Genomic DNA, 71,659 nt, shown 5'->3' on the forward strand with positions numbered 1-71,659 from the left:
GTTCTATAGTATATCATGAGAGATTTGGCGTAAACAACCCCCTTCCTGACCTGAACAGTAAGAAAAAAATTGTAGTGGGTGTTTGCATCAGATGGAGATACTGAGCTAGTTGTTCCTTTGATGTGCAAAATACACATAGAAAGTTCCATTTTTCTGAACATAGTAGGAGTTGAGCACCAAAGACAGCTTCTTGGCTTACAGCTTTAAGTCTTTTTTTTTTTTTTTTCCAGAGAACAGGTTTATATGAGCTTCTCTTTTGAAGCACAGGCTACCAAGATTTCTTTCCCTCTCATGCTCTCACACATGGGTATGTTTCTGTCTTTCCATTGACAATCACTTTGCATTGCAACCCCTCTTCCTACACCGTTACATATTTTGAAGGGACCTTGGATGTGGCATAAGCCATTAGGGCACTGTCCTTTCGTTGCTTTTTCAGTTGCTTTGCATGGAAGATGGCTGTTGCTTCCATCTGAACCTCCCAGGTTTCTTCCTACCACACCTCCACAACTCAGAGAAACAGAGTCGCAGAGACACTGCACATCTTTCAAAGAAGGTCTGGTTTTGATGCCAAGGAATATACTTCCCTTCTGCTAACCATTTTAAACACTTATTTCTGCACTGTAGAAGCTACAAAAATTTTAAATGATAAATAAGAAGTGACATAGCAAGAACAACAAGACAAACATCCCAAAATGCCAGAGAAAAACTCTGTAATAGCAAATCGCTTCCATATCATGCTTGTAAGATCAGAGAATCTCAGTAGTTAAGTGTCTTAGCAGATCTGTTTTGTCATGCCAATTTTTATCAAGAATTATTAATACATGTTTATGCTGCTGCATTTCTTATCATGCCAAATTGCAGCGTGCTAGTGGACAGYCTTTTGAGATTTAACAGCTGAATTCCTTTGCCTCCTTCACGAGTTGTGTATTTGCTTGAATGTGGTATTTTTCAGAATGTATTTAATAAAGTGGCAAAATGTCACTTCATGTATGCCCAATTCAGWGTTACTGGGAAAACACATTCATTGCTGTAAAATTTCATCGATTAAGACGCAAGGGACTTAGCTGGCTTACTGATGGCTTTRTAGGCAAGAGAGATGAATACATCTAAATCATATGGGTCTTGCTTCAAAGTAATAAAACCTTTCATTGATTTCTATGCCTTTAGGTTTTATCTCAGTTATAACTTTAGTTAGTTATAACATTAGTTATACATTTAGTCAGTTATAACATTAGTTATAACTAATGGTCATTTAAGAGTTGGGAGTGGTTCTTCTTGCGTAATACTTAGAAGCAGATTCTTCCTCCCCTTCCTGCAAAGCAAGATGAGCTGAGCAGTGTGGGGGAAGTGGAGARCAGCATATTATAGCAATAAAATGCTCTACTAGTTATGTCAAGCAATTGAATGTCACGGTTGGATTTCCAAAATTTGAGACATATTTTTCCTCCTTTATAATCACTTCCTATATTCAGGCCCTTGCTGGGGCAAAAATAAGCACTACTTACCACTCAGGAAAACCATTTTTTTCCCTGATTTCTTAAAATGATCAGTGGTCAAAAGTTAAGGCACAGACATAAGGTGGATGCTAACTGGCATTAAGTAGCATGTCAGGAGTTGTGCACAGCCTAAAATATTATCATAAAGAGCTATTGCAAAGTGATATGTGCTTTTATATGTGCTTTTTCCTGTCRTCCTAGGAAGCTATGCTGTCCCCTAGTTATGAAAAAAAAAATCTCGAAGCAAGGGGAGATGGATGAAGCAGTTTAGAAAAGTGTTTTGACCTGCAATTCCTCTTTTTCCTTTTATATCAGATAACTCTCTATCTTTCATGATCACTAGGTAATAAACTAAAAGCTTTGTTTAACCACCTAAGCCTGGAGGCACCAACCATGTCCTATAAATGTGCTGTGCGATGAAATGTGGAGGCAAGTTAGATAAATGAGGTATGGGTGACGGAAACAGTGTGCTATTCCCCCCTGTTGTATTGTGGGGCTGAAGAAGACAGGCAAACTCAAGAGCAGAATCTTTCAGCGAGTCCCTGGAGCTGCTACATGACACGAACTCCGAAGTGACATGCGGAACAGGCTGCTCCGCTGCCTCTGTTTCAGTGCCCTTCAGCCAGGGACATGTATGTTCTCTGCAAGTGCCGCGTCTGCTTGGCTCCACGATTATGCCAGATTTTGTATTTCTCAAGAAGAAACAGAAGCTTAATGTCTTGAAGTTCCAGCTTTGTAGTATAGCCAGGMAATCTGTCCATTAGAATCACAAGCCTCTTTCATGCATGGCCAGTTCCAAAGTTCTGTACAACAGGGTCCAGGAATGAAAAATGTCATCTACAATTATGCATATTTTCGTCATCTTCTGTCATGCAAATTCCTCCCCCCAAGTATGCAGCGAATGTTTTGTTTGCATATGTAGGTCAGCCACAATCTTAAGAGGTCTAATATAAACATTGTTAGTAGAGGTTAATGTAAACAAATTTTAATCCAGTCTGAGAAGCATAATTGCAACAAAGACATTTTCCAAAGGAGTCTGTTTACTAGATGTGTTTTCTTCTGACTTCTCAGTTTACAAAACATTTATTTCCAATTCATTTATGAAAGTACGAAGGACAGAAAATACTCACCGTAGGTACAGAAGGAACTATTAACTTCAGACATGGATGGATAGTTCTTAATGAGTAACTTATTTTTTATAATAGTTTTAGGAATGTGTTGTTTTTCAAGTATGCTATGTTGAAGTCTTCCTGCAAGTAATTCTTATTTTGTCACTGGCAGGAAGCCAGTTCTAGAAGTTGTTTTGATAAATAACTTAGGTTCTTTTCTTTAAAAAACAAAAATAGAAAAAGTGGGKTTTTTTTTTTTGYCCCTCTTATGCAACAGAAAAGCTAGAAATATCAATCCAGATTCAGTAACAAAAAGCCAAGTAGAAACTAGAGAAGAATGTTGTGACTTTTTAAACCTGGGAGCCTGTTATGCTCCCATGTCAGACTCGGGAATTCTGTGTACTGCGAGTTGGCAAGACGGTCCAGCCTCAGGATGTGAGTTGCTTGGATCAGCGCGTTATCATGATGTGAAACTCAGCTGCTCTGTTTCTTGTCTGGAAGAGTGTAATTCTTAGACCTGGGTTTTTAGTGAGAATATTTCAGCGTATACATACGGGGTACCTGCTAGCATAATTCAATGAAACAGGTTGATCCATGATGTAATATTACAGTATATCTCTGCATCTATAAAATTGCTGTATGATGATCTTTGGACCTGTTGGTTATATGTGCACATCACAGACAGGTACACACAAATGCCAGTTTAACTGTGATATAATAACCGATAAGCTATGACTGTGTAGGAGAGTACATTTTGTTTTGTCCCTTCTACAAATATTGTAGCTTTTGTTACACTGGAAGGATGATTCTGAGAGAGAATTCAATATTTTCCGCAGCATACTCCAACAGATGTACAGTTCTCGAGCAGAATACACAGATTACTTGTTGTTCCAAAACAGCAACAATTTGTTTTCAACAAATCCCTCTGAGCAAAGGTCTCAGAAAATAAGCTTGTGTTTAAGGGCACACAGTAACTTTAAATTTCTCTTCTCACAGAGCACAGACAATCTAAAGTTTCATTTGTTTTTGCTCCCGTGGGTAGATCCAACCTGTGATATTCAGCAGGATACACTCTCCTTCAGCCATTACCTTTCTACCTCATTACTACTCAACCTATACTTTACTCCCCTGCCTTGCAATACGTGAGTACCAAGTGCAGGCTGATTTCATGCGGTACACTACAGACCATCCCTATTTATCTCAACAGGAGATGGAGGCTTTATCCATGTAGTACAAAGCAAACTAGGTATCTGAATGTATTACTGCTTCTCCGGTAAAGAAACAACTAGTATGTTATTAGCCTGTAAGAAACATGCATATTTACTAATTCGATATAAAAATATTTCTCCTGTGCAATCATTTCGTTTGTTATTTCCCATGCTTTAAAGCTTGTTAATGCCTTGACCCGTCTCAACTATATCCCTGGCTTTCCTTCAGCACTGCTGACGATAAATCTCTTAATATATGTTAAAAAATGCTCATCCGGGGGATGAGCAATAAAATAAGAGACTGCAACAGTCAGGTCACGACTCTTAAATCACGCCGCAGTTGGCAGACACCAGCAGTTGCTCCCATCTGGCGCTGTTTGGTGAGGCTGTAACATGACATCAGCAGGCAGACAGCTGTCATTTTTACACCCATCGGAGCTGCCTGTAGCTGACACCTTTTCAAGCTACCCCAGTAAAGAGGCTAAAGAAAAGGGGGGCTGTAGGTAGATGTGGATGAAACCCAGGASAGGTTCATGCTGATCCGCTTGGCATACTTGGCACGGCCAATATTCAGGCTGATGGATGGTTTCAGCCTCCACCTGAGCATCTTTTCGGTGGTCCTAACGTACAGCTTCTAGCAAGGCCCCTCCTGCATGCGCCTGGATGTGGCGTTTAGGAGACAGAAAAGCCTGATGATTAAAGTTTCATCCTTAATATTGCAGAGTGCTYGTGGAAATCACCACACGTGTGGCATCGCTGTCGGCCAGGCACGCGGTACCTTGCTTCATTCTACAGAATACATATTGAATGAAAATGAAGCGATAATCCAGGTGTTCCTAAACCCCATCTGGTACAAGAAAAGCCCATTCTTATCTCTTTCTGCTCTCTGGACTGAGCTTAATTTTCCTGCCATGACCATTTCGTTTTACCTGCCATCCAAGGGGAAGTTCTATGTTTTTGTGGCATTTATTTAAATTTTGCTTTCATGCAAGTTCTGCCCCTTCTCTATTGCAGCAACRCAGTTCTGTTGGCAGTTATTTCATCCAAAATCTTGATTATTCCTATCTTTTTCCTCCACTCTTCCAAAGTCTTTATAAATGCTGAAATGCTGCGAGAAACATACACATTTCATGGAGTGCTGCGCCACCTACTGCCAATGGTAGATAAGAAAACACATCATTTTCCAAAATTTAATATATCCATTTATTATGCATTATTTTATATAAAATGCATGAGTATATGTTATGTATTATCCATGTATATGTGTTCAATTTGACGTTTATGCATTTGGGGAGGATTTTTCCATAAAATGAGATGATTTACTACCCAAGGGCTATTCAGAGTGAGCATTTTGGGGACTGTTTCGGTTTTTCTGATAAGGGGACCTGCAGCACGGACTCGTGCCAATCCCCATGGGTGGCTGTGATTAAAAATGCCGCCATGAGGAGGTACCGAAACCAATGGGATAATAGGCCTGGCGTAATCCCAGGCAAGGAATGTGGTCGCTGCTGGACAAGGGAATTTTTGATCAAGGTGAAYCTGAGGCCCAGGAGCGCGTTCAGGCCTGCAGTAGGCAACGCCGGGCGCCCGCTTCCAAGATGGTCGCCGCGCCACATCCGGTGCCGCCGCCATCGTTTCGGAAATGGCCTCCACGCATGTCCTTTGAGCAGAGTTTCGTGCCCGTGGCCAAGATGGCCGACCCGGCCGCGATCACGTGGGCGGGGGCGGCGCCGAGGCCCGCCCCCGCGCGGAGGCGGTTCGCTTGTGGCGGCGCTTGGCCCCTCGCGCGCCCCGTCCGCCGTTGCCAAGCGGGCTGCGGAGCTATCATGGCAACCGGCCGTGCCGCGGCGGGGCTGCCCGGGCCGAGTCTGCGCCGCCGCTGATGGAGCCGCCCGGGGCCCGGCCCCGCTCCCCGGCCTCGGAGGCGGCCGAGCCCCCGGGCTCCCCCGCTCTCCCCGCCGAGGAGCACCCGCCCGCCGCACAGGAGGCGAAGCGCCGCGGGCCCGGCCCGCAGGGCCCGGCGGAGTGCGGGGCGCGGGCCGGGGCCGGGGATGGGCGCGAACCGGGCGGCCGGGCCCGGCGGCCCCGCGTCACCGTGGACAGCTCCAAGGCCAAGACGTCGCTGGAGGCGCTGAAGATCAGCCTGCGGCAGCTGCGCTGGAAGGAGGTGAGGCCCGGCCCGCACCGAGCCCTTTCCCTGCTGCCTTGCGGGGCCCAGCCCGGCCCGGCGGGGCCCTCGCTTCTCCCACTGCCTCCCTCTGCCGCTCCGCAGCCCCCGTTGCCCTGGCAAAACCCCCTCAGCCCGAGTCTACCATTGCCAGAGCTTTTCCCTGCCTCTTTCCTCCCCAGTGTCCCTGACCCAGGGTGAAAGCGACCCCCGCAGYGGGCAGGTCCTTCCAGTTGGTGTTTTCTGGCATTTCTCCATGTTGGTTATTTATAATTAGGTTCAAGGCATGAACCTGATTTATGACCTATGGGCACCAGCAGTTATGCAAGCCAAAATAGGAGTAATCGGATCTTACCCTTCAAAGCTTAAACTCATCCCTGAAAGGGACAAGAAATAAACCTCTCCCCCATGTAGAAATATCTGTTTTAAAAAAAAATTCTCCRTTTGCAGCCTCTCTTCCCTTTCACCCTTTATACCTCGCAAGTATGGGGATATGACATTGAGCAAGAAAGTGTGAGCTGGTAGATCGGCCTCTCAGCCTGAGAGTAAAACCTCTGTTTTACGCGTTATCTTGAGGCCGCATTAAACAACACGGGATGTGAGTAAAATGATACTGAACGGCTTAATAYGACATACATAACTTGTGTTCTTCTAAATGATTGTGTTGAGATAAGATATATGTCTATATTTTTTCCTGTAACTTTCTCAGCACAATATGAGGAGGCCAGTATTGTGCACGCTTGTTTTTAAAACTGGAAACCTGGCAATATGGGAACTGGAATGAAAATGATATTTTAACACTATTTTAATTCTGAAGAGATTTCTAATATATATCTCACTACAGATGCTAAATAGTTTTAAGTTGTAAGGCTCTTCTTTCCACAGTGACTTTATAAATGACTTCATAGAAGCCATTACCCTTTTGTAAGAAAAAGGGTATTTATAATCCAGTTGGAAAAGGGAAGCTGGAAGAGTCAAAGGACGTGATCGTTGGCTCAACTGCCCCATTTGACAAAGGCACCGTTGGGATGTGAGACTTCTGTCTTTTGTCTTGTCTCTTCCTCCAGGCCCACAGGATACTAATATTTCCGTACATATGATGGTATTTGTTTGTTTTGTTTTTAAATAAGGGATAGGAACCATTGCACAAAGTGTGCTCTGTATTGTTTAAACCTGACAATTAAAACCAACAGAATTGTTTTCTGGAGAGTGTACTTGTATTTGTTCGTAATAGCTGAAATCTTTAATACTACAAAGATATATGCTTCCTGCCATGAATTAATGCGTTATTATTTCAGTGACATATAACGCAAGGGTTGCATTTAATTTCTTTATTCTCATGGCAAAGTTTCATATTCCAAGTACCTGGATACTAWTGTAGTGAGTGCTTCTGATTTACTTGGGTTACCCCCAGGGATTATAGTGGTAACGAGACACATTTGCTGATTGAATTTTATCTTTTTTTTTTTTTTTTTTTTCCCTCCAATCTTTCCTGTTTCCTGAGATTTGGCTACTGGGTGAATCTGATTCTCTGCACTCGTTATCCTGCCCTAGAACTGACTTGGTTCACAGGCTCTTGTTACCTTCTTTAATATCTGCACCGTATTACCAGTATTCCCCTTCCTTCTCTGTATCCAACAATAGCAGCCGCTTTGGGCTTTACTTAATCTTTGTTTGTTTGCTGTCTCCCTTAATATCCTCTCTCCTCCATCCGTTAATTCAGTCAATATTTCTCATTAAGTTTGTTGCTTTCCCCTCTGACTTCTTTGTGTTGTTCTTAATAAAGAAGAGAACAAATATCGTATTTTGAGACATTTAACTGTACTGTCTAAACAATTAATAATTCATTCCTTATAAAGTCACTGAAATTTTTCTGCAAAATCTTTAGCTTCTTAGAATGAAGAGAGAAATACAAAAGAATGTGACAATATTTTTGTTTCTCAAGAAGTTATTTTCTCCTGCCAATATATATTTAGAATCAGTTAAAAATCAGATTTACTGGACATCCAAGATCTCAAACCCTTACCTGGATGTCAATCTTCTAAAATGCTGCTTTCTCCCCCTCAGATATTCTGACTTCTAAGTAGCAGCTAGGCCTGGAGGAAGGAAATTCTCCTTCAGTGGCTCTTGTTACACGTGTCATGGTGTAAGCGAAGGTGTTAACAGAGCTCTTGGCTTGCTTTTTGATGGAAACTTCAACATTTTGGTCCTTTGGTCTCTGCTAAAACTGGTGGAAAGAATTGGTTAGAAAGGAGTGGTATCCCCAAAACGGGCAACAGGCTTTAATGCATCACAGCCATGGAATCTTAGTTATAATGTTTAAATTTAAGTAGCATCAATGAAAAAGAGCATCAGCCCTCAAGTGGCTGACTGCATCAGTCAGTATCTCAAGGGCAATTACCTGGAATCTAGGAAATTCCCTAAGAAATGCTGTTACCTAATGCCAACTAATATCAGGTCAATGCCACATTTGCAATTTTAAAGTAGACCCATTTGCAGGGTTTCATTTGTTTTATTTTCAGGTGACACAGAGAGCATTTTGCAATATACTAATTGTTCTGTATTGAACAGCTAGAATGGGACAGACTCATCTGCCCACATGTGGAAGGAAGAGGTAAAATTACCAGTTTCTGCCTATGGGTGAATTCTCCATTTATATCTGAGCTCTTCCATAACTCTTAAGGTGTTTTATTTTTTCCTATGAGGCAAGAGTACTTTTTAGCTGTCGGTATTCAAGTCTTGTTTTCACAAAGTTCTGTTTTCTCACTTGCATGCAAGAAATCAATCTAAATAATGAGATACCGCATGGGAAGTCTTGGGGAAATTGATTGGTTTTTGGACAGCTGAAAACACAGTATATTGCAGAGCAAGAGCTGTAGCTATGTGACACCATTAGAAAATCTCTAGCCTAGTGGAGCAATCTGGAGAGAGGGGGAACTTGTTTTTTTTTATTTTTCTTTTTAATTGACGTTTAAAAATAAAATTAAAGATTTGATCATCCAGCTCTACTGGTTTGATACAGTTTTTAGCTACGGAAATCTTGAGTCAATTAAATTATCAACTACAATAGCCGTGTCTTGGGTAATGTACAAGGCTGGACTTTTTAAAAGGCATTGCAGGATTTTAATGTGCATGCTGTTGGAGCAGCTACTAACATCATTAGACTGGACTGTCTGATTTGGTGTGTCGGATTCTTTAAATGAACATGATATGCCAGATGAGATAATGGGCACAAATTGAGCTTGCATCCTGAGTTATTCATCACTTAATAAGTCATTTCTTCAACTGGCTTTCAATTACCAGGAAAATGGAAGAAGCGGATAACTCGGACATCAAATATCCCAGCATTTAGTGCTTCATTCGTTTCGCTGTTCGGTAGATGCACAGAGGCATAGAAATAGTTAGAAATTTTATGCTGGGAAAAGCAGACTAGGATCCAGTAGTTATTTAATTTGTCATTAAACATCATGGAGCAAACTGATGTGACCCATGAGACAGATCTTAAATTATTGGATTCCAATCAAGAGGTAGAAATAACCTGCCGGAAGAATTTGACTATGATTGATCAGTAGTTGTGTCAGAGTTGTGAAAACAGATTTGCTCACCGTGCAGCCTCCTGTTTTTTGTTCTCATGATTGCCATCCATGTCCAAATACAGAAAGATTTTAAATAAACACCTTGAAGAGTGAGTGAATTGTTTGCAATCTGCAAGTTGTTTGTGTTCCTGTGAGCACAGGGCTGGGCAGACGCAGCTTTGGTCACAGCTGTGACCCGTGCGCGGCGGCCGCTGCTGCTCGTGGGCTGCGTGGAGGCCGTGCTGAGACCCGGGACTGCTCCAGTCATCCACCGTCTTTTTAGATAGCCCCTGTAGCAGAAGCTGGAGTGAGGGCAGAAGAGCCTCTTGGCACGGGTTTGGGATGATTTCATATGTGCCTAACGCTGCCAGAGAGAGCTGAATAATCAAGCTTGTTTGTTGTTCTTTTTCTAAGCACTATTGTTGTGTTAAAATATGATGCAGATGATAGCAAATCCTTTCCAGCCCATTCAGGAGATTAGTTTGGTCTCATTGTTATACAAATCCAAATAATGTTTTTTTTTTCAGAAGTAGAGAAGCTACTATGCTATCTGAATCATCGATTCTGGTGTAAAATGGCTTCCGTTTTGCTGTGCAGAGGTGCTCACACTTCATCTCCAGTGAAATGATTTCTATGCAGTGTTCATAAAMCGCTTTGATATCCTCTGTAGATGAAAGATGTTATATAAATGCAAATTTCATTCCTTTCCTTTCAATTCCATTTAATAAATAAATAATTTTTTCAGGTTTTAGTGGGAAGGGAAGCTCAAGACTTAATACTAAATCTGTATTCTGCGTATACCTGTGGAAAGAGGTTAAGGCCACTSATTGTCTTTCAGAGCCTAACAGAATTAATTTTTGCATGTGCAAAATAGTTTTTTTGCTGTCTGAATAATAATGAAATAAGCGGAGAATCCTCTAACTCTGCTATTGTGTATTTCCCCACATGAGTGAGGAAATAGAGAAAGGCTGCATCACAAAATTAGCATTCTAAATTTAATTTTCAAAGCTGTTTAGTAAATAAACCTAAACTTTAATTAAAGTAGCAGCTAAAGTAAATAATTCACTCAAATTTATGCAGTTTTTTTTTCTCTTTTGTGCTGAGAAGGAATCCAAGGCTTAAAGGAATACACTAAAGGAAGAAAAAATASATTTTGGGGTAAAGAATGAGTAGTTTTCGCAGCATACTGTGGTTGTTAAGRTACACTTGCAGAGTTTCTTTAAATATGTTAACTATTTTGTAGTTATGGGGTGTGGAAGATGATAGATATTTAATAGAACTGGATCTCGAAAATGTTGTAGTTGTAATTATGGCATACAGTTTGAAAAAGATGCAATCTATTAATATAATAGGTTGTTATGAATGTACTTGATAAGATAATCCACTCTAGTTACCATTGGAAATTTATGGCCAAATCTTGTGTGAATGGGAAAATAAACTCTTACCTTATTAGGTTGTTTAATATTGCTGGCATAATCGCCTTAGACCTAAATAAGATAAAAGTATGCACTTAACAGTGATTAGATAAATACAGTTACCTCACTTAAAAAGCTTTCTTTATTTAATATTTTTGATGCAGCTTTTGCATCCATTTAATCTAGCTTGCTCAGAGTGCATTGCAGTTATGTCCCTTCTTGAATTTTAGAAGCTTGAGCTGAACAAAGTGGAGCACATTTGGTTTTGATAGAAGGCTGTTGAGTAATTTATGCTTTATATTTTAGAAAAGTAATGAACAAATATTGCCATTTTGTTTCAAAACTTCTCATATCTCTTTTGCAGTTTCCATGTGGCAGGCGCTTGCCGTGTGATATCTATTGGCACGGGGTGTCGTTTCATGATAATGACATATTCTCAGGTCAAGTCAACAAGTTTCCAGGTACCTTACCTCTGCTTCTGATTTAAACAAATGCTTTAAAACCGTAACAATTTTAGCTGATTTTGTGTTTTACTATTTCTTCTGAACCACCTGCCTACCCAGATGACAGTATTTTCAGAGTGTTATTCTTGGTAGGTGATTTTTGCTTAGGGGAGAATTTGGGAGGGAGGTGGTTATAGAGCTTGTGTGAAGGTAAGGGGATCTTGTAAGCAATTAAAACAAATAGGCTTATTTGTCAATTTGTGTGTGTTTAGGGGGTTAGGAGAGATTCCTCTTAAATTTAGATTAGTCTTAATCCTTTTCTTCTCCTCCTAGATTATCTTTTGGACTTTTTCTTGCTATTTCTGTGTGGGTTATCCACTATTTAAGTTATTAGAATCATAATAACAGATGGAATTTATTTGAAGTCCAATGCGTTTCCCATCTCCAACTTTTGATACATCTAAATAGACTGAGGGTGATAGGAAGAGAAAATAGTGTAYTTGAATTTGGCGATCACCCTTTTTGGATTGCAGAGTAAGTCTCTCAACATTACAAAGGTATATAGGATTAGGGTTAGACTATGTGGAAAAATTAAAGCCCAGACCAATAAAAGTAAAAGGCAGTGTTTCCATTCTCCTTTTCTAAATACTATATGAGATCATATTCCTGATTTTTGCTTAGTTACATACTAACTAAAAAATGTATCCTGACTTTTGTTTATTCAACATATATTTCTTATATCCTGGTATGAATTTAGAAAAAGACTGAGTTTTATGATGTGATTTAAGTGAGGTAAGCATGCAGTTACTCTGTGCTATTTAACATCATTAGCAGTGTGGAATATTTGAATTCGTTTTTCTTTTGTAGTGGGAAAAAATTGTTTTGAACTCTGTCCTATTACAGGGAGAACAGACATCCTCAAGTGGATTTTTTAATATTGAAGAGTTCACGTCAGCCCTCATCTTATTATGACTATTCTTCTTCTTTAAGCTCCCTTATTTCTCATTTAATCCCATTTGAGAGCTCTCTAAACAATAGCTAAGATCTTATGTATTGACTTACCTAAGCCCTTTGCTTCAGATTTATTGCTGCTGTTAGTATGCTGTGAGAATGCGAAACCTTGGATAGCTATCGAACTCAGTGCTCTTCACCCTGACTTTCTATGGGCAGTTCACATTAATATCAAATAGTATAGTTTTCTGGTGGTTTGAATTGCATAGTGTCATGTGAATGTTACCTTCTCTGTGCTCTGCCTTCTGTGTGATAAGCAAGCAGAATGCGTAGATTCTTTCTCCTTAAGAGATCTTAATTCTTCTGTTATTTAATTGTGATGTATTTAAAAAAAAAAAACGTAGAAGGATTGATCCTCAGAAAGGCCTTTCCATAAAGGTAGCTTTTTTGGTCACATCTCTTGTTGCCTGTTGTGCCCTGTTGCTTTCTCGCTCCTCCCTGAAGCTCTGGAACCGAAATCAACCATACTCGGCAGAGGTAGAAATTTGCTGACGTGGTGGTAAAGCCCACAGTTCTGACTGAGAAAGAAGTTGCAACATGAACTGAGCTGTGATGTTTGACAGCACATAAATCAACACAAGAGTAACACACAATGCCTTGGAAAAAGCTTTGATCAGAACACACTAATCCAGACATGGGGTAAAGCAAACTTCAGATTCAAAKCTACAGGAAAACTGGCTTCCTAAGTTCTATTGCTCACAAAGTCTATTCTGYCCGACACAATTGCTTAAGTGAATGCAAAATAAATACAAAGCAGTTTCTTACATTTAAATTGAATTGTTTTCTATTCTTGAAATGTTATCAAGCCAAGGCATTAGTTGTTGACTACAGCAAAGGCAGTAATTGCTATTAGACTAAAGCACTTCCCTTTATTATTCTGAGCTCTCTTTTGGACAGCTAATAGCTCTTCTCAGTATGATACAGTAGTCAGGGAAGGGCTACGCTTTTTTTTTTCCTATATGGTGAGTAATGATACAGCAATCTACTTTTACAATGAGGCCTCAGTGACATTTCTTCATTGCCTTTAAATAATATCTGTTATTTTCCCTAGGTATGACGGAGATGGTACGCAAAATTACACTGAGCCGGGCAGTGCGAACAATGCAGTATCTGTTTCCTCTTGAGTATAACTTCTATCCCCGATCCTGGATTCTGCCAGATGAATCTTCCTTCTTTGAGAAAGAGGTAGAATACTTTTACTCTCAGAATAATTTAAATTTTTCCATATGGTGGGCATGTCATTTTATTTTTCATTTCTACTYGATTATTAAAAAAATCACACTTATGTAGGTGCTGTGGATGGCATTGTTTCTCATTTGCCTGAGGTCAGACTTTTTTTTTCCTTCTAGAATAAATTTAGGAGCATTAAACTTTTTTGCAATACCAGAAGAAATATTTAAAAATTAAACACAATAGAAACAGAAATCCTTTCCCCACATACTCTACTGAGTTTAAGGGGACTGAGTATTGGTAGTTCTAATACTATAGTTTGTGGTTTGTGTTATGTCTTCAGGTTCATTACTACTGGAATCTTGTTAGTCCATCTTCCCTGTTTTATCTGAATCCCTCAGAAGAGTTTTCTGTTGTGTGTTGTTTTAAATATATGCACATTTTTTTCTGTGTAATTTTTTGAGTGTCCTGTCAGACTGTTACTTTGTTTAAATATCCAAAATGTAACAAAATGCCATTCTTTTTTCAGCTGGTGTTCAGTTCTGTTATTGCAAATATTTTTAAAATATTATATGTGTTTGTTTTAACTCTGTCTGACTCGCCCAGTGCATTCTTGTATTCTGCAGTATCCTCTGCTTGGAAAAGTGAGCAGGAAAAGGTATGGACTTTATTAGACTTCTATACTGTATGTTACTTTTTAGATAACTATCATTTCCACAATCCAGTTAAATCCATGATCATCTTTTAATATGTACTCTGCAAGTATACTGGGCCACTGCCATGACACTGCTAGTAACAGTAAAAATAAACACAATTCCAATAGTATTTCAGGTTTGTTACTGAAAATGAAAGACCGCTTCGTAAACTTATAAGTTACAAAGTCAATTTAGACATGACAGGCAAATAAGTAAAAATAAAACAGAAATAAGCTTTCAAAATGATGCACTGGGGTTCTAGCTGTGATTCTTTTGGGAATCATTCTTGTCTCGGTTACAAGACACTGATGAAACTGATCAGCACATGGGGATGTGATCTGCTACCAGGCTAAGGGTACAGTACCCCGTGGGGTCAGCAGGTGGCACTGTAAATAAATATTTGGGGGAAGAGGATTTGGGTTTTGCTCCAAGAAAAACAGATGTCCAGTAACACATTCCTCAGAATTTCCTTTGCATATGTTCTTCCATCTGTGTTTGAGAAAAGCACGGTTCTTGTTATAAAACACTATATTTTATGTTGCAAAAGTTTAGATTCTGCTTAACAGAAGTTTGTAATGTAACCCCTCCAAAACAAGAAAGCACACAAAACAAAAAATCCCCGATCCTCAAATTATGAACCCTAACTGATTCAAAACCCTTTTCACTTGGAGTTTTCTGATCTCTCAGTAGGAGCTTTCCAATCTTTTCTGCTATTTATGTGTGCATGTATTTTTCTTTTATTTGTTTGCTTTACAATTGAGAGACCTTTCTATTGTTGAAAATGTGATCTCTCAAAGACTGAATTTATGGTTCATTCACAAACAGCATGAGTGGTGCCTGCATTTTAGATGCACCCTTATAAGAACTGGCATATGCTTGAATTTGTGATTGCCATATGGGCATCAGCTTGAACAGAAGATGACTTAACCATCACAGGTACTTCTAAAAAAGAGACTTACATTGTCATGAACTTCAGCAACTAAGTAGACAAGTCATGCTGAAACCTGTGCTGCTGTGGCTTCAGTATTACTGACATTCAAGCCCATTAAAGTTCATTACCAAATTTCATGATTTCTGTTGCAGCATAGGTACAGATTAGACAGGAGAAGAAAATTTGGTGCCATTTATAGTATGGAATTTTATCTYAAAGAGTTGGACAGAGAATTTAACACCTGTGAGCCTTTGCCTCTTTTAGAAATGGTAAAAGAATGGCAATTACTAAAGGAAGAAATTTGTTGGCCAATCTAATAATTAATCTTGTGTGGTATAAAAGCCAGTAATCAATGAGAGAGCTGCCTTTTTTAGCAGTTGGCTGCAGATTTGATTCATATTGGGAAACACTAKCAAAATGATAGTTCCCTTGGCAGCATTCATATTAAACTGAAATAGTGGGTTTTTTTAAATTGCTTTACAGTTTTAATCAGTAAGCATGTATTTATCTCTTTATTATTTACCTATTTTTGTGACATCAAACATTGTTTACTAACATGTCACCATATCTGTAGATAAGCTACGGATGAACAGATTTATCAGGGGCTGTGACTACTTCACCATTAGAAAAGAATCTACTGGAATCTCAGCCCTGATAAGAACTTGTTTCAGCTTGAGATTCAAACTAAGACCTTGGTTACTCTCATGTTGCCTCCTGTCTGCTGTCTGTAAGGATGATGAGTAGACCTAGTGTGATTAATTTTTAATAAGAATCTAATTTGCGTCTGATTTCCAGCACAGCATATTTTTGGTTTAATGAGATTTTTCAACTATTGGGCATCTTTTAGACTTATGGGCTTAAACATTCTGGCCTATATGCTACCAAATCTTATAGCCCATTTTATATATTTTTTCAGTTCAACATACTCATTCAGCTAGTATTTTAATCATTAAAGATAAACCTGCAATTGGGCCAGATTTACACTCCATCAGGCATTGTACCATCCCTCACTACTGACTGTAAATGGTTAACATGTTTTTAAAGATAATGAGTCAGTTGAGTTTGTCATTTTGCCGTGCATCTCTGTGCTATTTTGTTTGGAACTATGTCTGCATCAAATGTCACAAGTATTGTAATTAAACAAAAAAAAMCCTCCAAAGTGAAACATTTTACATCTCTCTGCAGTTAGTCTGGATTGAAATGTTACATTCTGCTCTCATCTGTAGTAAACACGTATCTTGTTCTGAACTGAAATAACACTCAATGACTGTTTTAAAATGCAATATTTCAAAAGCAGATTGCCTTTGCATCTGCAACAATAGTCCCCAGAAAGCATTATCTTTCTCAAAAAACTGCTGCTGTAGCAGAGCAAAAGTCGCCTGAGGCAGGAAGAGCAGAAATGGGGAGCAGGAGGCAGATTGTCCTTGTGCTTTTAAGGGAGAGTGAGTCTTTATTACTTTCTGCCCTATTAGACCTCCATTGGCACTTTGTACATATGACTTGGATTGTAGTACAGCAGTTTTAGTAGTGGGTGTTTAAGATTAATCAAATACTTACCAGAATGCTAGCATGAACTAGAAAGAATCCTCTAGTATGCACTGTAATACCCTTTAAGGAGAAGATTATTACAAGGGGATAAAATCCTGCTTTCCTTATTTGCACATCTAGGGCCACTGATCTAATTGGACTTATTTATCCATACACTGTTTATGTAAGCTTAATCCCCATTGTGTTGTTTTGCTCTTTCAAGTGACCTATTTTGATGAGGGACCTTTCATTGCATTAGTGTGATTACTTGTCCATGAGAAAAATCCTAATCTAAATAATTAAACTTGTATTTAAGCTGTAGTTACTGGAGAGGTTTTTAGTAATGTGGTTCTCAATAGAATAAATAATTGGATAGAATGTAACCAAAAGTACTTCTGGTCTTTGGAAATGTCGGAGGAGAGCTAAAGTGTGGATTAGTTGCTTAGCATAGTCACAGAARAGAGAGTTTTGTCTGAAAATCACCATTCTGTTAGTGGTAGCTGCTTCCCGTGTTGCAGTTCTTCATGCTGCAGTGCCAGGGCTGACCTGACAATTGATTGTTTTCTCTTTGTTAGTTCGCATCCTCAGGCACCTTCAAGCCAGTCTCCAGCTGTTGCCAGGGAGAGGGCTGCCTGGCGTGGGAAGCGGTGGCAGYGGCTTCTTCCAGCAGGTTGCTGGCTGGGCGGGGAGAACGGGCTCCCCAGCGCAGTTCTAGCCTCTTGGAATGAGTGAATGTAAGACAAGGATTGTCTGTACTAAGAATATCTGTGATATTTCAGTATGTTAATGTGGCATCGTTCCATTTAGAAAACAGGAAATTTGAAGTATTTTCCCTTTCTGGATCTCTCGAGAAGCTGATATAGTTGTCAGGCTGGATCCTGCACGTTTAGAGCTGCATCCTGTGTTGGGGATGCCTTGCATTGCCCGTGCACTACTCTGCGTTTCATGACCTATGGTCTATCATTGTTTATGGAAATGTGGATTTTATAGTTSCATTTTGAAATTTACAATTTATGCTCTAACAACTTCTTTCCTCGCAAATACCTGTGAATGACAGTGGTGCTGGATTCATAACCCCATGGATGGTGCTGGACTCATATCCTGCTTTATGTGTGAGGATCAAGACACTCTATAATACCCTTTATTTTGTATTTCAGCTAATAGGGCATATCTGCAGTTCTGTAGGATATTTAGGTTCTGCCAAAGCAGAGATATTTCCCCTACACTGTTTTCATTTCTAGGTAAACCAATTCCCTTATTCACCCAAGAATCAAAGGCACACTTTTGAAAAACTCAGGATGAGTAGACAAGGTTTATTATTCATAGATATCTACAAAGCACTGAGAGAACTAACACAAGTATCAAGGTTCAAGTGGCTGTAAACAATACAGAAATAGGCAGTTCTCTAACAAAATTTTAAAGCTGACTTTAATAGACTTTCATAGCAAGGTACTACAAGCAAGAGAATGAAGTCAATACTGAAAAGTAGTGGTTTGCTAACTTTTGGGGGGGCTTCATCTTGCTATTTCTGTGACTTGCTATTTTTATTTGTRTATTCATAGAATGTGAATAGATGTCAGATTTTCTCGCCTCCTAGTTTCCTCCATAGTGGGAGCGTCTCCCTTTGCTACATACATGTAAGTTCAATTGTCAGAGTGTCTCTTAGGACAAAATGTTTCCTGGAATCATTCCATTAGTGCAATTTGTTAGCTGTCAAGTACATTTGACATAGTCTTTAAGAAATCCCCAAACTAAAAGCATTTCCCCAGAGAGAAGCATGGTGACTTTTCTAAGGTTTTTTTGCCTATTAAAAGGATCATGCCCGGGCCAGTGGTGGTGGTGGCCGTGCACCCTGTGTTTGTTTCCTGCAGAGCCGGCGCCGCGGGCGCCCAGGACAGCCAGCATCTGCTCCAGCCTGAGCACGTGACAGGGAATGCACTGCAGAGGCCTCCAGAGGTTTTGGTTCAGTACCAAATACCAACAACTTTTCAAGAAACTTTCCATCTGACTTTGCAATTAGCCTGCCGAGAAGCATTTTGGCTGTCRTGTATTATGAACAGATCTTTCTGGTACAGATCACAGCCTCTGATAAGATAGAATTTTATTTTTTTYACGTTGGGTTTTCACATGCCAGTCCTAGTGGGAGTTTTGCATCAATTTAGAAGAATCTTTAGTTTGGAAAATGGTGCTAGCTAGCAACTGGGGCAAAAACTGATRCCTTGTTTGTTGTAAATTGTGGTATCTGTTTCCTGTCTGTATATGACTCGATATTTCCTTGTTTAATTAACACTAGACATCTCATTGTGAAAATCATTTGCTAGTGGAAAAGATTATTTCCACGGCTGAACCAAGATTTTTCTATGCATCTTGTGCAGTCTTTGAGGTGTATTTATTGCAAGAGCACTGAATGAAACCATTGCTTCTCTTTATTGTGAACCTGAAGGGATCAGGAGCCTTCAGGGGTTAAGGGGAGGAGGGTGAGCGAAGCAACAGGGAATGTCTCTAGTCATAGTGTATATTTGAGGCGTACTAGTGTGTATGGGGTGTTCCAACAGTTCGTGGAGAGCCCAAAGGAGGGACAACTTCATGTAGATGCAAGTGTCAAAGAGCATGTGAACCTGGAGCATCATGTTAACCTGGCAGCCTGTCCCAAGAGAAGGGGACGGTCCTAAACCACCTCTTTGCATTTCCGAGGGCTTGCAGTCACTTTGACCTGAACACAGCTCATTATCTATATATGACTTAGTCCTTTAGTAAGGAGCCTTAAATCTTAAAATAGAAGATTTAAAGATATTTTTAAAAGCAATCTACTTTAAAGAAGGTAAAACCAGTCTCAATCATCTAGCTGTACTTCATGTTATTAAAGGCCTGAGAGAGTCTGTGGTAGATCCTGCTCTCTTCATTTCAGATCTGTTGTTTAACTGTTTGCAAACTCAGACTTTTTTTTTCCTGCATTGGATGTATTGCTTCACTTTCTTGAAGACTCTTTCCAATCAGGACAGTTGAGCATTTTTCAAATCAAAATAGAAATTCTGAAACGCTCACCACATGTGAGTCAGTTAGACTTGGAAATTTTATTTGAGAGATCTGGGACTGCTAATTTCTTTTGGAAGTGCRTTTTAGACAATGGAACTGAAGCCCATTGGAGATTTAAAGTTTTCGTCTTCAATATGAAGATGTCTGTTAGTGGGAAGATGCATGTTTCCAAAGGAAATTTCAGACGCCTGTCTCTGAAGATGCTATTTTTGTAAAGCTGTATTACGAAAAGGGCAGAACATAATTTTGAGTTGTTATTTTCAATGATGCAGGATTGATCTTAACTTTGGGAGATCTTATGTTATGCTGGTTGTGGCTGGGCTTGGGTKTTAGTTTGGGAGACTTTAACTGTGTTATTGCATCAGTTGTGCATCAGCTGTTTTGAGGATATAAAAGTTTTTTTCTTTTCTTTTTTTTTTTTCCTGCACAAGTATATGCTTAAAAAGAAAAAATGAATGCTACTGTACATAACATTAGTCATAAGAGTCAAATTTTGTTTCCTTCTCCCACTATTGTTTGATTTATACCTCAGTAACTAAGCTAATTTCCTTAAGTTAATGATTATTTTTGTTGATAGTTATTCAAAGCACAGCACAAAAGTTTAGCTTTACAATTTCTTATGCGTTAATATGTAGTATAATGGACCCAATGAAATACATTGCATTTCATATTGTAAATTGTTACTAAAATTAAAAAGAAGTTCCTGATACCATTTATGCGAAGGCTTGTTCTATAGAAAACACTTCTATTGGCACTGGTAACTCCCTACTCATGCTTTTTTTTGTTRTTGTTGGGTTTGTGCTTGTTGGCACTGTTTATATGCTACCTTTTTCRCACGGTGTTTACTACTATAGTGATGTGATCATATTGTTTTCATTATTTTTGCTTGTGAATGCGATTTGTTAGTTTCTGTCTTCCCCACTTTTTAGTGTTCTTCAGCGTAATTCTTCTTTTCCTTGTAGATTCGTGTGATGAAAGACAGGGATCCATCCTGGAAGCCCACTTTTATTGTAAAACCTGATGGAGGTTGCCAGGGGGATGGAATCTACCTCATTAAAGACCCTAGTGACATCAGACTGACAGGAGGGCTTCAGAGCAGGCCAGCTGTGGTCCAGGAATATATTTGCAAACCACTGCTTGTTGACAAACTCAAGTTTGATATTCGTCTGTATGTCTTACTGAAGTCTTTAGAACCCTTAGAGATTTATATAGCCAAAGATGGACTTTCCAGATTTTGTACAGAGCCCTATCAAGAACCCACTCTCAAAAATTTGCACCAGGTTTTTATGCACTTAACCAACTATTCATTAAACATTCATAGTGGGAACTTCATCCATTCTGACAATGCAAACACTGGCAGCAAGAGGACTTTTTCAAGCATTCTGTGCAGACTGTCTTCCAAAGGAGTTGATGTCAAAAAGGTGTGGTCAGATATAATTTCATTGGTGATTAAAACAATTATTGCCCTAACACCAGAACTAAAAGTTTACTATCAGTCTGACATACCATCAGGAAAGCCTGGGCCAACTTGCTTTCAGGTGGGTAGGAATTTTTACTAAGAATGCTATTTACAATTTATATGCATGAATTAAATGTATGGATATTTCATTCCTTTTCTACATTTTTTAACTCATTTTGTTCGTCAGTGAGAGGAAGTAGGGACAAAGGTGAATAGCAGTTGTAAACTGGCCACTGCCCTTTCAAGGGAGCTCACAGCTTAAGTTCTCTGCACCCAAGTTCTAGCTTAGGGATCACCGCAGCCTGACCAGTGTTACTGCTGGCTATAAACAGATTCAGAATTTTCAGTGAGTATCAACTGTTAGTAGCAATATCCACTCCARCTTCTCAATGTTTGTAATTAAGCTTTGCAGCTTCATAATGCAGCCATGATGGTGGCAATTTTAAGGCCTAATTTTTGTAGGTGCTAAGATTCCATGTTGATAATGAAGTATGTAGAGATGAGGGTACTGTGGAGGTAGATACTGTGTTAAAGAAAAGTGATTTCAGCAATTATTCAGCAGTACTTCATGTTTTTTAGTTATTTCTCTTCTCCCCCACAAAAGGGGCATGGTTTAGCAGACATAGTGTTGAAGGGTTTACGGTTGGACTTGATCTTGAAGGTCTTGTCCAACCATAATGCTTCTCTGCTTCTATGATTCTTTTGAGGAAATGCTTCTGTGCAAATAACATTGACCTCTTCATTTCCTCAGTTGGGATCAGAGAACATTCCCACAGATAGAGGAAAGGATGTGGTAGCAGAAAAGTTATGCTCTCTAAAATAACACTGTAAGTAGAATGAAAGTAACATATTGCTTCCCATGCACAGATTTTAGGATTTGACATTCTCCTGATGAAAAACTTGAAGCCCATGTTACTTGAAGTAAATGCAAACCCCAGCATGAGAATAGAACATGAAAAAGAGGTAAGACCTTTCAAATAGCAGTGATATTGGAATGAAATTGTTTAGGGTTGTTTTTCTGGTCTCTTTCCTTTTTTGAAAGATGAAAGCTGTCTGCTAATATACAATATGCAAGGTTCTCTGCAGTTTTGTGCTTTGAAATCATTGCTAATCTTATATCCGTGAAATATGACTTATTGGACTTTTGAAAGTTCTACATCATCTTTGTCATAAATACGTTTACTCATTGTCCCCTGCAGTTGACTTAACTGTATTTAGGGAGTGGTAATCATTTTTTTCAAGTTTGTATACATAATAAAAAGTAACAGTAGTAGCTTTTTAAATTTCAATTTAGCAAAGACATGCCAAAAATCAATATCATATTGAAAATGTTACAGAATCTGCTAATTCTTTAAGAAGTATTCTGTAATCTGTTATTATGTATTTTAAACATGCAGGTTATGTATAACATTTGAGAAGATGTAAATAAATAATCATTTCTACGCTGAATAATTGTATTCTTTGATGAATTAAAGCTGTCTCCTGGGGTGTTTGAAAATGTCCCAAGCCCTGTAGATGAAGAAGTGAAAGTAGCTGTTATCAGAGATACTCTTCGTCTAGTGGACCCTCATAAACAAAAGAAAAAAGATGTCCAGTAAGTGTTGACTTTTTTTCTTTTTTGGTTAGTCAGTGAGGAGATAAACCATTGGTCTTCCCAACAAGAATTGGTCAATGACACAGCTTTTGTTTTTCAGAGTGATCTTTATACAGCAGCTTGTTACTGAACATCTTCACATCTTCATTGTAAGATCATTAGTAATCATAATTGTTATATTTACATAGATTTATACAGATCAGATTTTATTGACTTTTTTTTCTGCACTGATACATATGAGCTCAGATGTGACAACTCCTCTTCCATTCAGCTCAGATTTACCCTTTCTATTTCAAATACTTTTCTTTGGGTTTATGCAGGTATGCCTCTCTTTGGAGCTGAGTCTTCAACTGAAAAGTCTCCTAAAGAATGATCCTATTGCAACTCCAATTACCTGGTGTTTCAGGGGATTTCAGAGGATGACCGTTAGTTGCAACACAGGCTTCCCTGTCCAAAGGCTTCTGCCAGTAACTAAAGAGAAGTGGCATCTTTATATGTTTGCAGTACAAACGTAATAACTAAATAACTGACTACAGAAAACTGAACTATTGTATATCTATCGATTGTAATGTTTTTCCTGTTCCAATTCCTACTGTCATATTAACATAGAAGAATAACTCCTCCTGATTTTTTTCCTTACAACTAACCAGGCAGCAAACATTGCAGATTTTATTTTTGATGCTAAATTTTAGATAAAACTTAACAATAACACTGAATACACAGGTGAGAAAACTAAGACATTTGAGCTGCATCTCAGGTAAATACTGTGCTGTGGGGGCAGATTTGATTTCCCTCTAATTATCTACCAAATCAAAATAAATGAAGCATCTAAATGAAAGTGAGTTTTAGAAGTCATCCTAAAGCACTTCATTATCAGGAAGGATTAATAGCTCAGAAATATTTGATTGTTTTAAATTTTTCTTCATCTTTATAGTGTCTTTTTTTAATYTCCCTTCTTTTCATGTGATATATAACATTGAAATGTAAGTTGTGCTGCATCCCAGCAGTGCAGATTATTATGCTGTACTTATCTTTTTGTTTTTCCAAGCTTTCATTCTTTATACCTACTAATCACTGACAATTATCTTGGCCATGCCAGTAATTACTCATTGGAAATCTGGAGCAAAGCAGGTACAAGTGAGCATACTTAAATGTATCTAGTGGTTATTGTCCCACAGTTATGTCCTGATCTTGTCTTTGTTTATGGAATTAGTCCAGGTTACTTAAATACTGAGGTTGCTGTTTAATATTTTCTGCATGTTTAAATATAAAATGAAATACATGTTAGGATTTTGTATCACTGTTTAATAGGGGGAATTTCTTTAGTTTTAGAGATCAGTGAAGGCTTTGTGATGCAGAGGATGGAAGAAACCCTAGTGCTTTTGGCATTACTATTGACTGAGTAAAGAGGCTAGTAATGGCTAGGAAACTGGATTTATATTCTGAATATCTGTCACCACTAATTTCTGAATTATAGTGGTATTTTTTTTTTCCAGTTTACGTTTTGTCAGCTCTTTTGACCTGAATTTGTGATCTAGTGAGGACCTTCAGCATGAGCTTAGCCAGATGGTCATTATGTCATCATGAGGGAGCTTTCTGCGTTGAGTGAGAAATCTGATGTAAAAACAGGAGAAGAGAGCAGGGAGAAATGTACCTTGGTTGTCCTGAGCATATGCAGAGCATCCCTGCATAGGGATGAGAGAGGTGGCACATGCCCGGGGAGACGTCAGGCTCCGTTTTTATCCGAGTCCGTAGCCGGCCCCGCGGGCGGCAGCGCCAGGAAGGGCGGCTGCACCCCCAGGGTGCCCTCCCTCTGGGGCAGCYGTGCGCAGAGCAGCAGGGCTGGGCCGTGTGGCAGAAATAAAACGTGCCTGGGTGAATTTGCTCTGGATTTGCTTCTTGCAGCTGAGATACTGTTCCCAGTATATCGAGGTGGGATAAGTGACTTGATCTAAAGGAGACTTGCACAACTAAATGAGCGGTCTAATGACACCCAGCAGCATTTGAAGTACATCAACATTTTGTATGTAAACAGCAGTTTAATTARGATAATCACTGATGCAAATCATTGTTTATATCATACCCCCAACAGAAACTCCATTTTAAAAGGCTTTCCAAACTGTAACATTTTTGTGTCTAAGTTTTAATCTCTGTAATAGTAAAACTTTTTAATTTCACTATTTAAAGATTTAATTACTTAATTGTTAACAATTTATTCTTAAAAATTTATTTGATTTGAGGCACTAACTGGAATCTGAGACTGTTACGCAAATATTTTGCATTCTCCACTACTGGATATAAACTATTTGACTGGTGGTATAACAAAGTTGTGTGTGTCGTTCAGAGGGGTCTGCTCTAAATGTTCTAGAAATATAATTTGTATCATCTCATCAGTGTTAATGACTGCTTTCCAGTCCTGTCAAAAAGAGTTATGTTCTAGTTTATGAACGCTAGTTTAGAGATTTAGAGATAAGAGAAATTTTTACAGTTATTGCTGCTATTATTAATTTGTGTTCCAGTATGACCACTTGGACTTATATTCACAAGTTCTTACATATTTCAAGAGATAGAATATAGCATCTTTGTTACTATTAGAAATCTGGATTGCTCACAGAATAAATCTGCTTTTTGTTTGCTGGAAATAAAAATGCAGTCCCCTAAGTGATACAAAGACTTTTATTTAGCCATTGTCAGAAGAAAGAATTGAAGCACTTTGAGAATCAAATGTAATTAAATCTATGGCTGTTATAAAAATAATCAATTCATTGTGGCCATGAAAAAATAGTATTTCATTTATTATTATTGCCTATTATGATATTGCTCTTCCATTGCTGCTGTATCTTCTCCTGGGTGTTTTTTCTCTGCACATATCCTTATGTGCTTTTCTGTTTGGAATTGCACCTTGAAATTTATTTTTATTCTGATTCTTCTTTTTCTTTTTTCAAATGTCTTATTTGCATTGCATTCGACCCATTGTCTTTCCTATTTTTCTTTGTTTTATTTCTTCATTGGGCAATCTGCCAACCTCMGGATCAATATTGTCTTCTGTTTCAGCCATGTGACTCTCTATAGTTCGACAGGTGGAGAAGTCTTTTAAAGGTGATGTTTGTCGAGGCTGCTTTAGTTCACATCAGTGAAACATTACTTCGTATTTTTCTAAGTTGCAGAGTATTTACTGCTATTCTTCAACCTGCCTCAATTACTCTGTCCACAGTTTTGTGAAGCAGATGTCACRGGTGCTGTGTCCTTTGTTCTCTGCTCCTGCTTTTCCAGTTATTTGTCTCCTTCATTCTTCAGAGCTTTTTAACATTTCCTTCCCTTGATTAGGACCAGCCTTGTTGAACTCCCATGAACTAGTATGCGAATTGTTGCCCTGTGAAATGAAGGACAGGATCTGGTAGTGCTTGACTTGCAGAACAGCCTTACAGGGGGGTTTAAGAGCCACTTCAAGGAAAGCTCCACAAGAGTGATTTACTGCCACAACGGCAAATATCATTGGAAGGCCAGAAAGCAGCAAATAACTTGAATGTGCTGCAGYAGCAATTCTAATGCTGACCATGAAATCTGCTGATAGAAGATCTGATTGTTCAGTTTATAAGTGGCCTTTAATGTATAGGTTAAATATACACAAGCACTAACAATGTTTTTTTCAGAAATATATAAAACTCTATCCTTAGAATGGTTGCATTAAATCAGTAAAAATTCACTTCAGTGTTCTCCTGTAATGGCTTGATTGGAGGAAAAAGTTGATTGTATAAAACTAATTCTGGATTAGGACATAAAAGATGCAGTTTCAGCTCTTGATTCAAGTAGTTTAATTGGTGACCTTCAGACAACTGATTTTCTTTCTGCCACAATGTTAAACCTGTGCAAAGAAGAGAATATCTTGTTGCTCCCATTCATTGCCAGTCTTATTTGGGATATTATAATTTAAATGGATTTTTCTTAAACATGTTTGCTGATGTGATTTTTTCATTTTTGTTCTGATTTTTATAGATCTTTGCTAATAAAATTGAGAACTCATGGAGTATCATTGGAATTCACACARTACTACAACTCCCTGCTTGGCAGCAGATTAATTTAGTTATTCTTGCCTTAGCTTTCACCACAGAAAATAAGTACTGTTATTCATTGTCCAGATTTGCAGTAGGTTTGTGTTGGTCTGCCCATACGTTGTATTTGCAACGCTAGTGTCTCTAAGGTAAAGATTCTATTTTAACTTCCACACAGAGTGAATTCAGTCTTATTTTGAATCTGTTGAAGTGACCCAATATTGAGGGCGAGCTGGAAGTGGTAAGAATATCCTAAGAAAGCAAGCTGATGACAGACCTAGTTCATTAAAACAATTTAATGGTCAAGAGTTGATAGGAGTTGCAGAATTTTGAAAGGTTTAATTTTCAGCACTGTGAAATTAATTGGTTAAAAAATGGAGCATGCTTTTGCAGTAATTGGTATGCTGCAGTGCCCCTAGCTCTCTGTTAACCTTAGTCTGTTTTTATGTTATCAAATTGCGAATGGAGACCGATTTGTCCAATTAGACTCCAATCATAATGTTTGAGATGTAGCTAATCTAATTACACTTTTATTGACATCTGTTTTCCTGCATTTTGGTCTTCAAAATTGCAAGTTTAAAATAGAGATTTGGAATTAAATAATGTGATCTGTCAAGAATTTTTCCATAAAATCTGAGTTTTCTGAATATTCTGATATATTGCAACATGCTATAACAGTTAAATTTCCTAGGTGTTCGCAGATCAGAGGTAAGGTGGCTCGCCTAACGCAGCAGAGATCTCGGATGTTCTTAGCTGKTACTTGCACCATTTAGGGCTCCTCGTTTGCAGCCCCAGCCTGACATCTCTCCAGCCTCAACGGGTCTGYGTTTGTGCTGAGTGAGGGCTGAATTTGCAGGGCTCCGCTTGCTYCTGGCTTCTCTGCCTCTGTAGTCTCAGCGCTGTCCAGCTGTGAAGCGAGAGCAGTTTGCCAAAGAGTGCTCATCTGGGCTAGCTCTTGAGTTTAAAAACTATCCTGTAGTTACTGAGCAAACTGAGCAAAATGTATTTATTCCTTGTGAAATCCACTGAAGAGAGTGTTACGGAGCGGGTGCTGCTTGGCGTGCCATCTCTCTTGAAAGCAGATTGCTCAGCAGCACTGTAGATAAGGAAAGGACTGTCTTATGAAGCTGCTGTAATTAAAAAGTAATTTCTTCTCCATACACAAGGAAAAAATGTTGKTTTTTTGTCTTCTCTACACGTTCTGTAAGTGCCATCTCATCTCTTCCTCTTCCAGAACGTGTTAATCACAGCCTGTCTAGTGTGAAGAAGAGGGGTAAAATGAGCAGTTGTTCTGTGATTTAAGGGAGCTATTTAATGCTATTAAATACGTTTTGAAGAGATAACACTTCTTTTTTTTTTTGGGGGGGGGGGAGGGGGGAGAGGAGAGGGGGTCACCATGATTTATGCTTAAGTTTTCAATGCAGGAAAACTGTTTGATTTTTGAAGTTAATAACACTTTTTTCCCACYCCTATCTTTAAGCAGGGGGCAGAGGCAGCATCTGCTTGCCTTGTCTGTCAAGTGGGCTCACTAAGTTTGCATTTTCACATAAGAAAGGTGATCAGTGGTAAGCTTGAGTGCAAATTATATTTTTCCTGATGCTACAATATGCTAATCACAGGAGCTTGATTTTCTGCTATCAGCAAAATAATCTTCACCTCTACTTACTCTGTAACTTGCTAGAATAAACTATTTTTTAGGTGATACTTTGACTTATTGAAGGAATAATGATTCAGCTGCACTCTTTAGTAGGTGAATTTTGCATGTAGCATGATTTCTGTTAGTCATATGCAGTAAAATACTTTCCGAATGAAGTTCGATCTTCAGAATCTTGATTAATTACCTTCTATAAAATTACATATGTGCAAATATTGTTTTACCTTTTTTCTTCTGTTCTTAAAGTAGATGTCCAAGTATTTACTGCAAAGATAAATTGCAGTGTATATATAGCATGTGTTAGTGTGTATGTAGATATAGCACATACATATGTATTTCGATATAGTGTAAAGAATATGTTAGCAGTTTCCTTGACATCTTTAAAATCTGTKCACCTAAGACTACTACCAACTTTGATGGTTTTGATTATATGAAGTCAGAAGAATGCAACAATCTGGTAGAGCCTTTTGGACCTTTTAGTTTCTAATTATATCTTAAATTCTTCATGTGACTGCTCACTGTTCCCCAAAATGTATCCTACCTGTGGGAAAAGTGTTAATATATTATCTGGTGCCTCTCCTCCTGCCACAAAGCTGTCAGGCAAAGTAGATGGAGAATGCACAATAAAGGAAAAATTGAGATTATTACTATGATTTGGCTGGGACTTTATTATTCTTACCAGCTTCAGGCCCTCAGAATTACTTGTTCTCAGATACCGCATATAATGAGTATGAATATTAGATCATAACCATCCCTGAGAACTGGTTGCTTTTTCCCCTATTTATCCTCATGTAATAATGGCAGAAGAGCACAAAGAAGGTCTTTAAGGGACAGCAAAATTAAGTGCTTGGGATTTTGGCTTGACTTAAGCAAAGGCACTGAGTAGAAAAATAACATTTTCTCTCTTAGCGATATCCTTCAGGTGTCAATTCTGCAGTATCCTGGTTTTATTACATCAATCACAAGCAGCTTAAGGCTTCCAAAAACATAGTCACAGACAGATGTTGAGCCTGTCTAGGGATTAGAAATATCCTCTTCCATTAAGTATAAATTAACTTAATCACCAGGTATGAAAGATAAGCAGCATAAACATCATTCCCTGAAGCTTTCATTAAAATTAAAATTCTATTTAAAACTAGGCTCATATTTTCCATGACTTGATCCCCCTTCAAAGAGATTATATCTGCTATAAATTTTTACAGTGACAGAGTGACAGAAATTAATGTATTGGGGGCAGCAATGTTCTCTATAATTTAACTTCTGCTGCTAGTCTTCTTTTAGGAAGAGAGTTGATTGGCTTATTTTTTAAGTAATAATTGGTCTCTAGTCTCTGAAAAAAAATTGAAAGCAATAAAACTGCCTAGCACCCAGACACCACAGTGAAGTGGAAGCCTCCAGCCCCATGACTTGCAGCAGTGTAATCGTCAACAGGGTTATTTTGTACACGCAGTGCTCATCTACTCTCKTAGGAGGATTAGCACTGATAAAATGCAATCGCAGGATAGCTCTCTACTCCACTGGATTTCAGGGTAAAGCTCCTTTTCTGCCCTAGCATAAGCATATGGCTGCTTTCTAAGAATAATTTTCATAGGAAGAGGTACCATGAAGTTTATTTTTACTTGTCTATTGCAAGACACTGGTGTCTAGTTTAATATTGGTTTAAATGTTGTATCAAGCCCTACAACTGTTCTGTGTTTGCRGTATCCTGTGTTACCACCTTTAAGGCACACATTTCTAGTGAAGCAAAAGAAACAATGAGAAATAGWAAGGCATGTAAGTACTTTAAAAGCAAATACTGAACACAGACAAATCTACTAGGAATAATAAAATCTACTTCTATAAAAATGAAGTTGGGGATCATATTTAATGACCTTTGTTCTATAATAATTTTTTGCTGCAGTGGAACCAAGTACTTTGATGCAGGTTTTGCATKGCATATGCATTATTTCATTAGAGTAATACAGTATTTTCTGCAGCATTCAAATATCTGACAGGTAATAGCATAAGCTATCACTGCTGCTGTTACATTAAAAGTAATAAATATTTAGCTATTACTGATATTAATTTTAAAATGATAAAGTTAGAAATAAGAAATCTCAATAATTGGGAAATGCTGTGTTTGAGAATCCTCAGATGTGTTTATTCATTTTAATGATTTGAGCTATGTGGTAGGAGTGCTCCAGGGGAGCAGACAGAGGTCAAGCTGCTGCTGGGGGATCTGCTGGCACCGCTCGCCGCCACCCGCTGCCCCTGGTTCCTGGCTCCTCAGCAGCCCGGCGGCTGCTGCAGCGGTCACTGCGTGACCGAGCGAGGGGAGAACTGGCCAAGCCAGGCCTGCTCACAGGGTCAGGGGCGAGCACCCAGTGKTGGGTATCTGCTTTGAACCTGTTTAATGGACTGAGCTTCAGCTTAAAATCCCAACAGAATTAACTCAGCCTGAGTTTTCTGAATTTTGAYTTGCATAATGGATTTGTTGGAAATCCAGCCATTTCTTTTCCTACATGTTTCTTTTTAAAACACCTGAAAAATACTGTTTGCTCTAGAAGATTCTAAGATCACAGGCACCTAACTTGTCTAGGAAAGGTTTAGGAGAGTCAGTTCTTCACTTACTGATAATTACTGGTATTATTCTCATCCTCTACATTGTGTCCTTTGGGTGGAGCAAGCCAGGTTTTTAGCTTTTGCATCTTGGAAATGCTCGTTTACAATGTGTCAAAGAAAACTTTCTCAGGCTTGTTTTCCTTCAAAAGCTATTTAATTTTTAATGAGAGGAATATTTACTTTGGTAATAAATCCACCCCATGTGAAGAGGCAGTGCAACATCCTTCTCACAGAGGGGACTGAGTGTGTGTGGATCTTACGGAGTGTGATACATGATAAATAATACTCGAGGGACAGCACACGAAAAGCCTGGGAGGAGCAGATACTGAATGAGAGAACTGCCTTGAATGTTGCTGATAGACTGCAGAGGTTTCAGTTCAACTTTTTAAATAGTCTGATAAGTTGTTTTCTTGTTATTAACAAATCGGCAGTGCCATGGAGCACACTTTGGATTTATCCGTGGCTCGAGTGAAATGTATTTGTTTGCTGCTTCCGAGAGGCAAACTTAGCTGCTCTGTCTTGGCTGCACAAGGTCAAGGTGATTAGGTGTGTTGTGAGAGSGCCTTGCTGAAGGAGGCTAGGTCAAAACAAAATATCACAAAATATAGTCAAACTGTGTAACTTCTTGCTGTGGTGTGAATCCTGTGAATCCTCTAAGTCTCTGTATGTTAATAGAAGTAATTGGCTTAATTAATAAAAGATAATTCATGAATGACTGTTATAGCCCCAGCAATGGGTTTATAAAGCTGTTTCCTGAACAATTTACTTCTGTGACTGCGCACAAGCACCACAATAACATACACTTACCCATTTTGGGGGGAGGTCCGTATGCTCTGCTGGTGAATGGGAGGACAGATTTGTCATGCAAAATCTTCTGTGTTTTTAACTGTGTTAACATACTCCTTGCTTTGAGAATAGAGGCTCAGCTGAGGGAATAATTATAGCTTCAGTATCCAGAACATAATATTTTCTTTTCTTAGGTAAGCAGCTGTCAGCTGATACAAAAACTGCTTAATATTACTTCTAGCAATGCCTTAAACATTAAATATACCAAGCAAGTATTCATATATTAATATCACGATTCTTACCCAGTTTTACTCCCAACTTGACAGCTGAATTTTATACAAGTATACAAAATGTTGTGAATGTTGAAGCCTTTAATTAACAGTGGCAAACTTGTTTGTCCCTTAGCAGCTTGTATTTGCATAAAGATTAAGGCCAGTCTGAAGGAAACAGATATAACATAGATTGGAAAAAAATTAATAAATTAGTAATCATGAATAAAAGATAAGTAGTCTTAGATGTTGTTTCCGTAAGTTTTATTAAAATTGAAATGTTTTTAAAGATGTGATTAATATTTTCCCACAATTGATTATTTCTAAAGAAAGATTTGTCTTGAGTGGCCAAATTAGAGAAATTAATGTATTGAGGTCAGACATTAGTATGCAAATTAAACATCGCATTTATTTTGTGTGGTACCAGAAGCATTACCTTATATTTGACCTTTCATTCTTTTAGCTTGACTCAGCTATGTCTGTCAAAACAATTAATTCTAAGCAGCAACTTTAAAGCGTGGGGCTCGGCTTTATTCTCCTCCCTTTGCCTSCTGAAAAGCCCATGAGAAAGGAGCTAATGGAGAGAATCTTTGTGAGTTTTAGTGCTGGAGATTTGTTTCTTCATCTTGCAGGTTCTTATTCCTCCACCCCGGTTCAGCTGCAATGCGTGGCCACAAACCTGCTGCAAGGTTGGACACCCAAGATGAAGTCTCAAGTGACATTATACATAAAAGCTGGTGGAGTAGGAAAAAATGGATAGTTAAAATTCCATAGGAGRGTTTTTTGTAAGTCATAAGTGTCTGCAAAGTAACACTGCAGAAATGTGTACTCCCATATTTTCCAATTAATTGATGAATTAATGGTATAAATGGAGGTGAAAATCTCCTGTAAATTTGCACTGCTGCTGTTCTTCAAGTTGTATTTCTGCTTTGCACTTTACTGACAATGCTTGAACCAACTTTGTATGATGACCCCTTGGGAGTTATGTCATCCAGTTACCCTTATGGTGTGTAGGTGGCAGATGGCAGCTGAAATACAGAAAAAAATGCAGTGGTGCATTGCAAGTGAGTGTAATTTATCTAGCAGTGGGGGGAAAAAATAYGTTGCGCACTGTTTCCTTGCAAAAATGTGCAGATCACAGTAAAATTCTGTTTTTATAGATACTGAGTCTGATTGTAATATCCCTAGCTTGGCAGTTTTTCTTAATTAGTTGTGCTGAGACCATGTTGAGTTTGGGTACATACAAGTGAGTTGAGTAGAGCTACAGAAAATAAACTTTTATTGAAACTTTTATTACTGCCTGTGGTAGCAGTGGAGAAATGGAGTCTGAATATCACCCTCAGTGCAAGTGCTTCCAGTTGAGGTGAGCATGTGGAATAGTCTGGTCTATGTGTCCATTCAGTTCCACAGATATGGACATGGTCTTGCACAGACTTGTTTTTGAAAGGCTTGCTCTCATTAAAAGTGGAGAATATAATTTTAATTGAAATTATGTGATCAAATTAAACTGTGTAGCATCTTAGAAAATCTTGATGGGGGAAAAAAGATAGAGAATGAAAGCAAAATATTAAACTTTGTAAAAGTAGTAACCAGTAAAAGCAATTTAAGAACTATATTCTCTTTTTCATTTAATGGAAGTATAAGATTTGGTAATAAAGATTAGGATGCCCTTACCATCTTATAGTTGCCATACATTTATTTTCAACATACCCATTACAAGAAGTAAAATGCATTACTTYGAAGTGCTCTGCACTGAAAAGGGACATAGGATATCAATGGAATAAATCTCTTTCAGGGAAATATAGCAAAAAAGCAGAGCTTAAAAAAAGAGCATGGAATATTAGTTCTGGATAACTGACTGCAGAATAGTTATTGGAAAACTAAGGAAATCTGCTGTCTTTGAGAAAATTAGTTGGAACGTGCAGATTTATTGTATATTTGACATGATAATTTTTACAGTACTGTGGGTGGATAATAATTATGTTGATTGTTGTTCTCCGCTGGAACAGAACTTTATGAAGTACACTAAATCTGCTCAGGRACACAAAAGAGCAATGTAGTAAAAGCAGTAGTTTCTTTAGTACCTAGTGTGAATTATATTTATTCTGCATGGTGGGTACTTACAAAAATGACTGGAAAAAAGAAGACAACCTGAATGTTTAGTGGGTGCCAAATAATTACCATCAGCTGTCAGACTTCATGAACTTAGAGTAGCATGCTTTAATTTTATCTAGATATGTCCAAAGTAAGGAAAAAGTATCATGGTGAATAAACATCTCACATTTATTTCAGAGCATCATTATCTGTGTCAACTTTTACTTTGGGAATTCGGCAACGACAAGAAGGATAAAGTAATATATTTTGACAGTATGCACAGAGGATTTCAAGCAAAAAATAATGGGGCTGTGCAGAAATTGTCTTCTCAATACTGCCAGGATGCATTTGTGTATACAGTAGTGCTTGCGAGCGTTGCTGGAATTTGTTTTTCTTCATGCTTTTGTTATAGGTTTGAGATGTAGGAAAGTGCCTGTCATGAAACTACTTAGGTGATTTTTTTTTTTAAGTGAAATTAGTAGTATTCTAGCTATAATAAAATGCATGGAGCTGCTGTAGAGCTAGGAATATATAGACCTAGGAATCATGACTTTATCGTTTTGTTTTTCAAAAACCAGATTATTTACATTTGTTTACAAGATTCAGTGACCTCTGCAAAATTAGTATTTTCTACTGCAGGAAAAATATCACACAATCCAGAGAGAATTGTTTTTTCTTGTGCATTTCATCTACTTTAAAAGAATTTGAATAGGTACTCCTTTTACCCACAGCAAACTTTTTAAGCATTTWAACTTTATTTTTTACTTGCTTGAGGGATTCTGAGCTTCACTGTAGAAGGCTGCTGTCATTTAGGTCTCTGCTCTTCAGTTTTGCAATTACACTGCATGTTGAAGGTGCCCAGAATACTTACATTTCAGATGAACTGGTTTCTAAGGTTGATTTCAAGTAATATTTTTTCAGTCCTTCTTAAAAAACCTTCATTGAGGAGATTCTTCCAATCTTATTTAAAAAATGTTTGGATTTTAATATTTTACTATGTGGATTTAAAGAAAAAAATAAAAAGAGCACTAGTAATTGTTGGTCTCTTTCCAGCACATGGTAGCCATAGGTCTGTATAAAACAAACATGTGGGCTCAGTGTGACCATGCAGCCATTCTTACTTTTGGGGAGCAGTGTGGTGTATGTTTTATAATTTAAAAAAAAATGAAATTTCCAAGTGACAGTATTAGATCTTACAAGAGCAAGGTTATTAGAAGACTTAGTTTTTTTTTTTTTTTTCTGCTGCAGTTCACAGACTTTGGAGCATGTGTCAGACGCAAAGGAAGAGCTGCTGGATGCAGGACCGCCAGAGAGGCTGGACCACGATGTCAGCACAGCCCCGGAGGCCGGCCTGCCCTCCCTGTGTCTCAAGCAAGTGTTTCCCAAGTATGCCAAGCAGTTCAATTACCTGCGACTCGTGGACAGAGTGGCTGCCTTGTTCATCCGATTTCTGGGTGTTAAAGGGACAACAAAGCTGGGGCCAACAGGTTTCCGAACGTTTATAAGGTTAGAGACGTGAAGGTTTCTTTAAGAGTCGCATAAAGTGTAATAAAGTAGRGAAACTAAAAGCCGTTAGGTAGCACTACTGTCGCCTTGCTTATCTTTTTGTTGAATAGAAACAAACCCTGATAGTGATACTTTTTTAGCTCATATGTTTAGTAGTCCCTTCTAAAGGAACTCCATAGTATCCTGTAAGAAACCTTGCATGGTCTTTTGTGAAATTGATAAATTTTTATCATTGCAAGTTCCCAAAGTAAATGCTTAAGGGCATAATAGGCGTTCTATTTTATAATTACGCTTTTGCTCTGCAGTTCCTCCAATCTGTCATTTGGTGTTAGAATGATGGAAGCTACTGCCACGATGGTGGCTCGCGGTGTCACCAGCGCACCACTGTGTGACAGCCCAGAGCTGGTTCTCGAGACTGAGCGCTCCCGTTTCCTCCCTGAGGGAGCACCCAGACTGACAGAAGTGTAGACAGACAGCGTTCCCAGTGACACTGCCGAGATTGTCAAGGTTTCCCAAACTAAGTGTCTCAGGGATCCTGTTGGCGGGTTCTGCAAGCAAATGTTCTCTGAGGTAAAAGAAGATCTAAGAATCTGAGCTCACAGAATTGATAATAGTGTCGCATAATTGACACTGTGCAGAATTTATCTAAAAAYGTGATTCTGTATTGGCCATCCTACCAAGTGAAAGGACTTCATGGTTCATTTACTTATAGCAGCTGATTCATTGGAGTTCCCAAGGCTATTTTTTGGTGAGTTTCATGTTTCATAGTTGGAATTTGCTAACAGGTCTCTCCCAAYAGGCAGATAATTAAGCCAAAGTCAAGCCAAAGTCATTATCCTCTGAAAACCATGTATAAAACTTGCACATAAAAAACAACATCAGAGGTATTCTAGCACCACTGTAGTAAAAACAGACTTTTTTCTTTAATTTATGCTTCCCAAGAAAGGACAGAGGAAATAAATTGTGTGCCTATTGTCTTAGTTTATCTTTAGAGTATCCACCTCATGAAATATGCTATGCCTGTGAGGAGTTGGAATAAAGTCCACTRATATCTGTCTTACTGTGTTTATTTCTGCCTATAAAATAAAGGCTAAGTACCTTTATTTCTCTCTCCCTAAATATATTAGCTCCTTGTAAATYATGTTTTCAAAAAATGCACAAGAATAGCCTGTATCAAAGTTGCTAAATGCATTTTAATTGGCCTTAGCTATTGTGGCAATTGCCGTGGATAAACTCAGGATTCTTCATTAATTTGCTGATAAGAAGCTGGTATCAGCAGGTGCTGATAGAGGATTATGGAGTGGGTATGATGTCTGCCTCAGCTGAGGTGTATATTCCAGTCTCCAGCTCCTGGTGCCGGCATTGAACGTCCTGACAAAGCTTTGTGGCAGGTATTTGTGTGAAGTTCCTATATCTTGCTGGGAAGAGATACACCCTGTGTTCAAAGGATTTGTGTTGCAGCTTAGAAAATAGCCTGCTGCTTTGTAAACGTACGGGCACTCCAGGACTGCTTAAAGCTTCAGTCTAAATACCCTTGTGGCTGGAATCGAGTGGGAATAGGCAAAATGAACGGTTTTCTTCCACCTCGTAGCTGTGTGTAAGAGAGGCAAGTTAGGAAAACACATGTAATTTAGGTATCATAAATGCGTTAAATAATAGAATGAAGATAGAGAGAACATCCTTCTTTGCTCTTGGTATTTGATAATGAGTCTAATCTTACAGAAGCTCTGCAGTACTCAGAATAAAGTGAATAAACTGACCGAGGAAGCTAGTAGGTACCCTTGGATCTTCATTTTACAGATCGGTAATGACTGGAAGATACTATTTGCAATCCTTGTCAATATGTCAAGTGTCTGGTGAACCTTAGCAATACAAATAGATCAGTATTTAAAAATTAAGAAAAATGACAAATGAGATTGGCTGATTTAACATTTGTTTATGCCAGCTATGGGGCACAGTCTGCCCTAAGCCAGAAGAGAACATTTCCTAATGCCAGTTACTGCTGCATTGTGCGCTAAGGATTTGCATCATGAAATTGCAACTTGCAGTGGCAAGAAATTCAATTTATTTTTCATATATTTTTTATTTGTTTTTTTTATGGATATATCTGTTATTGTCATGGTACAAATATATCATTTTCTTTCACTGACTATGACAAAAGAAATAAGCTGGAGCAAATGTACTTTTAAAATACAGAGATCTGTGGGTTTTTTTTTTTTTCATGCAGAGGCTTTTACCATTTGAGAATGAATATAAGCAATAATAGAAATTATAAATATATCTACTCTTCCCACAGATCAAGGCAGGTTTGCTTCCAGTTCTGAATTTACTATTGTTTAGTCTTAACCTGGCATTTTTCAGATAAGCAAAAATATAAATGCTAGCATTTTCTTTTAATATCATTAAAATAACAAATATCAATAAAATGGTGTTTACAGTTTCCTCATGCCTTGTAAATTTTTTTTATATTGGCGAATATATATATATATATATATATATATTTTTTTTTTTCCCCAAAGAGGATGGGGAAATTCACCAACTGCACAACCCTCTTCTGAAGTGCTGTCCTTATTACTCACTGCAGAAATAAAGTCATCTTTCTGAACTGTTGTGGCCTTTTTTTCAAGAATGAGCTGCTGGTGGGAGGGGAATGGTTGCAAAATGTGGTCCATGTTCTTGCTTGGCTGCCGCCTCAGGTTKTAAGGACTATCTAGGTCATACTTTGACTCTTCCCTGCTGTAAGGCAGTCTGCTTGGGCTCCTGAAGGCCACAATTCTTCTGAACTACCCTTTTTTTCTGGCTAGAAATTTTGGCCAGCTCTTTGGCATGTGCACTAGTTCCAGCCAGGCTGCCAGACATCTGGAAATCCTGGATAGATGGATAACTCTCATATCCTGATCAATGCTGTACTGCAGGCCCAGCCCACGCAAGTGTCAGATCTCTAGGCATGTGCTTATCGCCAAATGCCTAAGATGCATCTGGAAGAGGGAGAGCTGTTGTTTTTCATGCAGTGTTCAGTAACACACAGGATAAATCTGTTCAGTATTCAAATATACAGAAGTGATTCTGTGCCGGAAAGCTTTCCTCCAATCCCTTTCAGACCAACTGTATCAGTCAAATTATTATAATTTTTCCTCATGTAGGCAGTCTGTGCAGATTTGTATTGGCTTTTGCAATGTATCAATTCATTCCATTCTGTTACGGCCTTAAAAAAGAATAGCAATAGTCTCGGAGAAAGCTTTAACAGTCAATCAAGTCATATTTTTAATAGAAATATTCACAATTCTGATGTTTTCTTGCTTTTTTATTGTCAAACCAAGATAAACCGGTTAATCCATACTATGATCTGTTTCCTTTTTGTTGCTAGGYATTGACCTGAGATTGAATGAACAAATCTGATTTGAATGCTCAGAGATATTTTTTGCAGTGATAGTTTCTGTGTGATCTGAACTGGCAGCCAGACTAGTTACATACATGGAATGATTTGCAAGGGAAACATTCAGGGCTTCACCATTTTGGACAATGATGCTTAATAAATGCTGCTTTGTTTTATATCTACTGTACGCTTTTGTTGGGCTTGGCCTGTTCCCCTTGGTGAGAACACGACATGGGTATTTTTTTTTTTTGTTGTTATCTCCATTGACCTCAGAGAAGTTCTCCTAACTTGCAAATTCTGAAGTAATCAGGCTCTATTTTTCTTTATTTTGTCTATATTTAACAGAAACTGCAAGCTGAGTAACAGCAATTTTTCCATGGCTTCTGTAGATATCCTATACATTGATATCACGAGAAGGTGGAACAGCGTGGGAATTGATCACAAAGAATCAGGTAATAGTATTTTTATTTGAAGATAATGAAACCTGTTTTTCTTGTATTTTAGTAGTTCCAGCACACCTCCAGCTTCCAGTAGGAATAAAGGGAGCAAGGCACGTGCATCTAGCACGTYTATGCATGATAAATGTTTCTGTTTAGATCCAAGCAGTTTCCCTTTGTATATAGAATAGACTCCATAGTTTTGAGTTTGTTTGTCAGAAGAAGTCTGTTTAGCTAGATTTGTTTTTCTGTTTGTTTGTTTTTCCCACAAAACCTGACACATATGGAAAATATGTGTATTTGCATTTAGAATTTCAGTATGGGCATAAGCCATTTTAAGTGGCTGGTTGATAGAATTTCACTGACAAAAAACATAGATATGCAGGTGAATCTTCAAACTCAGAACTGAGCCTCCAGAATTGAAGAGATTTGTTGAAATTCTCAATGAACTAGACATTTTCTGGGTGTTAAAATAACAATGAACATGTGGGGGGAAATGACAATATCAAAACCCAACACTGAAATGTAATCTCAGTAAAATGTAACATTTCGGTATGTAATCTCATTGAGGTATCTGTGACTTGGCTTTGTGTTTGGGCCACTTTTAGTTCTAACCAACACTACTAACCAACTATTACTGTTGTGATAAAACAGCAGCTTCTAACTTTTTCATTAAATGCTTCACGAGTATCTGTCTTTTGCTACCAAAGGTGCTTTCTCTGCCTGTAGCTCACCATGACTGATAAAATATTTATTGAGCTGGCAGCTGCTGCTTTCAGATAAACCAACGTTTTTGTTGCAAGCTGTTCTATAGCCAAAATCATAAAGTGACCTCAACTGCACTCTTATTTTAGAGCAATTATACTTAAGAATTTAATATTACTAAAAGATGCCTTTCCAGCAATATCAATACACCAACGTTAAGTTAAAAGATCCAAATATTTCAGCATCTCATCTTGAGATAATCTTCTAAAGYGGATGTTCAAACTGCATGAATGAGTTAAACACAAAGTTGCGCTGACTGCTCCATGTTGCTGGCATTCTGAAAAGCTGCTTTGTGGTCTGGCTTCTTGATTAGGAATTAAACAGGGTATTACTTCAAGGTTGAAAATACAATAATTAGCATTAAAATGTAGCCACTCTTTCCACTACCTGTGTTAATATATTATTAATATGATATGATCAAACAACATCTGAAGAATTCTGTCCTGCAGCATTTGGTTTCTGCAGGGTACTTTTGTTCATGAAGGGGCAGAACAGAGTTTTGCTGTAGCAGAATCTGGGGCAATGCTCTGCTTTCCCTTCTAACATGCTGCAACTGGTTGTCTGCCATCTCCTCATCCAATAAGTCTGATATCGCAAGATTGATACTTTTATTTCCAATACATTGCTATAAGTCTGTGTCTGAGTGGTTATGTTGGTAGTGTTTTAAATAAAGAGGTAAGAAAGAGGATGTGTAGGAAACCTCTGTGAGACAGCTGCTGATAAATAAAACCCATTCCAGTATTTGGCGCCTCCCTCCATCACATGTCATGAGCCAAATTAGCCTTCTGTGCCTACCTTTCAGGTTCCAATTTTTGCATTTGGCCTGTGAGGAAGGCCAGTGCACCCAATCTCCCATTTGTAGCATTCTTTAATTAGTATTGATTGGGTCAGCAAAGGGCTATGCCATGAGAAGTTGTACTTTGCATATACAGGGTTGCATATATGTATAAAAAGTGTAGGGACTGGATTTCTGAATGGGGTAATGATGGCGTAGAACGTGTAGCTGGATGCTATTATAAAAGGACATACTTTTTTTCTTAATGAGCATTCTAGGTGACTACTGTTAAATGAAAAGATGTAAACTAACATGATTGCATGAATACACACCCTGTCACATAGACATTTGGTCCTGGTGCTAAAGAAACAAGAATATTGTGTTTAAAGAACGTAGTATGGTGGAGACTTGTGTTACGAATCTCCTGTGACCTCTTTTTCCTTGCAGGGATGTGTTGGCAAGCATTTGTGGAAGCTTTCTTCTTCCTGGCTCAGAAAAAATACAAGTCACTCCCACTTCCTGAGCAAGTGGCATCACTGATTGATTTCTGTGAATACCATCTCGCTGTTCTGGATGAGAAGCGTCTGGTTTGCGGCCGAGGGATAGTGGAGCGCCGAAATGCACTAGTTACTTGCCAGACAGATGGACTTCAACTTACACCAGCTGCTCATACACCCCTCCTGAATCGCATGGCTACAGCTAGTAAGCTTGCAGATTATAGAAACCATCAATACTAATGGTGCTATTTTATCAGGGCAGAGCAGGGGGAGACTGATGGAATTGAGAAATTAATTCCAGGTATGTACAATAGGAGGTGGAACAGATGCTTGAGTTCCTCCATCTGATAGTCAAAGTTATTTTAAAGCTATTTTCTACGCTATTCAAAAAGTCTGTTGCAAGCTCCCTTTTGCAGATAATGACTCTTCCTGGGTACACTTTGAGCAACAAACTCTGTCTTTATTCTGCTTGTATAGAATACCATGCATGAAGACAAACAACAGAACAAATATGAGGTTGATAACCAGCATCATGGGATTGGTTGCACTAATTGAGGCATGTTACATGAAAGGAATTATGTTGCTTTCTTTGTATGCACTGGATGTATCGTGGAAACGAAGAAAGGATCTGCAGGCTAAATGCCAGCTGTGTGCTTTGGCAAGCTAACGCCTGGATTTGCGTATGTGGTCAAAATTTATGCCTTGACCATCTTTTTTTGGTAGACTATATTGAATTTGTTGGTATCAATGCAGATTTTATTTATTTACTATAGTTATGTATTTTGTTCATATTTTATGTTAATCTTAAAACATTAAAATAATAATATTTTGCTTCTATTTCTTCATACATGACTTTGCCAGGACAACTACTGTTAATTTTTTAAGGAAATACTAAAGCTATTTACCCATTTTGTTTTCAGAGAGCAAATAAGCTCACACTTATTCACAGAAAAATTAACTTTATTTGTTAAGTCAAGTACTGGTTTTGTCTTCAAAGAGCTCTGCTTCTGCAGAGAGTTCTGTAAGAGCCTCTTTGCAGCGTAAAGAGTTCATGTAGAGTCCAGTGAAATCAGTCACTGATTTCAGGCTTCASTATTCTAGGATTGAGCTTTATTTTGTTTTGGTTTTGGCTGTTTGCTATCTTATTTGGACCTGCAGTAGCATTTGAAGTTGATTTGTGTTTTCCTCCTTTCTTCCTTAGGTAACACTATAATTCTCTAGAAATTAAACTGTTATGCAACAGGATATTTTGTCAAGAATGTGGGACTATACCATTATAGCTTTTTTGAAGGAGTTATATAGTGTTTTCTTTTTAAAAAAAGTAAACCACGACTTCCATAATCTCGCTTAGGGGGGCCCTAAGTAAAGACATGAGGATAATGGAAAGGACCTGAATATGCTGGCAATTCAGGGCTGTTCAGTCAAGATTTTAAAAATGATCTTCGAGGAAGTGCATTTTAGTGCAGAGGATTTAGGATCTTTACACCCATTTGATGCTGTGGACTAAATGTATACACAGCACTGAGTGAATTCAGTACAGGTTTGGAGTTAAATTCTTGATTTGAGTTTTAAGTAGCATCCTTTTCTCATGTGGTGGCAATCAGTAGCAAGGCTGCATGAGTTAGAAGTCAAGCTGAGGGCACAGGAAATGGTAAGACTCAAAATATATTAATATCAGATGCAGAAGTACCACCTTTATCCTCTTGTCTTTTCCTTTAAAACAGATAGAAATAGTAGTAGATAATCTATTTTCTGTAATGGCTAGACTGAAATTTTATGTATTATACAGTAAAGAGGATGATTATAGACTAATGTCACTGCCCTCAGCTTTGGTTAAGTTTCATAAAGATTATTGCAATATGAAGATAAAATGCCAAACTCCAATGTTTGGCATCTGTCAGAACAAATGAAGCGGGAAGGGTCATTTTTTTTTCACAGTTTAATTGTAATATATCTGAAGACATTCACAAGTTGAGAAATGGTTACTTCTCATTTTGTGACATCTGACATTTGTCTTGCGATTGGCAGTGTGTTACTAGAAAATAGCTTACAGTTCCTCTCATTTTGTGATTGATGTCCTGTAGAGACAGACTTATAGAAGGATAGGATTTGAGGTGTTACAAATGTGAATGCCTTTCCTTAGAGCTTTCAAGTAGTACAACCCATGCCCTCCAAAACCAATTTTTTGCTACTGTAAAGCAGTTATCCTTATATCCAGGTAAAATAAATTAACTATTGTATATAATGAACATGGATAAGATCTCTATTTTGATGATCTTTTGATGATGCAGATTTTTTAGCCTTTTCCTGCCGAGGCTATAAATTGAGCATTGTACCCAGTTTGTCTCCTAATATGGAGGTCCTTTGTAAAATAGTCAAAATATTCAGTTTTCTTTCTCTAGTAATCCAGTGTTTGTGTACTGTTATAATTGGCATGTGCAGCATTGTGCAGCAGGCCCTCTGCAGCACCGTGCTTGCTTGCTAGTGTGAAACAGGAGGCAAAATGCCTGCTGTAGTTGCAAACCAGTCACGAGTGACTTGTAGCCAACCCAGGGTCTGACCCTGCTGTGATTGCTGGGGGAYAGACCGTGACAATCTGTTCCTGCATACTACTGGGATCCTGTAACTTTCTTTTCCATCATGCTTTGTTATTTTTCCTCTTAATCTCCTGGTTCTGCTTTTTCCGCTTGTCTAATGAACAGCTGCAGTCAGTTTGGCTGGATCGCACGGCTGAACTTCCTGCCTTGCTCTATGACCTTTTCCGTAAGCTGAGCTCCTTGGTTTGGAAGGGGAGTCTCTCCTGCTCTGCCTTCCTGCGGTGTCAGCAGCCCTTGTGGACACATCAGTTTCAGACTTGCTGAGCCCCATGGGGAAGACGGATCGAGGGGAGCGCTGGTGAAGCTGCTACCGGCTGCTTCGGTGTCTTGGACACAGTGGTCTCCTTTGGGATTCCTCTGAGTTTCAAAAACTCATCGGGATTTGGAGCTTGCTGCTGGCAGCGATCCTGCTCCATAGAGCTGTAACCAAACCATGGCTTCCATGCATCCAACTTCACGTGCTCCGGACCACGGGCTCAGCTGAAGTTGGCTGCCCTTTGCCTTGGCTTGTTGGGCTGGGGCATGCACGTAGGTGCCCCAAAGGTGATTTATTTCAAGGGCAGACATTAGCGAGCCCTCTCCTACACCTTTGTGCTTCTGTAGCGGCATGGTGTGCTGACGCAGACTGCATCATGTGGTGATGTGGCTGCCACTGCAGCACCAACACTCCTTAAGTCACAAAAACGCCGCTTTTGTGCAAGCAGCGAATGCACTGCTGTTCTTCTCATTTATTTTCCTCCCCACTCTGCTTTCAAAGCTTTGCACTTTAATTCTGCGGATGTTTTGACCCCCTTCCAACAGCCTCCTGCCTGTGCTGCCAGCCGTGCACGTGTTTTCCCCGGGGTGAGCACATGGCATTGGTTGCTGTTGAACATTGCCGGTGTGGAAAACACTGCAGTGGAAAATAAAAGATGCAAGTGGTTGGTAAAATGTGTGGTATTGTTATTTATTCATTTTAAATTATTTTAAATAAATGCATTATTTAAATCAATGCGCCGTCCAAGGGTGGGAGCGGGGCCGGGGGGGACGTGAGGGTGTGGGGGGAAGGCGGGTTCTGGAACATTCCCCTGGCGACCGTTACCCGGCGCTCAACGGCCGTTAACGGTCGCCGCGCGGGCGGGGCGGGCGGCGGCTGCAGCGCGCTCCCGTGAGTATGCCTCAACGTGCACTTTTCTCTTTTTATTCGCAAACGTGCCAGTGTTTATAAACTATTGGGAGAATTTTATTGCTCCACGCACGTGGAAACCCCAGGGGAGACCGAGAGGGACCGGGGATAACAAAAGTGTTGCAGACCTTGTTGCAGAGGAAGGGGCATCCCGGGGCGGGGAGAGCTGGGCGGCGTTGGCACGGTTTGTTTTTTCTTGTTGTTTGCTTAAATGTTAACAATTTAAGTCATGGAACAAGATTCTTTTAGCCCTGTAGATGAAAAGTGTATTCGATTAAGCAATGCTATGAAATGTAAAATGCTGATCTTATTGAACTGGTCTGAGAGGAATTAACAGCAATTCCTGCCYGGTGCTCATAGGTAGTTTCCTGAGAGCTTTTCAGTACAGTTCACTGAGTTATGCCCGGCAGTTGCCTTTTTGCTGCTCTGATGCGTTAGGGGACCCTGTGCAGAGTACCTTACAAGTGGGCTCAAATGCGTGCTTGGGATCCATTGAAGGATTTTCTGTATGTACATATTAAGGTAGTTTGATAACATGTTGGTAAATAACTTTGAAACTGGAGTGTTGAACTTCTTATGGCCTTGATGTTCTTGTCGTTAAGTTAGCCAGGTGTTTGAAACATGGGAGCTGCAATTGCTTCTGGTCTGATTGTGTTCCTGAGCTGCACCTGCCTGGGCCATGGCTGTTAACACACCTGCAACTGCCCTGATAACTGGGGCAGCCCAGAGAGCCAGATTTTCTTTGGCATGTATGCAATTTCCAAGCAGTATGCAGTGAAGGTGGTGGAAAAGCGTGAAGAAATACAGAGGAAATTTGTATTTCTATGCAGATGGCATCATAGCTGTGTATGGCTCCCACTCTGCCAAAGGCCTTTACCCAGGCAGAGGAAAGAGGTTAAGTCTTAATAATCACTTTGCGTCTCTTGTTCTGCAGAGATGTTGATTTTGAGCATATCCCTCAGGTGCTGACTAATTCAGGATCATGACTATTAAATAGATTACGTATGTGAGCACTATTTAGTAGTATCTACTTAATATGTCAGACAGCTCTCAGAATAATATTTATCAGCTGCTAGGTTTGTCATTGTATAGTCCTGAATGAAATAAGTCACTTCCTTGTAGCTGTCTTCCATCAATGAGGACACAGACTGTAGGGACCCTGCTTGGCGTATGGGACGATTCACAGCAATTTGACAGCTCTGTGTGCTTGCAGATGTGCTCCTGTGCTACTGATTAGTTTGAAATAGAAAGAAGCAGTTGGAACGTCTGCCGCCCTCTTTCCCCCGCCATTGTCATTATGAAGGAGGGGAAAATTGAACTTACGTCCCTATCCCTTGCCTTATCCTGATCATTTTTGGTGTTATTGTGAAGTTAGGTTATTGAACCCCATGGTTCTCAATGATATGACTTGTTTTGGAAAGAACTACTTTATGGAGAAGTTTTACCTGAAGAGCTTTGTGCCCTTCCCAGCAGCTGAGCAACTCTGCAGGCCTGGGCAGCTGGAAGTGAATGTGGGGATTTAGGTGGATCAGCTCTTTCTGCTTCTGTTTTCTCTAACAGTGCCTTGTTCCAACTTACTTAGGTATCCAGCTTGCTACAAAGGAATGTGCAGGGTGTACCTGGAAAGCAGTGGAGGAAGTCGGCACAGACTTGCTCTCTATTGGATGCTTTTATCTGCAGCATCTCAGCTATGTGGGTGGCTCTGTCAGGCACTTGTCATAGTCCAAATGCTTTCTGAAGCTGTTCCAATTTCTGTGACAAATAAGTAGGCCTGTCATTCATGTGCATTGTTGTCTTAGTCTCTATTTTGTGAGTTTACAAAACAATTGTAAAAATCTCTCGATAGTGAGCTCAGTAATTAAAGCAGTGATTACTGAGTGCCTCCTAAGAGGCTTAGAAATAGCTGCTTTCTCTGCTTGTGCTGCTGGATATATGTAGTCCTACGCTGCAGCAGGCTTCTYGTGGCCCTTATTGCCAGCTTACTGTCAGAAACAAGTCCTACACCTATCCCTCTGCMTTGCTAACCTGCAGCTTATGCCAGCCTGATGTCCCCAAATCCTGAGCAGCTGCTTTGTTTAAAGATGTCTAGTGCCAAATTGTTGTCAAGAATAAACTGCAGGCAAGCTGGCCAGACTTGGAGGCTCCAGAGATGCCCTGTCTTGTTCTGTGCAGCCCTACTGGTAAGGATCGGCTTTATTCTCACTGTGTTTTGGTGTTTTTGCTGGCTTCTGTCCAGACTGTGATGACATTTTATTATAGACAGGGGCTGCTGGACGATGAAGYGCTGCAGGTGATGTCTCCGGGCTGCTACAGGGCAAGGACTCATCTCCCTGCTCCTGATGACAAGTGTATGTTTAGCTACCGAATGGTACTGGCCCAGACTGCTTAGCCTGGTGCTTTGGAGTGCTTTCCTGTCATGTAGGCTCCTCACTTACTGGTTCAGCTGCCATAAAATGCTAAGTAGCATTCTGCATGGTGATAAAYGGAAATGCCTCACGCAGGTGCTGAGCTGAGCTGCGCTGCAGCAGTTGTGGTGGAGGCAGCTCCTTGTRGAGGCTGTTTTCTCCACCTGACTGTTCTTTCCAAAGACACTGCATTGTGCTGCCTGTTGCCCCCCTGAGCAGCAACAGGCTGCTCCAAGTTCAAACCAAGCACCTGCTTTTCTCAGGCAATGATTTTGTTTGTACAGTTGTTACCTCCTTTTGGAGATGCTGATTATCATGACTGGTAGTGTGCCTCTGCCTGCAAGCGTATACAGGTTCTATAGCAAGCACTCAAGTGTGCTGAGTAATTAGAAAGCTGTCCTAAAATATGAGAGTGCTGTCACTATCTATCTTTGTGTTTGTGTCTCTAACAGTGCTGCTRTTCAATTACTGTCTTTGTTACCCGTCTCTGCTTTCAGACTTGTTTTTGTGTGGGAGAGAGATGTATTCCCCTTTCTTTTTGATGCATCGGTTTGCAGGGGAAGGGATAAGAGCATAGCACTGTTCTGAGTCAGTTTGCTTAAAATCAGAGGCTTCCAGCAGCAGTGCAATGTGAGCACCCAAACTGAGAGCCCCAGCATTAGTGAAGTGGGTTGAAGAGCACAGGCAAGATGCTTAGCAATGGTCAGCAATGCTTTTGGCTGGAGCTCTCTTCTGTGCCCACCTTTTCCCTCTATGTGAAGTTACTGTGCCAAACTAGAGGCTCAGGCGTCCCCAGTGTGTGGAAGGAAACCTCTCGCTCTCCAAGGCTTCCTTTCCTGAGGCTAGCTGACTGTCTTCTAGGCTACAGTGAGAGTTGTTCGGTAAGAGATGATTATAGCAAGAAAATACCCAGGCTGCAGATCTGCATAGACGTTGCATACTGTGTCTATCGCAAGCCATAATAAATGGAAGGCTGGGAGGGGGAGGACATTACAGAGCTGATGTTACTTACCTGCAGCTAAACCTTACCTGCTCTTACCTGCTAATCCTTAGCTGCCTTGACTGAGCAGCACAGCAGCGTGCCTTTAGGGCCCAGTGCAGAGCCTCCAGGGACAGGGCTGCCTTGTCCTTGCACTCTTCTTCGTAAGTCATTAGCTCTGCTCAGGCACTGTCRTATCCTAATGCTGGGAAAATGTGCTTTCTATTAAATGCAGTCAAGCATGGTATTTAACTTACACTATAATTTCCCTTGTTTACAAAGTGTGGGAGTTGGCATTAGCGCAGAATATTAAAAGAGGCACTGTCAGAGGCACTGTCACTCCCCTCAAAAGCAGCTTGCGTGTCCCTGTTAGTGACCTGCTCTGCCTCTTCTCAGCTGCTCTGGGAACAGGGATGGATATCTCATCTCTGTGCAATGGAGGTAATCACATTCTTGGCTGCAAAAGCTCGATGCCCTTTTGGGGACGTTACCTCTTCATGCCTGAGTGGCACGTGGGTTAGAACAAAATGACCCTAGTCTCCATACAAATAAATGAAATGGATTGCGGCTAAGACTGTCTTAGGTAATGTTTAAAACTGTTTTCCTTTCTACACTATAATGTCCCTAAGCTTTAAGACAAATTTGGATTTTGGTAGCAAATTGCTGTGGAGTAGCTCTGTTATAATGAAGAAAAAGAAAACCCTTACTTTTTTTTTTTTGTTGTTGTTTTTAATGATGACAGTGTTTTGGGTTTTCAACCTAAGACTCACAAATGCAAGCACTAATGTCTGCTTTTAAGCATCTTGAAGCAAAAAATTTGAGCAAATTGGGCAGAAAGTGTGTTTGGACTCAGTTTTCGCTTAATCAACTGAGATATTGAAAGTTTGAGAATATGAAAACTGAGGGAAAAGTGGTGTTTATTTTAGTTTCGCGTTCCTAATGGACTCCTTTTGCAGAGCTCTAATCCATATATAGCAATACCTGCATGCACAGCAGCGCTTTGGCAGCAAGGACTGTCCAGACAGAGCAGCCTGYGCAGATGCGGTGACCATTAAGTCAGGTTGTCTTGTCTTGCAGGCTGCTAGAGCAGGCTGGGCTCTCAGCTGCGATTGCTCCAGSAAATGTGTAGGCAGCTGTCCCTGGCAGCCCTGGGCCTCACCCCTCAGGCTCAGGAGCACCTCCGTGACTGTGCAGGATGTGGTGATTGCAGCAACTCTTGCAGTTTAGGGAGATGCAGCAGAAAAAAAACAATCCTTCCTTGATGAGAATTATAAAGCTTTCCACAGAAGGAGTCGCAAGAAGTGATGTGGCTGGACTTCTCTGSTGACATGATTATGATCCAATTAATGTATGTATTGCAGAGGTCCTTTGTGGATTAGCAATGGCATTTGGGGTCCTAAGTCCTATCCACATCTCAATCAAGGTGTCTGCATCTTCTCTTAGTCAGTGTTCAGTCTTGCTTTGCGCTCCAGAATGCTTGTCAAAGGTTGTTTTTCAGTGAGGTGAAATTGCTAAAGTGTTTTTGTCGTTAATCTCTTCCCTGTGTACTGTCTTGTGAGTACCCTACTGACTGTGTGATTCATTTCAGCAGGATCAAATCCTGACCCTGATGTGCTAGCCTTGCCCAGTACCGTGCAGTACAGCTCCTGTTTTTCTGTTAGCTTATTTCTGCCTTGCTTACCTTCACTTCACCTTAGGCAGAGTACAAAAAAAAAAAAAAAAAAAAAAAAAAAAAAAAAAAAAAACCCACAACAGTATCCAGATAAATCCATCTGGTCTCTGTCTCAGCCTCATTTAACCTCCCATTGAAGAGATTGTATCACATGGTATTCAGCTGAAACCTATTACCTTGCATGCCCAAGCATATCATATTGAATTACCCTCACTCACAGGCCTGGAGTATTTGCTAATAGCGAATGGCATTTTTTAAGTTTGAAGTGATTTATTAGAATGCACTTTTATTTCTTTGTGCAGCTGGGGTTGTGTGTTTGTTTTTTAAACAGAGCTCAGTGAGAGAATGCAGATGAGCTCGCATAAAAGGTCAAAAGAAGCTAAAAAGAGGCRTGCTTTACAAGTCTGAAGGGCCAGGCACTGCCCTTTCTGTGTATTCCCTTGYCTTGCTACGAGCCCCATACAAAACAAGTAATAATACTGTGAAAGTATGTATGGAGATGGTGCTAAGAAATCTCGGAGAGATAATGTTGTTCTGTACGCTGCTTGCATACACCTAGATTGCAAACCAGGCAATCATTCATATGTCTGGGTACTTGYGCATTCAGCCATCTCTTAGGAAAGAGGCACTGGTGTCACAGGCTCCACCAGTTGCTGTGCCTTTGTGTTATGCCCTGAGTGGCTCTATGGGAAACTACTGATTTTTCAAGTTCTAATGGCAGAAGCAATTGCTTGTATTACTGCTGTTCTGATGTTTTGCTGCAGGTAGAGGGTAGCAATGGCATGAAATTGCTGTAAAGGAGAATATCAAAAGCCTGTTATGGAGATTAAAAATTCCCTCCTCTTCCCCCTCATCAGCAGAAGCTTAACAGCCTTTCTATAGGTCTGAGTTAGGTGTTCTAACTAGTAAGTGGCAACCAGCCCCAGATGTAATAATCACCTCAGGAGCAAGCAGCCATACTGACTTGCAGTTTGTAGACCCAGTCTTTAACCTCGTGTTTCTTTTTTCTTATTTTATTTTTATCCAAGTCTCACAACAACATTTTTCTTAGTTCAGAGTGATGAATATGGATTCCAGGTAGAAAATTCTGTGACTGTCATAGATCAAAGTCAGTGAGCTTGGGACCTCTGTTGTTCGGGTTTCATTCCTTGAAGATGTGGCACAAAAATCAAATGGTTGAGTTTATTGAATTATAGTTCGTACCAGCAATGGGAAAATCTGATAATGTAAAGATCTACATCAATATTATTAATGTGAAAAGAAGTGGTGTTTGCTGTCAGGAAGCAGCAGAAGTCAGGAGACTGCAGAAATCCTTACAGGTGCCCTACTATTCCTCTCTCTTCCCCCCCAACCTCCTTTTTTAATAACCAAATAACTTAATTTGATGTCTCTGAAAGATCAATAACAGTGAAGAGCACATAATGACAAGCTGGGAAGCTTTTGTCCCTGAGTGAAGGGAGTGTCTCTCAAAAGTGACTCTGTGAGCAGCTTGGATCCTGATAGAGACAGACAGAGGTGGTGTGGCACATTAAATGAAAGCAGCATGTAGCTTGCTCCTGCCCACCTCCCACCACACCCAGCTGGAGGCTTCTGTACTTATGTAAGTTGGAACTGGTATTTTATACTAGACTTTAAGATCTGGAGGTGGCCTGAGTGCCGGGGCCTGTCTTCTCTTCTGTGTACTGCAATGGGGCTAGGGTGCTGCCCTTTGTGCAAAGGTCGCATAGGTGCCTTTGCACATMGGAGCACATAGCGGGTGACTGTGGAGAAGAGAGTGCTGCCTGGCGTGGGGACTGTGCTGTTTGACTTCTTTTTGGGTCACGAGCTCAGTTCAGCATAGGCCGACATTGAGCAGACAGAGCTCTCGCTGCCACTGTGACTGCTCGGGCACTTAGTGGTAGTTTCCTGCTTAGCGCAGTGGTCAGAACCTGAACAAGTTTCATCTGTGCTGGGGCTTGCTTTGGTTACTGGTTGTGCTGAGCCAGGTCAGCACGCCGTGCCATGCTGCATGYGTCCCTGCGGCACAGCAGCTGTGCCCTTGGACCAGTTCTAGCTGTTCTCTGCAGTATTAGCAGGAGCCACTGCCTGGTGACTGGGAAGTGGGTTCCTCATGCAGAGATTGAGGAGTGGCAGTAAAAGAATCAGGAGTGCCATGTATCATGTTGCAGACACGGCACTTGAAGCAGCTGCAGGGAGGCAGCAGCATCAAACACATACTCTGCAGTATTTATCTGCCCAGTGCCAGAGAGCTGTCTGCCAATGTCGTGGAGTGGAGGAGGACTGGGGAATGCTGTGCATAACATATCACACTTTTTTTGTAAAGTGAGGTTAATTATACATACTGCAGCGTAACCTGCTGCCTTCTGTAGCCTTTCCCTCTYCCCTGCTTCCCAGATACCCGAAGGTTCAAGGAAGTTAAGCACTCCTTGCCCCAGCAGCAAAATATAGCCACCTCTGCACAGAGGACAGCAGCTGTGTCCCAACACAGCCCCATGCTGCAGGAGCGTGTGGGATAGGGAGAGGTACTGCCTGGCACGCCTGGGCTGGTAGTATATGCACTGAACCAGATAGCTCTCAGAAAGACTTCCTGCAGAGGAGATAACCCTCCCAGGAAAACACGACTTCCTTAGCCTGTGACAGTGGGTGCTGGGATTTTAAAGGCAAGGGAGAGTTTGTTGCTGGAAGGAAGCGCAGCCTCTGAACCTTGCGGCGACTAGCCGTGCTCCTGCACGACGCTTGTCCTCTTCCAGCCTGTGCATGTGGTGCTGGTCTGATGTTTGTRGCATTGGACTCAGGCCTGAGAGCAACTGAGCATCTCTACCTAGGGCTTGGCTGCTGTCCAGCATCTCTAGTCTTTCTGGGGAACGTGGAAGAGTGTGAGGAGTTCAGAGGCCAATAAAGTTGTGACAAGAGGAGATGAAATAGCAACATCAATAGCAGATCCCAGATAATGATCTAATTAGCACAAACAMGAGGTTTTCACTAATGACTCCTATTCTTTTGGCCTCTCTTTTCCTCTCCCCTGTTATTTACTGACTTACCTGGCAGTGAGTGGCTGTGCTGCCCCCAGTCTCTAGGGCTGAGCTTTTGAGGTTTATTTACTGCCTGCTTTGAATTACTTCTCCAGAGGTTGTTTACTCTGGGGCTTGGGCTGCGTGGTATGGAGGCTGCACACATAGCGAAGAGGAAGGGAAATCAGCTGTTTGGCTTTTGTAGCTTGCTAGAGGCCTTGGGAAAATTGTGCTCTTACTGCATGTCCATAGTTTTAAAAATAGGAATGACGTGCGCCTGGCTAGAGGTTGGGTAAGGGGAGCTGGTTGCTCGTTAAAGGCTTGGAAAACTGTGACTGAATGATAGGAGCAAGGATTTTGATAGAAGCAAAGATTACCAGAGGAGCAGAGAACAAGATGCATCTGTCCCTGGCCTCCTTAGCCTCCTGTGCTCTGCGGTCACCCTGTCTCTCTTCCGCTGAAACAGAAGGGCTCTTTCTTGCCATTCAGGCTTGAGTAAAGTGTTGCCTTAACGATGTCATCTCCATTATCCACGATTGACTTCTACCTGTGGCTTTGGCCTTCCTTGGGTGGACAGGCAGGACTCTTGCATTTGCAGTCAGGCTGAAGGTGCTGAAAGCCTGTAGCTTCACTGAGTTTGAAATGGTTGGCAGGTCCTGCTTTGTGGATGAGGGGATCTGTTTGTTGCAGGTGCCCTGGGGAGCAGCAGTTGTTCCTCTTCCCAGGCTGTGCAGCAAGACTGAGGCTGCAGCAAGGAGGGAGAAGGATTCCCCATCTGCAATTGTCCATGGCCTGTGATTGAATCCCCTCTTCTGAGCAGCAGCTCTGCTGCTCAGTGGCTGTGGGGGATGAGGGGCTGACTCGCTCATGCTAATTTAATATAAATTCTGTAAGAGTACAGTTATTAGAACATTACTAATGCTGATGAGTCTTGTCCTAAAGTGACTCTGTAGATTAAAAAACCTGAACAGTCCCCAGGCTTCCTGGCCCTGTATTCCCAGTGTTGTCCAGGCTGGTGATTTGCAGTTCAGAGTTTCACAGTCTCCCAGCCTTGCCCTTCTGACGGGCAGTGTCTGTGTTTTGAACTTGCTGGAAATAGCTGCAGCCAGGCTCCAGGAGGCTCACATGCTGAAAGCTGTCAAGTACACTGAGGTATTCTGGATGTTTTCAGCCGAGACTTGAGCTCTGCTGTAATGAAGCCATACCAGAGACCTTGGAAGAGGTTTTAGTTGAATCAAGACGTTACTGACTAACCCCTGCTTGCAGCAGTTGCTGAGATTCCATTTCCTGGGCTGTTTTTCTTCCCCCCCTCCCACCCCCCCTCTCTCTCAGCCTTCAAAACCAGTGAAGTTAAATTCGGAGGTGCAGGAGCTGCATAGCCCAGTTTGAGRCCTTGGAGCAAAGGAGCGGCACACAGACCTTCCCAAGCCCACTGTGCGGCAGGGCCTGGGCCGCTGGCGCTGAGGGTTTGTTGGATTCTCTCACTGTGTCACTGCAGTGCCTGGCACCAGGCAGGTGGCAGAGGCTCTGTGGATCTGCAGTACTGTTCTGTAGCTGGGACAAATTGTTCAAAAACTACTCCTAGAGCCACAGTTTCACTGCTTAGATGTATCATGAGTTGGGGTTGGGAGTTAACTTTGAATGCACGTCATGCCAGGGGGATCTCAAAGGCTCTAGTGGACTGTGCAGGGAATGCTGGTGGGAGCAATTGCTGCTGTGTGGGCTTTGACAAGTTGCTGGAACAGATGCTGCTGTTTCAGAACTTCCACCTTGATCTGGAATGAGAATCAGGAGTGTTTGCTTATTAAACCCTTGTAACGGAAATGCTGCCTTTCACTATGTGATTGTGTGTGGAGCTGATGCACCTTCCCAGTGCTGGGGTAGGGCAGGTGCTGCAGGCCCTGTGCTAGGTGCAGCACGATAGACTGCGGGGACCTTACCCGTAAGGCCCAGTCGGAGGGGGAAGGCAAGAGCTTCAGCCTGAAAGGGTTTTGCCTTCCGTGCTTGGAGACGGAGACAGTTCTGTGCCCCTGGCAGAAGGGGCAGCAGGACACTCCAAGGCCTGGCGTGCTTGCACTGCTGGGAACCTGCAGGCCCCAGGGACAGGGTTGGTCCAGAGCCTCCGTTACTGCTGAGACATCGTCTGAGAGCACAGGAATAGCGACAGGCGCCCTGCACGTCTTGAGTTGTTTGAGGCAGCCAGTTTGTCTCCCTGCTCTCTCAGAGGAGCTAATTATGGTGATGTTAATGAGGCAGAGGTGCTCAGGCTACCCTGGGTATTAATGATTGTTCTCCAAAGTTTCTGCTACTTTTCCTGGAAAGACAAAAGAAGTGACATGTTTGGAAGGCACATGTGCAGGGTGGCAGGAGCTGGGTGTGCAGCAGCGGGTGCCAGAAACCTGGGTGTTGCGGCTGTGTGCGTCCCTCTGCAGAGCAGCGTGCTATGCTGGCCCCACTCAGTGAAGCCCCGCAGGAAAGCATGTTCTCTGGACAGGTCCTGGCAAGTGGGGCCTAGAACTGCTTCCCGGCATGGTGTCACTGCTGCTCTTAGCTGTCTCAGCTTCGTGGCCCAAGCCTCTTTTGCTTCGTCCCCCATGGCTTTTTGGCGCAGACACCTTCTTGGGGTGGCACGTGTTGCATGACAACTCCAAGGCCAAGTATGGGGCTTTAGGCCTGGAGAAGGGCAAAACACTCAAACCACCCGGGAAGCAATTAGCATGGAGAGGAGCTGGCACTGAAGAGTGACTGAGCCTGCTGTCTTGGGTGCAAATTGCTTTGGGCTCAGCTGTTACTTACGTAGCAACTGTTCTCATTTGGTAAGAACATTAATGTTTCACTGCACATTTTCTTTTATCGCTGTCAACGCCTTTTGCTCAGTGGCATAAGACAGGAAAAAGGATAAGAGCCACTGCAGGTAGGAAGCAGATGACCTGCTAGCTCTGTGGTGCTAAGGACATGGCTGGGAATTTACTAAGAAGTCTTGCGCCAGCAAGTGGAAGGAGCAAACCAAGAGCCCTGGCCCAGCAGCGCGGCTTGGTGGGCAAGTGCGGCTGCTCCGGGAAGACAGAGCCTGCTTGGCACGAGGGGCATGTGGCACTGGCAGTTCTGTGTGTGTGTGCCAGAATGTGCTGGAAATGAGGARGGTRGGGGGGGTGGGGGGTGTAGAACACATATAAAATATCTAAATAAATCTTTAATATTTCTAATTGCAAATGTACATAAATTGCACGGCCACATCATTTCTTCGAACACCAACAACTTTCTCTGTACATTATTACATAGTTTAAAAGGAGCTGAAGGAGATTCAGCAAACACTTCCACTTTGCATTTTTTTGTTGTTTTTAAACATACTTACAAAATTTTTTCTTCTTTATAAGAGGATATAAAACATAGCAACTGCTTATCAGGAACAAGTATCAGCCTAAGCAGATATACAGAGAGAAAGAGGTATATCTTAAGACACAGTGATGTATGATAAAGGAATATGTGAACATGGAGACTGCACTTTTGGGGTACTTGTAGTTGAATGCAGAACCACATGAATTTACAGCATTGTCACAGCTCACGTAACCTGTGAATATTTATGCTTGAATGTGGCAGCCTTTTGCCAAAGCTTGACTGTTTGTGAGTGGTGGATAATATCCTTGGGATTGGATTTGGTTTGGAGAGCCCGAGGTGTGTTTGCAGCCTTMTGTCAGCCTCTCTTCAGACTCCTATGATGCCTCCACTATAATTCACCCCAAGGAAAAGAAAAAGGCAAAGGTTCTCTTGGTACGGACTGGCAGGGCTTGGCTAGGTCTCTGTGCAGGGCCAGTATCACCCATCCAAGCCTTGTGGCAGAGCCATTACCTCTGAAATTGCCTGGAAGAGGCAGAGACTAGTTTAGAGCTGGACAGTGCCTTGTCCAGTTAAGGAGCCTTTTGGTGGCCACGCAGTCTGATGAAGGTTAGATCCGCATACTGGCATAGGCTGTGGTCAAGTCAGAGGTTGCTTTGAATAGAAAACTTTAAGGAAACAGTTGAATACAACTGTTGTTTCAGGTGAGTAGGATATAGTGCTGCAGAAGAAACCCCACGCTACTCCAAGGACAATGTCACAGTTGTTCCCTTTTCATTTTCTGCTTAACACATTCAAGGCAAAGCTACATCTTACTRAGAGGGCAGTGAGCTTGGTGGAGCTGCTGGAGCACYGCTGTCTGTAGGAACGGCCTTCATAATGGTTCTCCTGGGACTGTTCCCTTTGCCCTGGGATTGCTGTGGGAATGAGCCCCTTACACACTTCATTCATGAGCCAGTCCTTGTGGTTGTCCTAGCAGAATGAATCACTGAATTAATTCACCTTTATGATGTGACTAAAAAAAAAAAAACCTTTCCATGTTTGTCACAGAGGAGGCTTTGGTAGGTTTTCTATCGCCTCTCATTATGGACACAAATAACAGATTCCTCCCTTCCCTTCCCCCCCCCCCCCCCCCCCCCCAGCCCCGAGCCCTCTAAACTTGGGAAGTGCTGACTTGCTGATTGCTTTCCTAAGAGAGCTTGTACTGCTTCGGTCAGGTCCACCAAGTCCCCTCTCCCTTAAAGAACATTCATAGTAGCAGAACTTGTGTCCTGTATCCCGCAGAAACCTGCCCAGCTTTGTGCCAGGACAGCGGAGAGCGTGTCCACACGGTGCAGTCAGTGCTAGAAAAGACCAAAACYGGAAAACAGAACCAAACAGACTCCAGTGACAATGCAGAGTGGCACAGGACTCTTTGGATGGAGGCAGGATTTGCTTAAATCGATGCAAAAGGGGCTGGTGAGTACACTGCAGTAATTAGTTGGCATGGGAAAGGATTTCTGTCCCACCAATCTTYTGGCAGTAAAGTTAAACCTTAATCATTTGGCCAAAATGATGAGACTTACAGTCTGCAGTAGACCTTGGGAAACTGTTCAGTCCACTTCATCCTCTTTTCGTAAAACTTTGCTCATATTCAGAAGTGTTCACTACAGTGTTTTGTTTTCAAAATAAAAATTAATGAAAGCTCTTTTAAGATGAGGTGGGCCAACCCCAAAGCTGGATCTCAGCTGGCTGCCATTCTCTCCCCTTCGTTCCAATCACAAAAGGGAGGAGACAGAAATCATAACATGGGACTGAATCCAATTTTGCTAGGTTAAGTCCACTTCTGCAGAACAGCAGTGAGATAGAGCCAAATCCTGACCAAATAAGCAGCACCGAAGTAAATTACTATATACAACTGTTAGTGAGATAGATACGTTACAGTAAACACTGAAAACATTTACCAAAAAAAACAAAAAAAAAACCCCAAAAAACTTGTATTAAGATAAAAAGTTGAGTGTTTTTGTTTTGTTTACACTTTTACGCGTTTGCACTAGACCAGCCTCTTACTGTAGAAAGCGCAAGAACAAAAAGAAAGTGGAGCAGATCACAAAACATTACGTATAGTGGTTGCTTTACTCCTGTGCTGCAGGCACCTCTGTGACTCTGGTATTGCTGTGCCACATACCAGCTTCGAGGCCACAATCACAGATCCTGGCCACACTGCACTCACACCTGCAGCTCTCAGTCACATTCGAGGGCACGCGCACACCCATACACACACGCACACATTTACAATTTATAAATAATAGAAACATAAACTGAAATAACAGAGCTGAGCCTAGATCTTAAAACCTATCCCTGGACTTCTGCAAGGGGGGAGGTTCATATTTAGCTCCAGTTGTTGAAGCTTGTAAGGGAAGCAATCATGGGGGAAAAGAGGCTTTGGGGGCCTCTACTGTAAAGCGACTTCATCCTGATTTGTGTTTCTTTTCATATGAGCTCAGGAAGCTAAGCAACAACTCCAGAAAGTGTTGGCATTGGAATTTCTAAGCATTTAATAGCTCCCCATGCAAGGACGTAAGTGTTCCTGGTCTTTCAGTAGAACAGTGTGTGTTCAACAATTAGCAAGTTAGAGGTTGACCTGAAGTTTCTGGGAGATCCTGGGAGAGGAAAAAAAAAGAGGGGGGGGGTGGGGGGGTGGGCAGGGGGAGAGGTGCCTTCTTGGCTTGTTTGTGGTTGAAAAGATGATGAAATGTACTGTGTTAGCTTCAGCACTGGACAATTGTTTTGTGGGTGTGTTTTTTTTTTCAGCTCTTGTGGAGAGCACTGACTCTGCATCCCAAAATTACTTCATGTATGAATGGAAACATGTTCCTGGTGGGGCACCCGCCCCCACACCCTGTTAGTGTTTCCATTTGTTTATGTTCTTTTTCTCTTGAGAAAACTTCCGTCTCTTGCAATACAAATATTTCAGAACTGAAAAACAATCATCAGCTCCAAAAACACATCTCAGGGTAACAGCAGTTTAAAATAGTCTTTTTCTGAGGCTCTTACAATGCACTGGACTCTGAGACAACGGCAGAGGTAAGCATATGCACCAAACTGTTCACAGTACCCTGTGCATCTCCTAACCTGTCTGGGTCTTTCTCCAGATGTAACCTTTGCAGTTTTGTGACCTTCTTCAAAGCCATCTGTGCTAACTCTCCAGAAGTGGTAGCGACTGAAATGCCATAAATGCTTAGCCATTACTTTTCTCTGAGGAGCTCCTTGGCGGGGGGTGGGGGGTGGGTGCTGTGAGACTGCGGCGCTGCAGGCATTGGCGCTGTGTGGAGAGCTCAGAGCACAGCGACACGCTCACTCCTCCTAGCACCACATCTGCAGCACGTGCAGCCTCCCTGGACTTGGCCCAGGCTTTCCAGGGACCAGAAAAGCTTTTTGGAAAAAAGAAAAGCATCTTTACCATCTAAAACAACTGCGTGTGGAAGAACACTGTTACTGAGCCTTGYGGCAGCGTGGCAACGCTCACTGGCAAACAGTGTCCTGCTCAGGCAACCCAGGTACTGTGCGGATGGAGATGGTACCTAGGCTGTGCAGAGCTCAGTGAACATCCTAGGTCCTTTGACTGCGCATAGGCACATGGCAGGAGGAGCTAGGGCAAGCATTCAGCAGTGTATTAAGCTTTAGTGGGAGGAACAGGCAGAGGTCCTGTACACTGGTATCCGTATCTCAGAGAAATCTCTGGCTSTTGGTATGTGTGGCCTGCTCTGAGCCTGGGAGGCACAAAGTACTAACTGAGAAAACACAAATGGACAAACACACCGTGGCGGCAGGTCAGCGGCACAAGCCCCGTTAAGGAGGCAACCCCTCCGCTGAGCACATCGTGTCTCAATGTGCCGATGTGCATCTTTCAGCAGTTAGGAAAGTCTAATCCTGGCTTATGCCTGCACAGTGCTTCCTGACAAGGGGGCTTTCGGTGGTGGCTGCTGTTCCTGTTGGTTACTCCCTTATGACCAAGTTTTACATTCTTCGAGCCGGTTAATATCCATGCAGTGCTCATTCCCAATTTAAAGAGGACAGTATTCCAGAAAATGGGCTGTTTTTTTTTCTAATGCATACTGTGAAAGAAAAGAAATACAATTACCGATCTTCATGGTTCTTCAGGGCTTTCCTTGTTTGTTTGCCTGCTTTTCTCCCCACAATTAGTTAAAAAAAAATCTCTACACAGAGCATTACCTCCCCATAACAAACCCTTTGTCAAGCAAGGCCTGGCCTTTTCACATAGCCCTTCACTCCCCTTCTGGCACTGTGAACTCCATGAAATCCAGGCAAGGTGCCTCAGTCACAGCTCAAGCGCCAACCTCAAACAATATTTACTTTATTGTAGAGCTAGACAGGTAGGGGCGCAATATGTTGTAATTAGTGCCCTTCCTTTTCCCCGTTAGCTGTGAGAGAAGCAAGAAAGAGGACAGGACGCAAGAAGCTGCTCACCAGGTTCCAGCTCCCATCCCCCTCCACTTGCACACAGTGGCCTTGAGTGGCTCTGCTCCCCGTGGCCACCCAGGGACCACAAGAGCAGCCCCAGCAATACCAGTCAGAACCTTCTGCTGTGCCCTGACACCGTAGCCCCCTGCACCTCCCCTTTCGGACACCAGACTGCACGATGAGCCCTGACTCATGAAAACTGTGCTCCCTGTGAATTAAACACTAATTAGCTGTGTAAATGCCCTACTGATAGTCACACACACTGTTAATGTCAGAGTGACCTCAGGAAAGCCAGGTAGGAAAAGATTCCTGAGCACTGGCTTTACTTTGAGGAGCAAGGGCTGTATTCCAGGGGAGTCACAGGGGATGACTCAAGTACCTCTGGGCTCTGCTGTCCCAGCAGCACCTTCCCACCCTCTGTGAGCCCCTCCTGCCAGCAGCCTGCCCAGTGAACACACCCTCGTTACACTGACTGGGCTTTGCCTGTTGCCAGCTCCCTTTCCTTTGCTTACTGCAGTGACAAGGGCGCTAGTCCTTGTTGGGAGGGTTGAGGCATGTCCTTTGGGCAGTTTGGAAGGAAAAGGTTACTTTGTTCAAACATTAAACACTGATTTAAATCCAACAGTGACAGCAATTCTCAAATATATGGTATTTCCTTATGCCACTCATCTCACACTCGGTCTTTTCGTCCCCTCAGTGTGCTGGCATTAGCATCTCCCACAAAGGCTCAGTCAAGTGYGCGGTCCGCAGTGAGGAGCTGGATTCTCTGGGGGGGGGGGAGAGCAGCCGTTCTCTGAAGCTGGGGCTCACACCTGCTGCTGCACGGTCTGTCTGGCCAGGCCTCCTCCTGCGGCAGCGCCCTCCACGTGTTAACAATTACTGCTGTTTCTGAATTCGCCATTCTCTGTAATCTGCAATTTAGTTGGGTTTGTGGGGGAGATCCCATTACGTGTCTGCATGCTGTACCTCTCTTTCAGCTGAGTAAGGGCGCTCATTAACCGTGCGTTGGCAGCATCCAGGGAAGCAATGCGTTTCTCCTGCAAACAAACAGGCAGAAGGGCAAGTAAATGGAAGAACATGAGACCTGTCTGTGATGCTAGAGCTAGTTCCAAAAGGGCAACCTAGGCTCTCTTGCAGCAGGACATTCTTGACATTCTTTGGTGTTTTGGTTGYCTTTTTTTAAGGACATGATTTCCTGAAGCCCACTGCTGTTAAGAGGTCTGCAAATGTGTATAGCCCATGTTTTAACCTGTTGCTTGCCAAGCAAGCAGTCGTCTTGTAAGCAGAGGCAAGTGAGCTCTCCCTGCTCCAAGCTAGCAACACACAGAAGCCTCAATAAGACTTCACAGCTGTGGTTGCTCCCTGTCTGAGCTCTAGCAAGGTCTGCATTCGCTTCCGTAACACTACACTGAAAGCCTCTAAAATTCTGATTCGGGAGGGGTGACTTTAACACCATCCTCAGCTAACTACACAGCACCCATATCTGGGCCACTGCAGAACAGCAACAGTTCCTAGGGGTTAATATTCCAGGTCATGTGCAGCTCCTGTCGCACGATGTCAGGTAGAAGGTTCTCTGGCCTCCATCCCATTCTCAGCTGCACTGGCAACAGCAAATCCCTATCAAACCAGCTCTTGTCCCAAGTGATGCTGCTTAACAGAGCCTCTTTCTAGTTCTCTGTGATTAGCTGCTTGTCCCACAGAGGTTTTTAATGCATTAGGCTTTTAAATAAGTGGAATTAGAACTAAATTCATTTTAAATTCATCATGGTCTAATCAATCCTGAACAAAATAGAGATAAAGCAGTTTCTCTAATTCTCAGCTATGAAATTCATTGTACCGTTTCTAGTCTATCCATAGCTGTTAGCTAGATTTTAGAAGAGAAACCTTGCTCTCATTCTCTCTCAAGATCGTTATTTGTGTCAGCATTTAATTGATTTTGTTAGTGTAAATTAATAGTTTAAATGACTTGTGGCCTCCCAGGACATCCATAATGGCAAGTTCCTTGCTCTCAGTGACTACTGTTACAGGTACTCTGCAATATTATAAGGCTGGGAGAAAATGCTTCTGTGTTGCAATTTGATTCTCCCACTACTCTTCTTTGTGACATTGAACAAGTCACCTTCCTTCTTTGGTCTGCCTGTCAGCAAGAGGGAGTGAAAGCAGTTTGTGGTAACTTCATGTGACCATGCCTGACATTGTACAAATTCAGTTGACTAAAAGCTAAACACTCCTGATTGTAGTGGGCTCATGGAACAGCCTCGTATGTAACACACAGGGTGGCACCGGCCTGGGACAGGGTGACTGGTGAGAGCTTGTGGCAGTCCTCAATCTGCACAGATCCCAGTAAGAGGCTCCCCTGATCCACTGAGCTCTCCCCGAGTGCAGAAGTGAACATGTTGATTTACAAGCATTGAACAAATTGCAGAAAAAAGAGCGATTCTTTTTCAAGAAGGCTGCTACTGTTTGATATACTTCTGAATTAGCTATAGAGTAAATTAGCTTGACTCATGACTTACAAGTGATTAATACSGTCTATAAAACTAATCCTATAATACAGTAGCACTGCAAATCTCAGGAAGGTCTAGCTGCTGAGAATATACTGATCTCTACCTAGACAAATTAAGARATTATGGACTATATTTTTAGATTTTCCATAATCCACCGCCCATCTATTGTTGGAATCTATAGGGCTAATCCTAGTTCTGCAGCCACAACCCAAGGTTGTGCTGATGCCTTTACTCTGCATGCTGGGCAGTCTTGTCATGCTTGACCTGGCACTGCTGAGTGGCAAGGGGTTGCACAGTGGCAGACGTACACTGAAAGCTGCTGGAGTTGTTGGCATTGGGCACTCACCTGTGCATCAATAATCTTCTGTTTGGAATCCACAGCAGCCTGCATTTCTGCATGGTCTTTCTTTAACTCCTCCTCAACTGACATCAGTCTGGCAGCAGAACAGGCAAGAAAAACATGCTTTTAGGATGCTGAGCACATAGGCCTTCTTTGAAAAGTGGTTTGTACTGCTTAAAGAGGAGGAGTGCTAGGAGGAGGAGAGGCAAGGGGAAGGATCCTGCAGCCCTCTAACTTCTCACCTCCCCAGACTCCTGGTGGTCCTGATTATTGTACAGGTTGGTTTGGAGTTGGTGGCTCCAAAACTGATGGTTTCTTTACCAGAAGAAAAGCAGAACAAAAAACAAACCACCCCTAAAATCCAAAGCACCCCCAAACAAAGGCAGCTTATGGGGTTGTCCAAGTGCTTTGTATGCACTCCAGAGTATTTCTTTATCTGCTGCATTCAGAAAATTCCACTGTCTTGCAGCTCTGCCAAGCCATGCATACGTCTGGCTCCCGTGCAGCTTGACAGGGACCCAGGAGGCTGTTTTTACCACTAAGGCAAGATTGCTTTGATCACTTCTTAGCAGGATCAAACACTCTGAAAGGTAATGGCCTTTTGTAGCAAGCATGCAGTGTCAAGAATACATTAATTACATTTGCTGGTCTCTGTCACACCCAGCTGCCCAGGCCTTAGTTTTAAATCTATCTATATCAGCCACCCTTGATGAATGATTCAGCTCACTCCCTCATTTAGTTCTTGACACCTGAGGAGTGAGGGAGGCAAAGGGGCGATGCACATCTCTGAAGCACTATACCATGAGGTGTGAAATAGCAGAGAAACGAGTCTGCAGCTGGAAGAGCCCTTGTATAGCAGCCTCCATCATCTGTAAAAGGCTGAGCCCTCTCATTTGAAGCTGCACTCTGAGGCATGCACTGAGCGGCTCTCAGTACCTGCAGCTGCACATTCAAGCATGAAGGGACATGCAGTCATTGCCACTGCTTGCTCTCTCTCTCTCTCTCTCACACACACACACACACACACACACCCACACCCCAGTATTTCAGAATCTTTTTCCCTGGGTGTTTATCCTCTAGATGCTTCTATAACGGACTGCCCATTAAAACATCTAAGTTCACTCGGCTCAGGTAAACATGAACGCCGCTGAACTGGAAAAGTCTACAGCCAGAGGCCATAGACTTGGTCTACGGCCATAAACACGTTATGCTGGGTGGGAGAAGGGATTCACAGCTGTGAGTAATGGGGTGGTGATGAGATCTTCACCTAAATATCAGAACATTTCAATCATTAGATCTACTTCTGAGAAAAGAGAATAGCCAGCCTGCCAGAGCCTCTGAGAGCTAGGGCTGGTTGCCAGCCCCAAGTTCCCTTCCAAAGTTCTGTCTCTGAGAGTCAGGAAAACAAGAAAATCTGCTGGTCCCAACTGACAATATTGGGTGAGACCTGAAGGTTCAGAGTCTGCAGAACTGAGGCTGGCAATCCCCCAGGGGCTAGAACCCAGAAGGGCAGGAATAGAACCAACTCTGGAAACCCACACAGGAAACCAGCTGCCCCTCCCAAAGAAGCCTGAGCCGGGGTCAGCTCTAACATCACACAGGCTCTGTGCCAGCCTTCCTCTGGCCCACAGCACTCCCGCCCCCATCTTCCCTGTACCTGCTGATGATGCCCTTCATCTGGATCTCCTTATCCTCCTGCTGTCTCCGGAGCCTCTCCTCGCTTTCCTCAAGCCTGGCCTGGTACTCCAGCATCAGCTTCTGCGTTGTCTCCTCCTGGCATTTGAACCGTGTCTCGTACTCTTCCAGCTTCTTGTTGGAGATGCGAAGCTTATCCTGAAGCACTACTAGATCCTGCTGGTACTACAGTACGTAAGGACAGACACAGGAGGAGAAAACATATGTGGCGTGTAACCTAGTAAAGCTCTGCTCTTGCCAGGATTTCCCCGCAACCCAGTCTTGCCCTTTTCCTTGCATTGGCCTATCTGCAAAACTGCATCAGATAAACCCTGCTTGCTGCGACACCTCTTCCGTCGTCTTCACGCTGCATTACGAGCGATACCACGTTCCTCTGGGCTGGCAGGTCACTGGCAGGTTCAGAGAACGGCTTGTTAGCAGAGTTTGGCATTTCACATGAGGATGCAGGTTAGAGCGACTCAATGGCAAATGCATCTGAGATCTTCCTCAAAACTAACAGGGCTAAACACAGACACAAAAGCTGCATTCATGGGGTTTTGGGTTTACACGTGAGCTCCACAATCTACAGCAGTAAACACAGGGGGCTTCAGAGTTGCTGAAGGCCAAGCATGAGCTGTTAATGCCGATTCCCTCTGTGCCAGGCAGGGGACCCTGCTACAATAACTCATGTGGATCACTGTAGCCTTCCAGCAAAGTGGTCACAGGTCTTGGGGAGTGCCGGCAGSTGCCCAGGCAAGGAGGGCAGAGCCCTGGGGTGCTAGCAGCCCCGCGAGCTGTACAGGAAGGTGGTGCCCACTGTCAGCACAGCCCTCTGCTGAGACTGCCCCGCTCGCCAGTGTGTGCATTGGTTTTGTGCATTTAAAGCCTTTCCACTGGGACTGGCAAACTAATCTCRTGCAGGCCATCCATCAGCTGCCAGATGGCTCCCCATTTGGTCACTTATCCCCTGTGTGGCTTTAATTCCACCTAGTGACTGTAGGGGACTTGAGCTAATATATAGCCAGCCATCAGTGGACTGCAGCCCACRGAAGCGAAGGCAGGGCTTTAGCTTTCACGGAAGGGAAGAGATATCGATAGGCTCCCAGCACAGCAGGAGCTGGGCACTGATCAGACCCCAAGCAAGCAGCACTGCATTTCTGTGGCCCAGTATTTTAAACAATGCCAGCAGACATCAAACCAAGGTTCAGTGGGAGAAGAGCTTCTGCATGAAGCCAAAACCCCACAGATTGTACTATCTGTACACATGCAGCTCAAATCAGTAGCGGCAAAAGAATCACATAAAGCAATTAAAAAAAAAGAGAGCTTTCTAACTCAGTAAATCGGGTTCAGCAATTGCAGAAGCACAGCATACAGCTTGCTTGGATAAAGGAAAACTCCAGTGCATATCTGTACAAGAGAAAAGAGACTGAATTTCAAAAACTTATATTTGAAATTTGTTTWAAAAAAATCTCAACTGTCATAACCCTTAGAAAAATTAACATAGAACTGATATTTTGACAAGCCATTTAAAGCACTCGAGACAAGAAAGGATCAGATTCAGGAAGATTTTTCAAATATGCTTTAAAGCATGTTACAAAAGGCCACACTGTTATTCATGAGCCAACAAAGATGTACTCAATCTTGTATTCATTAGCTGAAATATGGCCTTTATAGAGCTGGCCATCTCCACCTGTGTAAGCATTCGAACAGCAAACCTGCTTGTTGAGTCCTAATTCTGAGAGTCCTCCTGGGGAGTTTTACTAAAAGATCAGCTCTTTGTGAGAGGGCAATGCAGCCCTCTGCTTCACGTGGCCCGGTCAGCCAGCTCCCAGTCAGCTTAATATCAAAACATTCCACAAATTGACTGACTGGCTGACAGCAAAAGGAACAATGACTCACTTGGATTGAAAATTTAGGAGCTGATGGTCTTCTGAATTGCTGAAATATTCAAACCATGGCAGGCAGAGCGGGAATGACCTACGAGCTCCTCCTGCCCGGGCAGAGCCAGTCCCAGCAGATCACTACAGTTTTCCTTTAGGCAGAGCTTTCAGCAAAGCATTGAAAGGCCACAGTTTGCACACACACAACCTGGAGTGCTGGGGAACACAAACTCCCATACAGTTGCACAGAAGCATTGCAGTCAGACACAAGGGAGTTGCTCAAACAGGTAAGACTGAATACCTACCCTAGCCTTAAAATAGGAGCAGAGTAAGTGAGCTCAAATGATAGCAGGAGAGACCTCAGAGACCGCAGGAGTCGTTCCTGTCTCTAGAACACTTGTCTCATTCTTGGTTACCATTCAAGTCTTACAGTAAYGGGGAGAGAGATTATGCTAATGACGATCTTTAATGCCAGTGACTGGTATGACAACAAAATAACAAAAGATGCTGCATGGGAATGAGACACCAGGCTCCTGTRGGGGCTACATCTGAACTTTGGGCAGGGAGGACTTGCTGCAATCCTGTCAGAATTTATAATCCTGACATGGTTGAGCCTGCCTGAACAGGGCCCCGCACTGCAAACCCCTTGCTGCGCAGGGCAGGGGGAGCCCAGTGCTCCCCGGGGCAGTGGCCTCTTGGGCTGCATGGAGCGGAGTGCTCCCTGCTAGTGCCCACCTGGTAAAAGTTGAGCCCATTTCACAGGAAAGGTTACCAGGAAAAGCAGTTAGTGACAGCACTTGGCACGCATGGGGTGCACTTTGGAGCCTCCCTGCTGTGGCTGCGAGCTGGGGCGGCCAGTGCCCGCTGTCCTCGCGGGGCCCGTGCCGTTTCAGCTCAGCTCCCGCCCCGCTTCCAGGGCAAGAGCGAAGCCTTTCGCTCTCCTCTCCGGATTCAAAGGAGCACTGAGCCCTTCCTGAAGCGCTGCAGTGACCAAACACAGCAGTAACCCACTGCTGGACAAACTAGTCTGACAGCACCTTCTCTTTCATTTGCTGTCTACTGGCGTGTCTGCTAGGGAAAAGAGCTCTACCTTCTGTGCTTAAGTCTTATTCAAGATTTTTATACATCTGGAAATAGAGTCTGCTAATTACAGGGCTTTTTTTTTTTCTCTCCTGTCAGCTGCTGTCTGATCAGTCTCTGGCTCATGTCTGTTTTTGCAAGAATATCTAAGGAGGAGAAAGCTATTAAAAAGTGGGTTGAACTATCACAAACAACTGCAACATTTTAGTATTTAGTGAGGTGCCACACAGCCCGCCTTGCCCCAGCGTGCTCAGGCAGACAACAGTTAAGGAAGTCCTCTCTGTAGTTAGAAACTTGTTTAAATCCAATCAGGTTTTACCTTTTCTGCTTGGCTGAGCTCGTCCTTATTCCTGAGCTTATCCCTGTGCTTGGAATCTGGGTCAATGCTTTCATCTTCTAAAAACTGCATGTTCATATTCAAAAGCCAAGCAGCAGTGCGGTCCAGGGCATTGGGGTTCACAGGAGAAGGGGCCTACAATGAAACATACAACCATAACAAAAGAAAAACCTGTAATGGAAAAGGTTGTGAAGCTAGAAAGAGAGAGAATATGCTTCCATCCAAGCCCTCACCCATGCTGCTCAAAGAGCAGTGAACAGGTCTGAGCTACCAGAGGGGCAGGGAACAGGGACAGGCAGGGAACAGGAACAACCCTTGTGAATGCACCTCTTGTTATCCTCGGTCTGTAACGTCAGGCAGCCCTTGGTAGGCCCAGTTTTTCTGCCTGCCATCCCCACAGCACAGTGCTACAAAGCTGCATCTYGGTGAGATTCAGTTGAAATCAACAGCACCTGGTTTCTTAGCAGGTCCTGCTGTCACCTCAGGAAGACGTGACCTGCCGAAGTGCAGAGCTGTAGGCAAGCGGAGATATCACTCAACTCTCCAGACTGCTTTACTGAGCTGCCTTTTTGATTGCCATGGAGAGTTCATGTACACGAAAGCCGATCTGAAAACTGAAATACTATTTTTGGTCATGCTGGCGCGTTCTCTGAAAATAAAGGTTTCTTTTTGGACGGGACTGCACAGGTATGAGGCAGGAGAGGTCTGAGTGCTCAGCACCTCTGTAGCTCATGTGCGGGTTGGTTTGTGCAGCTAGGTGAGCAGAGGGGCCAGGTGCGCCGTGCCGTGTCACTGAGCTACAGCCGCAGCTGCTGCTTTGCCTCCCTGGCTTGGGAAACTCAAACTGAACACCCCTGAGTGCTTTCCACACACATTAAAACCTTGAAGAAGCGAACTTGCAGCTACTTCTCCTCCATTCTGGCTGGCTGTCAACTGCGGTAAATAGTTTCTCAGGCTGAACATGACGTGATGATCTGTCCAATAGGAACCCAGTTAAGTCAGAAACAAAAGGGRCTGTCTCCTCCATTCTCCTCCTCTTGTTTTTGGACATTAAGGAAACCCAGTACCTGGCAGTAGGAGAACAGGAGATCTTGCACCATCGTGAAAGAGTAGGGACTGGTTTTAGCACCTTGCTGGGGTTGGGAGATTTCCCACGCCATCTTCCACTCTGGGCTTCTATTTCCAGAATTTTGAATATAAAGTTTCAGCCTTGGCACATGGAACATCACATCCCCTGACTTCTGCCTTTCTCTTCTTTCTTGCATCTTCAGCTCAGGCACCTGTGATGACTGCTCAGGTTTCTGCTCATGAGGAACACTGGCAGTTRCCATCATGGTTCACGTCAGCAACATAAGGACCGTTGGTCCAAGACTGCCAACTAACAGAGCTCAGACCACTGTGCGTGAGTCATTCTGCCTCTTTCTGCCCTAGCTGAAGAAGTGAACAGGAGCTTGATGTGGYCGGGCCCAGTTTGAACTCAGTCCAACAGATGAACTCACAGAGGCAGAAGGAGCTTCTGGCTGGCTGCAGTGTTTTTTTGAATTCTACTGAAATGGCCACCACATGAGATTACTTTCTTCTCAAAACACATTAAATACTACTAACTGTGAACAAGCAACTTCATTAAGGTCTACAGATGCTTCTAACATAAGGTAAAATGTGCAGATTAAGGGCAGGAGAGGCATTTCCAAGATTTGAGCTCTTGGAGGAACCTTAGAGGGTGGATGAAAGATTTGCAAACATAAATTTGCCAGAGCTTTCCAAAGGTCACAAGCAGTTGTCTGCTCTCTTTTTCTGGAAGAAACACTCCTACCGAACAGGCTGCTGTTTTGCAGAGTCTGTACCCTCTGTACCTAATGAGTATTGATCCACATTATACAAATGCTGCTACATGGCATGSTTGCTAATGTCAGCGCTTATGAATCAATACCCTGAGCACAGAACAGCTCCAGATCAGGCTGATAAAACAGCCTTTAATGGGCAGCACTGATAAAGGCCTCCATAGCTGCCTTGAAAAGGCAGGGTAGTCTAGCTCTCTGTTGCTCTTTCAGCACTGTTCAACTTAGAAGGTGCCTCAATACCATGTCCGAGGTGAGATGCTGGGAGCTCCTGTCTGTTGTCCAAATTCTTTGGGTTTGTAGAACATTTTCAACTCTTCCTCTAGTCACTGAGAGTCCCTACTGCGTTGATTTTCTATAGGGTTAGTTCCCTAGAAAAGGAATAAACAATTCAACCATGCCGGGAAAATCAGTGGGCCTGTGACCCACTGCTTTGACATTAGCACCATGAGTGGCAGAATTTATTTCTCTGCAGACCAGCACRTGCTGTAAGACCTGAAGCACTGCAGAGTTCTGCATAGCAGCAACTTCATTCTCATTGGGCAAAGCACTTGCTCTGTACCACTCCCACCTGCCAGTTTCCCTTACAGGAGGGTCTGTAATGGCCAAGAGAAGTGTCCGGGAGCACTGCAGCTCCGGTGGAACAGCAGCAACAGTRCAGAGGCTCTTTATTTACAGTGGAAGATTAGGACCTGGTCCAAGTCCGTGAGATGGTGCAGGATTGAC

The 71,659-nt window shown here is 41.9% G+C and overlaps 2 protein-coding genes across 4 annotated transcripts in view; one reads left to right on the forward strand and one right to left on the reverse strand.

Moving 5' to 3' along the window:
- Positions 1-5,695: 5,695 nt before the first annotated feature.
- On the forward strand, positions 5,696-42,390 carry TTLL11 (tubulin tyrosine ligase like 11). Its single transcript, XM_026049185.1, has 9 exons — positions 5,696-5,980; positions 11,335-11,431; positions 13,476-13,609; positions 20,746-21,321; positions 22,110-22,205; positions 22,718-22,836; positions 35,541-35,798; positions 39,520-39,626; positions 41,599-42,390. Exons 1-9 carry the CDS (start codon positions 5,696-5,698, stop codon positions 41,886-41,888), a joined length of 1,962 nt encoding a protein of 653 aa, XP_025904970.1. The 3' UTR covers positions 41,889-42,390.
- Positions 42,391-59,777: 17,387 nt separating this feature from the next.
- The window catches only part of DAB2IP (DAB2 interacting protein), a 154,876-nt gene continuing 142,994 nt past the window's right edge, over positions 59,778-71,659 (reverse strand). For all 3 annotated transcript variants that reach the window (XM_026049498.1, XM_026049497.1, XM_026049499.1), the window contains 4 exons: positions 69,078-69,230; positions 65,782-65,984; positions 64,131-64,218; positions 59,778-62,314 (listed from right to left, as the gene is read on the reverse strand). In XM_026049498.1, coding sequence (XP_025905283.1) covers positions 62,147-62,314; positions 64,131-64,218; positions 65,782-65,984; positions 69,078-69,230 — 612 coding nt within the window. In that variant the 3' untranslated portion in view covers positions 59,778-62,146. The remainder of the gene's footprint in view (positions 62,315-64,130; positions 64,219-65,781; positions 65,985-69,077; positions 69,231-71,659) is intronic.

The sequence above is a fragment of the Nothoprocta perdicaria genome, unplaced genomic scaffold (assembly GCF_003342845.1).
Source record: "Nothoprocta perdicaria isolate Ctin4 unplaced genomic scaffold, notPer1 scaffold_6, whole genome shotgun sequence".
In the NCBI taxonomy this organism is placed as follows: Eukaryota; Metazoa; Chordata; class Aves; order Tinamiformes; family Tinamidae; genus Nothoprocta; species Nothoprocta perdicaria.

Coding starts and splice junctions, on each gene's coding strand:
- TTLL11 (XM_026049185.1), top strand. CDS start 5,696: ATGGAGCCGCCCGGGGCCCGGCCCCGCTCCCCGGCCTCGGAGGCGGCC. Junction 11,432..13,475: donor TCAAGTCAACAAGTTTCCAG/GTACCTTACCTC, acceptor TATTTTCCCTAG/GTATGACGGAGATGGTACGC. Junction 39,627..41,598: donor AATTGATCACAAAGAATCAG/GTAATAGTATTT, acceptor TTTTCCTTGCAG/GGATGTGTTGGCAAGCATTT.